Here is a 67,858-nt window from a genome sequence, read left to right as displayed (position 1 = left end):
TTAAAATTCTTGTTCCTTGCCTTTTGTCCATAAAACGCATAGCTTTATGCGTTGAAGGTCTCATGAAGTTGGGTTCTTGTCTCAAACCCCTACAACAGCCACAATCTTAGCATAAGAAGGCATCAACAGCTTGAACATGGTTGTGGTGAAGGGTTCATATTTAGGTCCAAGGCCATTGAGAAGAGCGAACACCTTCAATTTTTCACTCACCGGTCGACCAATTGCTGCCAGATTATCAAGACAGTTTTGAAGTTTCTGAGATGGTCCTGTAACAAAACCGACGCCTCCTTCCGCATGTAAGTGAGTTGCTGAGTAAGTTAGAATTCCCTTTCTTGGGACTCCTGAGCATAGGCCTCTTGAAGAGCATGCCAAACTTGATAGGAAGTTTCAAGTCCCACAACTAAGCTGAGTGATTCCTTTGACAGTGTATCGATGATCCAACCCCGGAGCAATCGATCCTCCTTCTACCATTGTAGGTAAGTGGGGTTGATTTCGTTGTGGGTGGTTGTTGTTAAGTCATCAGTGGAGGGCTCATATTGGGGTGGAGGAACAGAATTGGTGAGATGGTTCATGAGGTCTTGGCTCTCAGCCAAGTCCACGGCTTGTTCTCTCCATAGGGGATAATTTTCCTGGTTCAACCGTAGGGTCACAAAGTTATTGACAGAGAGTGAAATGGCTGCCATAGGGGGAAAACAGGGCATGTAGAAGGAGTTCATTCCATCTTCTTGGTTTATCTATAATTAGTTTGGAAACTCTAATATCTGGAAATGACTCCTAAACAAAGAGAATTCATAAAAAACAATACATACATCCAAGTTAACAATGGCCTCTCAATTAGAGCTTGGGCAGAATGACATTAATGAAACTCAAAACACACACAAACACACAATCAGCCTTGCAACGCAAACAAAACCAGAAACCACTACTACACCAACTCATAATCCCACATCAATCAATTAACATAAAACTCTAAATGAATCTCTGTCAATTTTTATTGGGAATACCATGCCAACCTGATACTGCCATTTACCATAGATTCCCCTACCTCTTCTTAATTTATTCTTGCTGTTGAAGAAGCGAAAATCTTAAAAACCAAAAAGAAAAATGAAACAAAAGGGGAAAAAAGCTAGGGATTTGTACATTAAACTAAAGATATTATTGACCATCATTGAGTATTTGTTTTTTTAAGACCAGAAGTAGTTGTCACTAGATTTTTCATTACTATGAACAAGTTTCTAAGGTAGCAGATTATATAGTGAAAGAAAAAGTGCAAAAAAAGGGACTAACTCCCCTCTGTATTTTGGCCTACAAGCACGGTTTTTTATAGGCTACAAGATAGCAATTGAAACCCTAAATCTCAAAATCGCACTAGAAATATCGGATCTGAGGATAAAAGCAACGCAAACAAAACAAAACAAAAATCCTAAAATTCAAGAATGCATACACTATATCTAAAACCGTAGGGACAAAATATTTAAATAATGGGGTGCGGAAAAATTATAGGTGCATGAAATTTGATAAAACCCAACTACTAGAGAGGAAGAAGGATGGGAATCATGGGATAAGGGAAAGGAAAACTCGCCTGAATTGACCCAATGTCTCGAAGCTGGTATGCCTTTCAAGATCCCCAAACTTCCCTCTTCTGTTCTTGAGTAGTTCGGAATCAACGATGCTCCAAATGTTTCTTCCAACTAGGAAAAAACAGAAATATACGGCATTGCTCTCATGATTATTATCATATAAGTGGAGATACAACTTTTTGGTCAAACGTTTTGCTTTATTTGGCTTAATCTTGCCTCAATCGGGATAAAAGATAGATTTTCCTGTAGAACAAACATAAACACAACCCAGATCCAAACCAAACCACAGATCCAAATCCAAACCAAAGGAAGGGAAAAAAAGTAAAAGAAACAACCTACACCAGAGTGCCTCAGAGGTTGGCCATGGGCTCGACTCCTTGCACTTAAACACATGATGGTAGACAAAACCCTAGCCAAAAAGAGTAGCAAGAGAGGGAGAGAGAGAGAGGAACATACTGAGAGTAGTGGACGACAACCTTTGCTAGTCACCAACAGTGATGGATAAACGAGAGAGAGAGAGAGAGAGAGAGAGAGTAATAAGAGTATTCTGGAAGGTGGAATTTGGACGCGTAATAGGAGGACTAATCCGAATGCAAAAGTCTGATGTCAAATGGCTTTTTTTAAATAAAACCGGATACAGATAATCAGGTTAATACGCGATATATTTTTAAAATATATTTAAAATATTTTATAAATTGAGAAAATAAACTGCGAAGAAGAAAATCAATTCTATATTCATTTTCTATATTTTTGGTTTCCATAAACTCAAAAATAAATGATAAAGAAGGAAAAGTCATAACCTTAGTTCTATTTGAACATGAGTGTTTTTTTTTTAAATATTTGCATTTACTTGAATTTTATGCGGTTGTTAGTTAAAAAAAAAAAAAAAAAAACTACTTTAATTTAGTAAACCTTAAATTTTGCAAAATGTGTCTTTTATTAAGATTGACTTTTCTTTTGTATATTTATAACCAAGTTTGATGACACATGCTAATGCGCGCTATTAATTTTTAACATCGCTCTTTGAGTTATGTATTCATGAGAATAATCATTTTTATTTATGGAACAAGTACTAATTTGAATTAGTATTATTTGTTGTTTTGACATCCGAATTTAAAACCTGAAATTAATTATTTTTACGTGTTTTGGGTAAAATTATCTTTTTTTGACACGCGAGTAATAGTACTATACAAAACAGGCATGCATTTATATATAGAATTACTTTACCATTGAATCATAAATCAAAATTTTTTAAAAATTATTTGATTTCAAAGCTTATTTAAGATTAATATACCCGTCCCGCTCTAAATTATATTTCTTGCTTCATGCCGATTTATACACTATATAATTTTATAAGGGCTAAAATTATTTGACATCTACACATATATATGTAACATAATATATATATATATATATGCTATAAAATATAGGTTATATTATCTTATATTTTGTTAATAGATTGTAGACACAAAATGTATTTATATTACATGTGTTATATCTATAATACACATAAGTAAATCTAATTATTCCTATCAATAAATTGGAATAAGTGATGATTTCACATGATATCAAATCAGAAATCCTGAGTTTGAACTCAATCAGATTTGATGATTTCACACTAGAAAATAACTCTCCACTAGAAGAGATTTCATCTTCCCACAACCAGACATGTCCACAAGCCAAAACCCACCTACTACTTTCCACATTCCTAATTCTTGGGAAAGAGCCTATTTAATCACGCACAGACAGGCAAAGAGATAAAAATGTTTGAATACTAGAAATATATAAAAAATATTTAAAAATTTTGAGGATTTGTCTGAGGTGTGAGAAATTTGTTTGGGACAGAATTAGTCTTTTTTTTTTGTGAACTTTTCATGGACCCTTTTACTTACATGCTCCACAAGTTTGGTTAGAAAGAAAAATGGCCGACTCAAAGATTGTCTAGCTAGCCCATCAACAAGTAGATAAGGGAAGGGCCAGACACGCAGCCCACATCTCCCAAGCAAGCATTGAGATTTGAGACCATTCGTCACATAAAAAGCGAAATCAGAATCTATACATAGGCAGTTTTTAGCAAACATGCAGGAGATAGACACATGGATTTGGTGCTTTATCTCAGCTCGTTGAAGAACCAAGGGAAGAAAATAAGTAAACTTTGTAATCGGAAAAGACTTCTATATTTTTTGAATGAATTTTATGTACATTGAGAGAGCATATTTATAGAAATAGACGCGAAGTGAAATAAGAAAGTATTCTAATCAAAGTAATATACATCAACATCTTCCCTCAAACTCTAGATGGTGCAACCAACTTGAGTTTGTAAACAAGATCACGAAGTCAACCGGATGGATGAGATTTCATGAATATGTTAGTAAGCTGATCTTCACAAGAGATGGAGCAAAAAAATAAGGTGTCTTGCTGAAGATGATGCCTTATAAAGTGACAATCAATCTCGATATATTTGGTACGCTCATATAAAACATCATTATGAGCAATCTGTATGGCACTTCGATTGTCACAATAAATGAGAGAACAAGTCGTTTGAGGGGCACCCATATCTGTCAAAAGCCAGTGTAACCATTAAAGCTAAGATGTAGTGTCAACAAGAGGACAATACTTAGATTTTGTACTAGAGCCAGTAACAACAAACTACTTCTTAGTACGCCAAGAAATAAGAGAAGTCTCTAATACAAAGTAATAACCACTGGCAAATCAACGATCAATGGGATCTCCAGCTTAATTAGAATTAGAATAAGCCAAAAACTCAAGGGATGAGTATGAGGAAAAATGCAATCTATGAAACAGAGTTTCCTTGATGTAACACAAGATAGGAAGAATGACAGCATAATGGGTATATCAAGGAGCACTCATAAACTGGCTAACCAAATGTACTGCATAGGATATATCTAGTCGTGTGACGATAAGATAAATAACACTACCGACTGGTTGCCTATAGAGAATAGCATAAAAAAGAGGCTCGCAATTAGTGGGAAGAAGTTTGACATTGATCTCAAGAGGAGTATTGACAATCTTGCTATCAGTCAGACTAGCCCAAGAAAGCAAATTAGAATTATATTTAGATTTGGGAGAGCTAATAACCATATGTGCCAGAAGTGACTTCAAGTCCAATAAAGTAGCTGAGTTTGCCCAAGTCCTTCATCTAAAAATTCCGACTCAAAAAGGTTCGAAGACTTTGTATCCAAGAAATGTCATTCATAGTAATAATCATGTTGTCAACATATTGAAAATTGATATTCATACTTGCATCAGTTGTCTATAGAAACAATGTAGAGTCATATGACCTGGGAACAAAACTTGTTGAGCAACCACATAATTAAACTTGGAAAACCATGCACAAGAAGATTGCTTGAGGCCATAAAGAACATGACGAAGGTGGCAGACTTTGCGAGAAGGATGCTTATAGTTAGGTGGATGTTGCATATATACTTCTTCAACAAGATCACCATTCAAAAAGTCATTCTTGATATCCATCTAAAATAATTGCTATCGACAAACAACAACAATAAAGATGTAACATAAGTAAGTCGTGCTATAGGTGCAAAAGTTTTCTAATAGTGAAATTTTGTTAGATCTAACAGATGAGGGGACGTAGAGAGACTATCTGAGAAGCTGGATAGCTCTACAATACGTTAGGGACTGAATCGATAAAAATATTAGTAAAAATAGGAAAATACTGCAAATGTGAGGAAGAGAAACGAGAAAGACTAGTATACATTCTATGTTCCAAGAATGTCACATGACAAGAAGCACAATGACGTCTAGTGATGGGATCATAACAACGATAACCCTTTTGTGAAATGTCATAACTAAGAAAACAACATAGTCAAGAATGTGATTCTAGTTTGATGTATTCATATGTAGGCAAACTAACAAAACAAACACACCCAAACACATGGAGTAAAGAGTAATAAGGGATTTTACCATAAAAAAGCTCAAAAGTTGTTTTATTGTGAATAGTTTAGGAGGGAACCTGATTAATAGTTTATACAACAGCGAGAGCAGCTTCACCCAACAATTGTTCAAGAATAGAGGCAAAGACAAGAAGAGTACGTACCGTGTCTAAAATGTGTCTGTGCTTTCTTTTGGTAAGTCCATTTTGTTGAGAAGTATAGGGACGAGCGTTGAGAAATGGTCCCATGTTAAGATAAATAGTCAAGAAAATATTTGTCATTATACTCCATGGCATTCTCTGAACGAAATATTTTGATGGAACAACAAAACTAAGTTTGGGTCATTTTGTGAAATGTTAGATAAATATTTGCAGGTTTAGATTGATGCTACAAAAGATATATACAAGTATAACGAGAACCATCATCTATAAAGATAAAGAAATAACAATACTTTACCTCAGTACGGATGGGGCAGGACCCTAAATACAGAAGAAGTTAAATCACTATTATTAAATGAAAAATTTGTTTGTTTTCCAATATGACAAGAGACACAATTAAAAGACTTGAAATCAACAGACCCTAAATGATCTTGAGAAGTTAAAAGTTGAACACGTTGTAAGGAGGCACAACCCAAGCAAGAGTGTCATAAGCTAGAGGAAGTAGCGGAAGCATCAAGAGAAGTCTGTATGTGAGCTGGGATTTGCAGAGAAGTAAGCTTGAAAAGAAGTCCAACTTTACGGCCAGTCCCAAGAGGCTGACCCATCTGGTGATCCTGAACAACAATACCATCATTGTCAAAAATTAGTCTCAGACCTAATTCACAAAGCTGAAAGACGAAAAGAAGATTTAGGGATAAGTTCGAAACTAAAAGCCTTCACAATGGTTTCTTTATCTTATCTTTTAAAATACATCACCAAACCTCAATTTTTATATTTTACATACTAACTTTTACAATATATCATACATCAGCTTATTTATTTATTTTTCATATCATATAAATAATCTTTTTTTATTCTTTTTAAATACTTCCTTTCTACCAATGAATTTGTAAAATCAGTATATTTTTTATATTTGCAATATATTTTTATATACAATGTGATATAATTTAGTCCTATACACACAAAATAAAAATATATAAGCCAAATAAAAATAAAAAATAAAATCAAAATATGAAAAATTGGATAAAAAATATTTTGAAAATGGTTTTTAGAAGAAAATGAAATAGAAGTGTTTAAAATGATGAACAATAAAAAGAATTTGCTTACATGGTGAAAATCAAAGTAGAAGAAAATGAGAGAGTAAATGAAATATAGATAATAATAAAATTTTGTTGGATGAACAGTACCTACTACATGTAGAGGGTTACTATAACAAATTGTATTTTAGATTTCCTTTTACACAATTGGATGAAACTCCTCTTTTGAACAATTCTTCAAATAATTTAAATTTCTTGCATAATACATAAGCTATTGAGAATGCTCTAAGTATGCATCATCAACAGAGAAGGAAGAGGATGAGATAGATCCAATGTGAGTGTTAGACATGTGAGAACCATTAGTAGCACAAATAACAAGATTAGGAAAAATGATAGTTTTGTGGGAAAACAAAGTAGGGTCAGACTTTATATGGTTACAACATGTAGAGTCGATGAACCACAAAGATTTATCTGAGGTGGTAGACAGCACAATAGAGGATCGAGACAAAACTTGGTGAATTAGTGCCTCAACATCAGTTACAGTAAGAGCAGGAGGGTGAGATGGAATCTCAAGTGTAGATTCAGATGCAGACGAAGCAAATGCAACAACCTGTTGAGTGGACATCTATTGCTTTTGGTATTGTAACTTGTGGCATTAGTTGATGGAGTAACGAGTCCTTTTGCAGTACTTGCAAGAAACTAAATTGAAGGGAACTTGCGCAGATGAGTGACTAGATGAAGGTTTGGGATCACTTGTAAAAGCACTTGCAAAAACCATATCCAAAGATTGCATTTTCATGGTGGAATGACAGTTTTCTTCATAGATGAGCTCAGAAACAGCATCCTTTAGAGTTGTGAGAGGTGTGCAATGCAAAAGGGAGGCTCGAGTTGGCTCAAAATCCTCATGAAGTGCCATCATGAAATGCGTAAATTTTTTATGATCATGATATGCCACAAATAATTCTATGTCTTGAGGGCATGTCAGTCAAGGGTATGCAAAAGTAAGTTGTTACCAAATATTATTTACTTGAGAATAAATAAAAAAAAATAAGTTGACTTAATTCTTGACGCATTTGATAAAGTTTGGTCTCAAGTTGGAACTCCAAGGAAGCATCACGAGTGCAGTTGCATCGACGTTCTAGAAAAATCCAAGCAACTTTTGCGTTCCCAAGCTTGGGAAGCAAACTACGAGTAGAAGAAACTGAAGAGTTGATAAACTAGGAAAGTATCTTACAATGCATACTATTCCAACCTTCAAGACATGAAGCAATATCATCTAGTCTCACCATCTTTAGGCTTAGGCGGAGAGATTTTGCTAGACACATAACCCTACAATTGATGTCCTCGTAGAAAAATCTCCATATGTTGGGCCCACATATTGTAGTTGTGCATCATTGATTGGTGGTGATCTTCATCTCGTTCAATTGTGATGTCTGTTCTATCAAGATTTGTTGCAAAAATTGAAAAAAAAATAAAATACTAGTGGTTAACTGTGGTGTTGAGGGCCAAACGTTGTGGTGGGTCATGGTGTCACGTGGGATAGCAGATGGGGTTGTGTCTTTAACGGATCAGATGATCTGAACTGTGCAAACTTGATTATGAAATTTGAATTTATTACGAGCAGTGATGAAGGTTGAAAATAACCAAGCGGCGACAGGTTTACTAGAAAAGAAAAATACTGAACAAATTATGCTAAAAGTCCACAAGGAACCATGAAGAAAATAAGTAAAATTTGAATTTAGAAAAGACTTCTATATTTTTTGGATGAATGTTATGTACAGTTTGATGACCCATTTATAGAGAGAGAGGCCAAGTGAAATAAGGAAGTATTCTATATACATCAACATAATCTAGGTAATATTCTAATAAAAATAATATACATCAACACCAAGGATCAAAGAAATTGAAAAAAGGGAAACAAGAAAGCGAGGTCTACTCCCATCTAGGTTTCATACAAGTAATCTTACAAACCTCTTTGGCAATCTCTATGAATGGGGTCTTAAGTAGTGCAAAAAAACTTGCAGCCAAATATTATGCTTACATAATTATTTTATAATATATCTAGTACATATATATATATATTTTTATTTAAGACTAACCTTATTACAATAATAAGATTAGGCCTCGTTTGGATTGTAAGATGAGTTAAGATGATCTGTGAATAGTAGTGAAATAGTTTAAGTTGAGATGTTTTATGGGATTTTAGAAAATGAGAGAGAGAAAGTTAAATAAAAATATTACAAAATTAAAATATTGTTAGAATATAATTTTTTAATATAATTTTTGTTTGGAAATTTAAAAATATTGAATTGATCTTGTGTTTTGTTTAGAATTTTGAGAAAGTTGTAATGATTAGATATTAATTAACAGTCCCTCTTCTGGACGGTTAAGCTATTCTCTGACCCTTAATGGCAACAAATGAAAAGCCGACACGTAATCAATCTTCATCCAAATTTCATGAGCCACATTACAGGATAGCAAAATCAAATCCACTGTAAAATTTCTTTCGGAGGCTTAAACCACTCCCGAGTCCCCATTACCCACACCACCGCAACCCCTTTTGCACTCCACATCGCCGCACCTCCCCAGCCCGTCTCAGCCCGACGGATCTCTCCAACCCATCACAGCCCGACGGATTTCTCCAGCCCGTCTCACCCTTCATCCCATCACAACCCGTCACACCCTTCAGCCTGTCGCACCCTTCAGCCCGTCGCAAAGGGTTTGCATTTTCAGATCCTATTAAATTTTGTTTTGGCTTCCTGTATTTCAGCCTGTTGATGCATGCATTGTTATGTTCAATGCATTAATAAGATTGAGACTGTAATTCCAATCATTTAGAGATTGTTTTAGTTTCAATGCTTTTTTTTACCTACAAATTATAAATAAAACCCAGTGTGAGGGAGAAATTCTAATGTTGGTGCATGTTTTTTTTTTCATGATCTGTCATTCTAATTTCAAAGAATTGTTATGTTTTTATCTTGTTTTTAAATCTAAGAAAATGAAAACGATTACATCAAAGCTTGAAAAATATACTTGGAGCAAACATTTTCATGGAAACATAAACAACTCATGAAATCGATTCTTTAGCAATCCATTTATCCCATGAAAATCGGTTCTGGAATGGGTTTTCCTCGAAGAGAAAGAGGACAGAGAGAGGGAGGGAGGCAGGGGTGGGGCTAGGACTCGACGGGAGGGAAGGAGGGGGTGGGTCTCAGGCTCAAGGCAGTGGTTCTTGAGAGAGAGAGAGGGAGGGAGATGGAAAATGGAATCCTCAATCCTTTGTAGTGCAGCCACACGGTTAATAAATAGAGTGTCTACATGTCACATTCCCATTGGATGCCATTTTTTAGGAGAGAGCAATGGAGCCTACGGGAAGTTATTCTCATTAATTAAATGAAAAAATTAAAAATTAAAAAGTATTTGTATTTAGATATTGAGATGAGATGAGATGAGAGGCTCTTGCTATCCAAACCATGTCTAAAGATTTTGCAAATAAGAGAAATTATAGATCCCTCAATTCAGAGCCTAGATTGCAGGCAATTCGTGCAGGGGTGTAGGAGAGGGAACTTGGGCCCCACAACCCCGGTCAGGTAACCCCCATGTAGCTGACCTTGGTTGTGGGTACACAACTCCCTCTAATGTACTCCTGCCCAAATTGTCCACAATCCTGCCAAGGGATATTTATATTTCCTCTTATATGAATAACTTTTTAACCTTATTATTTTAATAAGTTAAAATAAGTTTTTCAGAAGAAATATATTTAATTATTTAAATTATATATTTAATTATTTAAATTATATTTTAGTATTACTTAACAAAACACTAATAAATCTTAGGTCTAAGCTTGTGTCTATTGTCATAGAGATATTTTTTCCCTTTAAGGTGGTCCTTGCGAGTCTCGTATCATTTTTTGGACTTTACCTACCTATACTTCCAAAACAATACGTCCAAGTGTAGTAGGTCCTTTACCTTTTATTTTTTGAAGTTATGGCAAAAAGCATTCAAAGTGGAACAACAACAAATGATAATAGAAAGAAAGGCAAAGGCCAAAAAAATAGAAGAGTTCCGAGAAAAAGTTGTCCCTTCGCTTTCTGGGGAGTGGCATGGGCTCCCAAAGACACCATATGATCAAGGCCACATTCCTCATGGTCCAGGGCTAGTTTGAGAAGTGAAGTATTCTCACTATTACTATTTATTATTTTATTTTTATTTTTTATATACTTTTTACTATTATTTAATATTCTATTATTATTTTTTTATTAATATTCCCAAAATATCCGAGATCACGTCACTATTTAAACGCAACCTAAATATTGGGTTGGACTTGATCCTATATGAAATAATTATCGTTGACTTTCAGTGTTTTATGATAAATACACTTTATATTTTTATTCCTCCCTAGTAACTAAAAAGAACCTCATTGGGAAGGGGCGAAGCCACCCCCATCCAGGGTTGTAATCAGCTCGATTCAATTTGGTTTTGGATATACTGTTGAACCGAACTGATCTAAATCAATTTTGAAATTCTAAAAATCATAACCGACTGATTCATATAGGGAATCAGAACTTTTAATTTTTTCTAATTTGATTCAGTTTTGTTGGTGTGATTCAGTTTTTTTTTTTTAGTTTTAATGACACAAATGAATAATTTATTTAGTCCAAAATATTATTTTCAGCTCAAAACACCAAGCAAATAATCAATTAACCAAAGAATATATCATCTAATAAGTGTTATATAATATACTAATATATGTTGCATACATAATATGATAGATAGGCGTGATAAATATTATCTCGTATGTATTAAGTCACTATGATATATATCTATATAGACGTATATATACATAAATGTTACTTGTCAAAAGAGTTATTAAAAAAATGTTGTATGTAACTTAATATCTAACTTAGTATGTAAGTCATTTCAAAATATGAGTGCTATCCACATGGGCGAGGCAGGGTTGACCCTTCCTCGTACCCCGCCCCCGCATGGGCAGGGGGTAGGGTTTGCAGTTTGCACCCCCACACCCCGCTTCGGTGTCGAGGGGTGGGGTCAAACACCTCATCCCTACCCCTTGCCCAATCCAATGGTATCCATGGTCTATTGAGCTTAAAAATTATTTCTAGGTCAAAAAAAAATATTTTTTTGGACCTAAATTATCACATAATTTAAATTTTAAATTAAAATTTGTAAATATAACCATAATTTAAGAACTAATAACACTTATTAAATTTGTTATAATTGTATTTACAAAATTGTATTGCCTTGACCTCTTAGGCCAAGCTTTAGAAATATATGTCCTAGCAGGGCGCCTCGACTTCAAAATGTGTAAAAATATACTTATCAAAATATATATTATATACTTATACCATATTATATATATAAGTATGTAACTTAATATGTAAGGATGAATAATAACATGTTAATAACTTAATATTAAAATTCATGTTTAATGATAAGTTTGTATCAAGGAAGCATAAATAATATGATTAAAATTTTATGATATATTAGTTTTATAACATGTATAATACATATAATATAAACCAATTAAAATATATATTTCGATTCAGTTTCGCCTAATTCTATTTTTAAATCATAAAAATCGGGATTGGACCAATTTTTAATCAGTTTTAGTTTTCAAAAATCAAAATTGACCAAACCAGTATTGAACCAAATCAAATCATTCGGTTCGGTTGGTCAATTTGCCAGATTTTTCTTTTAGCACCCACCCCACCCACCCACCCCACCTCTCTCTCTCTCTCTCTCTCTCTCTCCCTCCTTATGGAATCTTCTTTTCTATACTCATGTCTTCAATTTTCAAAACACATCTTCATTCTCCATTGAAACAATCTCATCATCCATTGTAAAAAATAAAACAAATGGATTTTGGAGTTTCAAAGAACTTGGAGTTTCTAGTTCGAGATACTTACAACTACAAGGTGAGATGGAGAGAAAAATGGTTTAGGTGACGGCGACAACAACATCTAGTTGTGGTGATGGCGAGTGAGAGAGTTGAGAGAGGGCATGAGTTAGAGAGGGCTTGGGGGGAATTGGGTCCTCACTAAACCCTTGTAATGAACCGAAGCCGTTTTGAGATCTCATTGCAAAATTTATTTTTTAATATATATTAGGCCAAACGGACCGGTAAAACTCAGGCAGGCCTAAGGCCCATTTTCTCCTTATAACCATTTATTTCTTTGTTTTTTTCAATGTTCTGCATAGCTGCTCATGGACTTTGTAACTTAGATAAGCACCAAGCCACCAATGAAAACTGCCTGCACGGCCCCTGGAAAATTACCAACGTCCTTCTTCACCAACCACTCTGGTCAAACACCGTTTATTACCACCAACCAAGCTCCTCCGCACTCCAACAACCTTTTATGTCCTGCTTTTCTCTTTTTTTCTAATAAGTTTGGTGTTCGACAACGTCTGCCTCAACTGCATGGGACCTTACAAAGTGCTTCACAACAATCCTATACTGAATTGGGTTAAAAATCCCCAAAACAGTGATGCTAGCTTATGTATCCATCTCTCTCTCTCTCTCTCTCTCTCTCTCTCTCTAATTCTTATTCTTTTTGCTTGGTATTAAACATATTTGGGTTGTTTATCAGGATCTCCCTCTCCATTGTTTGTACTACTTTTAAGTTTAATGTTAGCATATATTTATCTTGCTCAAAGAAAAAGAAAGAAAAAAATAATAATATGGGGAGTTATTGAAAATCCTGTGATAGTTTGAAAGGTCCTGTATATTTTCCCCTAATAATATACAAGATTTTTATATTGAATCCTCCTTACCATAGAATTGTCTTGAAGTGAAAGAGAAGAGGGCTTCTAAAGCCGCCTAGCGGCTCCCGCATCACGCGATGTGTGCGAGCAATGGGCGCTACGAGGGGCACTTGTACTCTTGATATTAAAGAAGGGGATTTATTAGTTTTGAATTTGAATGGCCAACTTTATTGTATTCTTGATGGTCTATTATTTTATAATCATATGACCATTTCGAAAATGAGAACAACTTCTCTCTATCTTAGAACATTTTTGTCAATATTCGAAGAAATGGGACAAAATATGTTCTAAAGAAATCGTTGTTACGATCAAGTCTGGAAGTCCAAAATATTTTTGCTTTCTTGTTTTTACCATATATTTTCTTAAAAATTTTCAACATCAATGTTGTTCGAGAATTTGACTTGGGTAGATATAAATATTGCGTGGTCTATTTCATGTGCCTATCACTCTCACTCTAGATCCTAGAGTTCGGTCAAGAACTCAAAAAAACCTGAATTCGTAAGATTATGCCAAAGAAATTTAGTCCAATCGTATACTCCAATCCAAATACATGAATATCAAATTAGAATAAATCTAACAATTTTAGTATATGAATGGAACTAACATTTTGATGAGGATGAGGATGAGAATCCCCTAAGATGATTGAGAGATAGACCCATGAATAACACTTTAATCCTACAATATTTATTGAGTCTTTAATGTTGTCGAATAAATTCAAACCAATAACAATAAATGTAGCAAGATCTACATTATGTCTATCTATGTCATAATTGAGGCTTCAAATTTGAGCAAGAACTTGAAGAGATTTTTTTTTTTTTTTTTTCCCCACATTTTGTTCCCCTTTTTGATATCAAACAACCTTTTTCTTTTTGAGAACCTTTATTTACTTCACAATTTTCTTTTATTCTATAAATTTTCATTAATTTTGCATAATTTGAGAATTTACCTATGTTATGATGGATTTAACTTTCTAATAACTTTAGATTCAAGAGTGATAAGAAAGAAAACATATTTTACTAACTAATTGCGAGTCAATGAGTATATTTCGATAGAACTTTCTAATAAACTATTGTTTCATTTTACCATTGAATAAGTTCGTGATATTCTTAGTCACATATATTTCGATAGAAAGTTTGAGATTTGAGGAACTTGTTGATGAGCATCCACTCATTTATCTATTTGCTTCTACACTTACCCCCTCGTTATGTGGTTTCATTGATTTGAAAAAAGAGTTTTTCGAGAAACCCCCAAGCCTAAGTCCATGAAAACCAAACTCCCAAACTCACTAGGAGATGGGCACAAGGTGGGGGGTGAAGAAGAATTGCAACAAGAGGGAGATGAAAATTGGAAAGTACTAAAAAGGGGGAGGGAGAAGAAGAGGAATCACGTTGTGGGTAGATATTGAAGTGGCAATTTTTTACACGAACTGTGAATTCTACATAAAATTAGTGGATTAGGGTCAAGGATTCTTCCTTATTTAATTAAATGGATAGAATTAACTAGAATTGGCTCATATGCGATTCGAATACAATAATAATTGTGGTCATGACAAACAAATCTAACGCTCAATACATAATTAACAAGTTAGAGTCTAGGAATCCGACTTATTTAACTAAATAAGTCCAGTTAAGGTATAAATTTGACTTGACATAATCCGAACTCGATATTAGGACACGATTTGTCAGTTCTAAGATGTGTATGAACATCAGTAGGGTTGTAAGTTATCGGTTTGGATGGGAAAAAAATCCCAACCAGACCGATACCTTTCCAGTTGGTTTTGGTCCCGAAAATTTCAAATTTTCAATTTTCAGTCTGGTCTCGGGATAGGTTTTTTCACTCTGGACTAGAACGGACCAACCAAACAAAATATATATTTTTTAAATATTTTTTTATGTAGTAGCTGTATAACTTAATTTTGTAATTTTTATCTAACTTATGACCATTGACCATATAAATATTAAATATAATATTAACTAATATATTATTAACAATTAACTAAATTAACAATTAACTATATATTATATGATAAATCATAATACTATATGCAATTATACATACTCTAATATCTATATCTAATTAAAATATTTAAGTACATTTTTTTTTAAGATACTTAAGTTGCCAGTTTGAAGTATTCATGGACCATGATAATTATTCATTAACCATGAATAAACTATTTGAATTTTAAGATAGCCCATTATGCATTAATTATCATAATTCATGCACATACTTGTGACTATTACCATTATTAATATAATTATAATCAATGATTTTATTAATGAGTTAGTTAGATAATCTATATTAAAGAGCTCACTTCATTTTGATTTTACTATTTTATATAATTTTTATCTATTAATTTATTTTTCATGAAAAAAAAAAGAGAAGAAAAAAATTAAATTAATTTTGATGAGTTGGGCCTTGAATTAAAAAAGCGGCCATTTTGTACAAGCCCAATTTTAATGAACCAATGGTACCGATATATAATGCTTCGGTCTGATCTAGAGGTACTCACTGGTCGATCTCGAGGTAGAAAAGGAATGAATCAAAAGTTTTGGTTAGGTCCAAAATGAGGTTACGTTTGGATAGTGAAATGAGAGAAATAGTTTTAGATGAAAATTTGAATAAAATATTATTAAAATATTATTTTTTAATATTAATATTATTTTGAGATTTGAAAATTTTGATTTATTTATTATATTTTATATAAAAATTTTAAAAAAATTATAATAATAAGATGAAAAGAAATGAAACTATTTCTATATTCAAATAGGATTGGTCCTCCAAACTTATCAGACCGGACTGATTACACGCATGAGAGAGGGACTGGGAAAAATTGAGAGGCAAATTTCATAGGAACCATATTGCTGTTGATTTGAAAAAGCTGAAGAGGTAGGGTTATCAACGGGTTCGTTTGTTTTCAGAGATGAAATGAGATGAGATGAGATTAAAATTAAAAAGTTGAATAAAATATTGTTAGAATATATTTTTTAATATTATTTTTATTTTGAGATTTGAAAAAGTTGAATTGTTTATTTTATTTTATGTGGAGATTTAAAAAAATTATAATAATGAAGTGAGATGAGATGTTTCTTGAAAAGATGCCAATTCTAAAATAAAGTACTTTTTTTCTCGGTTATGAGATTTGTTAGCCATGAATCTGGCCAGAAAAACGCACAAGTACATTTCCCATTGGCAATATGCCATATGGTGCTTTCAGTGTTTGACTCTTTCTCCCAGGTCGGCTCCCAAAGTTGACAATTGCTTAGAATTAATAATTATAATAATGTCAAAAATATGTGACTGGTTGGTATAATTCTCACTTTTAAAATAGAGATCTAGATTTTAAAGTCCCTCTCCCCAAATAAAATAATAATAATAATAATAATAATAATAATAATAATAATAATAATAAGAGTAACAAATATATTATTTTTTATCACTAATAGATCGTCTCCTATTTTTTAAATAAAAATTTAAAAATTAATAGACAATAATATTTGGTGGGATAAAAGTAGGATGTATTTGTAATTTAAAAATTGCTTGAATCATGAAGTAAGTTAAAATAAGATAAACATATAAAACGTGTCTCATATATTTATGCCAAAATCTATTGTCATTTAAAAATAAGAAAGAAAGAAAAAAGTCTATAATTAAAAAGAAATAAATTCTAGATGGAAGGCAAGGAAATTCAAAGTAAGAAATATTTAGAGATAAATAAATAAACCGATATGCTGATTTTTTTCTATAATTAGTTTTGAAAAGATTTAAAGACTTGAATGCATGATATTTTTATTATTAAAAAAAAATATTCTATGGGCTCGTTTGGTTTTAAAGAGAGTTTCATTTCATTTCATCATTATAAATTTTTTAAATTTTCACACAAAACATAATAAACAATTCAACTTTTTCAAATCTCAATTTAATTTTTTCAAATTCTAAAATAATAATAATATTAAAAAAATAATATTTTAATAATATTTTATTTAATTTTTATTTAAAATCATCTCATTTCATTTCACTATCCAAACCAGCCTTATATCTATGTCGTCCTCAGTCCCAAAACTATATTATTATTTAAAAAAAAAAAAAAAGATTTGAATAAGATGTAAAGATTTGTTCTATATTTTGCTTTTCATAATGGACATCATTTCGATCTTCCATTTAAATTCGTTCTCAGAGGTCCGACAATCAAATAGAACATACGTGCGTGTTAAATCTAAAGTGCTCATGTTGTTTCCTTGTCGTGTGCAAATTGCTATGCTTTTCATTCTTTTGAATTTTTGCACTTTGTTTTTAACCCCTCGTGGAATTTTCCACTACATTACACTACACGAGCAAATCAAGATGTGAACGAAAGAAAAGAGTAACGACCATTCATTTTCGCTTATGAGCAATATACGCATCTATCAATTCTGTTTTTAATTTTCTACTTATCATGTGGTTGTCCGTTAATCAGATCTTCACAAATTCTGATAATATTTTGTAGAACTAGTTAAACTTAAAATCCAGCTAAAATCTGGCTAGTGAATTCCAAATATATCAAGTATTAAACTAGCTAAATCAACAGTAATTTTATTGTTGGCTATTTGGACTGCCCAAATATGGCTAGTGAATCCGGCTTTCTATTTATTTGTTATCGTTATTTTATTACAAATTCTTTTAGTATGATAGATCTTTTTCTTTTTACTCTCTCTCTCTCTTTCTATTTTTTCTTTCTATTATTTTACAAGTATTTAAAGACTAAACTCAATAAGCTTAGCTCATTTCAAATCTTCAATTTTTTTATTTAATTATTACCTGATCACTATAACTTTTCGAAATTTTTAAACAGAACACAATAAATAATTTAAATTTTTTTAAATTCCAAAATAAAAATTATATTATGATAATATTTTAACTTTATAATATTTTTATTCAACTTTTATTTCTCATTTCTTAAAACTCAATAAAATATTTTAATTTAAGCTATTTCACTACTATCTACAAACTATTTTTTACTATTTATAAATTTCTTATCTTATCTCAACACCCACGAGAAATAAGAGTCTTAAATAAGAGAGATAAGCATACATTAGGTTAGGAAATATTTATTGAGCATTTTATATTTCTTGAAAACTCACATGAAAATCAACAAGTGTTGTAGGGGTAATTTCGTGTATTTATTATCACTTCCCCATTATTTAACATTTCCGGTATTGGATAAGAACTTGAAGTAATCTTTTTTTCATTTATAGGAATAAAGAGATGTAAATAGAATGTGAACATGAACAAAATCAAATAAAATGAATCCAATAATAATTATTATTTACAGATAATTATAAATGTTGTAGGACATGATTGGACCAAAGTTAATGGTTGGAGTCTTTAACCTCCAAATTGAAAAGAAAAAAAGTATCTTAAAATTTAATATATAGAAAGTATTTTTATAATTTTTTTATTATATAATAAATTCATTGATAAAGACCAGGAGTGTACACGTGGAGGGGCTGCGCCCCAATGATTGATTCGGTCCATGATGTTGACTCCTTGGTCTTAAAAGTACGAGTGGCTCTACGTAATCGAAAAAATGGTTTGAAGAAGTGTTTTGAATAATATATTTTATTTTTTTATTTTTTATATATTTTATAATCATTATAAATATTTAAAAAAAATAAAAAATTTATAATATCATTAAAAAATACTTTTTTGATCACCAAAGAAAAAAAAAATCATTCTAGACACAAATTTAAACTTTAAACACTCATCTAAAGTATTCTTTTAAAGATGTCTTAAAAGTTCACGATCAAACTTCTTTTACAATAATTTATACAATCTTTTAATTATATTTTAAATTATGAATATTTTTGTAAAATAAATTATAAAAATAATATTTTTTAACATAAATACATCTTTAAACATAAGTATATATAAATAATGTTAGATATAGTTATATATATATATATATTGTAAAAAATTTGTGCATCATTACTTTAAGGCTTCGTTTGGATGCTGAAAACAGTTCAGGTTAGTTCATTTTTAAATTTCGTCTGCCATCCAAACGTACTTTTGAGCCGAGTTTCAATCCACAACTCATTTCTACATTTGAGATGAATGTGACATTTTCCTACTTTGTAGAGATTTTTGACTCATCTGTCCACTTGAATATTTTTTTTTTTTCATTCCGTTATAGTGAAATGATAATATGAAAAATAAAGGAAACGGATAAAAAAAATTAAAGAAAAAGTAATATGAAAGATAATATTCACAAAATGTACGGATATGTGAATAGTGAATATGAACATTGACCATCAACTTATTTCCATAAAACCCGTGTGACTTCGCGCATTTTGCTACAGTATTAAAATCTGATGATATTTTTTTAGCGCTGCATTTGGCGCCAGATCACGGAATGATTTCCGTTTTTAGTACTAACGTCAACAATGTAAAATAATGGTGGGATCCACTTCTTTTACAACTTTCTATAAGGGTGTGTGTGGATGTTAAAGTGAGTTAAGTTGAGTTGAGTTGTGATGATAAAATATTATTAAAATATTATTTTTTAATATTATTATTATTTTAAAATTTGAAAAAGTTGAATTATTTATTATATTTTATATTGGAATTTGAAAAAATTATAATGATGAGTTGAGATGAGTTGAGGTAAGTTTGGTAACCAAACGCACCCTAAATATATCTAAACTCATCTTAACATTTAAACATATTTTAAATTTATTTTAAATGGATCCTACTAAACTCATTCAACAATTTCAACTTACTATTATTTATAAAAAATTTAATTCATCTCAACTCATCTCAATATCAAATGCAGCTGAAAAGTTAAAAACTTAGGATAAATTTAGATAATGAATTAAAATTAAATGAGTTGAATTGAAAATTAAAAGTTAAATAAAATATTATTAGAATATTATTTTTAAATATTATTATTGATTTAAAATTTAAAAAAATTAAATTATTTATTATATTTTTTTAAAAAATTTAAAAAAATTATAATAATAAAATAAAATAAAATAAAATATATTTTTTATCCAAACACCTCAACTTATTAGGATATAAAAATCATTTCATCGTTATAATTTTTTTAAATTTTTATATAAAATATAAAAAATAATTTAATATTTTAAAATTTTAAAATAATAATAATATTAAAAATAATATTTTATTTAACTATTTCAAAATTATATCATTTCATCCTACTATCTTACTGTCCAAATAGGAATTTTTCCTCTTCACGGTCCTTTTGGTAGCTGTACCGTTCGTCTCCATTAAAAATATTCTGCAATTATCACCTAAACGCCAAAACAGGGAAATACGAGGTAGAGCTTTCCACTTTTAGCATTTTTTTTTCTTTTAAACTTTTAGATTTAAAATAACATTAAAAATACTTAGTGTACAAAAATATTTATAAATTAATATAATTTTATATAGAATATAAGATTATAAAACTTTTTTCATGTAAAGCAGAATTGACATATCATTTTGAGTTAGGTTGATTCATAAACTTATTTTTATAAAATATTTTTGTAGAGCTAATACTTCTTAAATGGAATAAATTGAGAGATATATATATATATATATATTTATAGATACATAAAATATTTTCTAAAATATTTTTTTTTGTATAAAAAATATCCTTGAACGACTATAAATATTATAAAAAGAATAATAAAAACACAACAAATAACTCGATAATAAATTGAGAGTATTTTTAACAAACAAAATGATACAATTATTATTATTTTATAAAATGCAATCAACTTAAATTAAAATTTATACAATAATTATAAAAGTGATAATATAAAAAAATTTTATGTACAATCATTTTTATATATTTTACTAATATGATTGATTGTATCATTTTTTTAATATGAAATAATTATTTTAATCAATTACATCAGTAGAATGTATAACAAATACGTAAAAGTGATTGCATTTGACAGAACTTATATGAATTAAAATATATTAAATTCTTAATTTGAAAGAATGTGCTGCTGAAACTAAAGTTCACCGCTCTAACTAACTAACAAAAAAAAAAAAAAAAAAAAAGAAAAAAAAAAGGGACCCGTACTTCACTGGCATTCTCACCCTCCTTTCAACCCCTCCTTTTTTTTTTTTCTTTTATTTTTTTTTTTCATGCTATATAGCATATATGCTCTGTTGATCTAAAGCCATAAGATCTGCTACCATTGCTTTACAACCTCTACTTCACACTCTCAAGGTTAATTTTGAAGCTCTTTTCTACTTTTTCTTCGTAAAGAGGTTCCGCTCGGTTCATATGTGCTTTGATTTTCGTTTACACTCTCATTTTATTTTTCCGGCGATCAAACAGTGTAAATTCGAGCACGTATGGAGTTTTCTTCGTTTCGCTTTTGTTGCGGTGAAAGAACTTGAACGTTGATTTTGTTATTTGTTCTATACAGATAATATGCTTTTGCTCTAGCTGTCTCTGTTTTTCGTTTTCTCTTTTTTTTTTTTTTTTTTGGAAATGATCTGTTTGGTTCGTAGTAAGCTGTGGGAAAATGCGTGGGATTACAGTTTCATTTAATATTTTTTTTATTAATTTTGAAACCTGGAAGGACGACTGAATTTAGATTCGTGCTACTGGTTTCGTCTAGTTGTGGTGAACAAAATGCGTCAGATTCAAATCTTTCCCTTCTTTGCTCCGCTGATCAGTTTTTCGGCAGCCAAACAGTGTGTTATACCTGTTTGTATTACGTGCTAACTAAATATTGATCTTATGATCTCTGTAGATCCAGTTCGACTTGTTATATAACCATGGCGAGAAAGATGCTTATTGATGGCGAGCTGAGCCAGCCTAATGCCGAGGAAGCCCACTATGACTTTGATTTGTTTGTCATTGGAGCTGGAAGTGGCGGTGTTCGTGCGGCCAGATTTTCTGCTAATTATGGAGCCAAGGTATTGGCCCCAGGATATGGAACTGAAAGTGATTCATAATTATGATTGTATTGATATGGTAGAAGAAAATAACCTTTACCAATTTGTCTTATTATATGGTTTTTTTTTTATTGCGTGGTTTTTATTGATTTTATTGCAGACACATGCTTGGTCCATGAGCCATTTTTTTTTTCCATATTAATGCATCTGATTATTTTGAGTTATCGTTAAAATAATTTTAGCTGTATCTGAATCTTACCATCCTCTCTCCCCTTGATTGTTATTTCATTCTCTTTTCTCGTGAAAGCATTTGATAGCTAAATGACGACTAGTTACTTTCTAATCCTGTTGCAAGGTTGGGATTTGTGAGCTTCCATTTCATCCAATCAGCTCAGAGGTTATTGGAGGAATTGGTGGAACGTGAGTCATTACAATTCTTAACTTTGGTGCTCTTTTCACTGGTTGCTCTAGACATTTGCTAAACTTCACTTGTCATAACCTATTAAACTCGAGATAGCTAAACTCGAGATAGCTCTTTCTCTCTTAACAAAAAATATCGTCATTTAGACATTTTCTCTTTTCACTTGTCGACTAGCAAATGTCTAGATACTACAAATTTAACAACGATTTTTTTTTGATGGCCAGAATATTGCAATTTTTCCCTGCTGTCTCTCTTTTAGTTTCCATTTTTTAAGGAATTTCATGTGATATTTTTTTCTCAGTAATCATGAACTGTTGGTGTATCTTCTTCCTTATACTAGTGATCAATTTGAATTGAATGTTTGCTGGTGGAGTTTGTTGATTTGGATGTTCATTTTGATTACAGATGTGGTATTACATTGAGGAGAATAAATTAGAGTACTTATATGTAAGAAGCTGCAGATATCTTACAAAAGATGTTGATGTTATGCAGTCAATAATTTAAGTGGCAATTTATGATTAATATGTTCCAATGATTTATAAATAATCAGTTTATTGAATAAGGCATTTCTTTTGTGTTATTTGAGAATACCTTCTATAGGCTAATTAATTTAGCTTCCTTTTAATTTGGCACATTAACATAATTATACTGAAGCATGCTTATAAAAAAAGATTATTAAATATACTTAAGCATGAATAAATTTGCTCTTGTAAGATCATTAGATCTGTTGCTGAAATGTAATATCTTGTACTTTGTGTCTAGATATGAGTTTCATGTCATCTAAATATATAATTAGTTGATTCTGGAACTTTAATTTTTCATGTTCGATTAGAATATGGACTCTAACTGAAAATGGCACTCCTGAAGTAACATTGCTCATGTATAATGATGTTTCTCTTCTTTTGGTTTTCTAGGTGCGTCATTCGTGGTTGTGTTCCCAAAAAGATTTTGGTGTATGCAGCTACTTATGGTGGTGAGCTTGAGGTGAGAATATTATCCAATATCAATAGTACATGAAGTATTTTGAGAATGTATAAGTAATAACGCTGTTAGGATTACATTTTCTTTGGTCCCTTACTCCTTTTAAGTTGCCAAACTTAAAATGAAGAAGAAGAAGCTTTGTGTGTTTTTTTTCCTCTGTTGGGGTCTTCTTTGCTATCATCTCACTGCATCTAGATTTCCTGTTTATCATGTTTTCTATTGACATGGCTCAAGTTCAATGTTTTCTTGAATAGTTATAAAAAACATGCAAGCACTTAACCTCTAGAATTGTACTGGGTAATAAAAAACAAATTCGTGGATTTATCAAGTAACAGAATGTCTTCAAGCTTCTCAAGAAAGTCTGTTGGTGAATAAACTGTGTTTGGCATATTGTTGTTTCTTGTGCTTTGTACTTACAAAAAAGCTGTCCCTTGTTTAGTGTGTAGTGAGTTCTCTTTTATGGATATTTTTATTCACGACTAATGGACTCTTTTGGATTTTTGTAGGATGCCCGGAATTTCGGGTGGGAATTGAATGAGAAAATTGACTTCAACTGGAAGAAACTTTTGCATAAGAAGGTAATTTTTTAATGTTCTATCTTGTGATATGATCAGTGACTGCGTGTTGTTCACAGCTCCATGTTTCTCATTTTACCTTTAAAAATAAGTTTAAATGAAAAACATAATGAGACTAACAATAAATGTATCCATTGAAATAGTCGTTCCAGTGACTGAAGGTGGTTGGTAGAGCGCTACGTTTGGATTTGGTGCTGTCTTAGTTACCCTAACAATAGGTCTTTTAAGTCTTATACTTAATGGTCTGAGTGGATATGGCCTCTCAACATAGGATTCTTTGCAGAATCATTCATTCTTTGCAGAATCTAGTGTAGCCAACTTTCTCGTCATGAGTTGAGGACCGGTGGGCAAGGGAGTTAGACCTTCAACGTGACACAAAAAGACCATATGCATCTGCATGTTGAACTTTTATTAATCTGCTTTGATGCATTCCACTTTTGCTTTTGTGAGGAAAGAGTTTCATTCTCACCAGCCAGTGAGAGCAACTATGTGTTGGTCTTTATAGTCAACTGACGATGATGGAAGGATACAGGACAAATTAAAAAAAAATCATTCTAATTTATTTTGTTAAGGGTTGTTTTTGTAATTCAAAGTGGCATTGCTTAGGGTTTAGGAGTCTATTAATCGTAGGAGTTTAAGAGTTTGTTTTATTTGAAAATTTATCTGTATAGGAGTTATTTGAAATTTTATTGTTTCGGAAGTTTATCTCTTTATGAGTTTTATATTTTATTTTAATTAGGGGAAGATTCTCAACGTCAACTTTATCTAGGTTGTATGAAGTTGTTAAAATTGGTTTTCATATTTATTTTGATTACCTATAAAAAAATATTTTATTTTAATTAGAGGTCCTAATTATATTAGGACGTATTAGTCTATCTAAGGAGCTTTTGTCCTCTATTGGAGATAGATTTAGAATGATTTAAATTTTTGAGAAAAATGATTATTGTTTCCCCCCTCTTCTCTCTTCTTCCCAGTGGCTTATTCTCTCTTTCCGAGCTTCTTCTTTCTCTTTTCTCTTTGGCTTCTTGGGTTTTCTCTCTTTACTTATATCTCTTCTTAGCTTCTTATCTATCTTTTTCTTCCTAATTTCTTTTCAATGCCTTGTCCTACATCATGTAAACTCTCATCTTCTGCTAGAATTTCAAACTCCATTATGGGGAAGTTATCCAATGGCACTGCCATCTAGTAAAAATTTATGGAACATTCTTCGATCTATGGTGGAGCTATCTTAGCTACCCAAACATAGAATTGGCAGTCTTTTTATGACTGTCATCTTCCTATGACAAGTAGTTTCAGAACTATTGTTCTATGGAAATGTGGGACTCATCACATTTATGAAAATTGTGTTGATTCATGCTATCTGTTTGAATCAATTCCCTTGTTTCCATTCTTGACCTTTGCAGCTCATCAAATATGTAAGAGTCACTCTGGAGGGATATTTGACTATGGCAATCAAACCAGACTTTCTTTTGATGGATGTTTTAAGGGAGGATTATAACACACTTTGTTCAAGAGTAATGTTAATTCTTTCAGGTTTAAATTTTTGGTCTGAAGTCTGAGCATGTATGAGGCATGAGTTGTAATCCCCTAAATTAAGGCAGCCTAAGTGATCCAATTGTTTTTTTTTTTTTTTTGATAGGTAATCATAGGAATTTTATTAATGGAAATAGGCAAAATCCAGGCACACAGGTAGTATACATGAGAAACACCTAATTAAGGTTTACAATCGAAAGAAGCAAGTCATGAATATTTAAACCATTACAAACAATGGTTCCTGCCCATAAAAGCAAAGACTTAAAGAAGAAAAGTTTAAGTTCCTCTGTTGTTCTCTTACAGTCTTCAAAGTTTCTTGCATTTCTTTCCCTCCAAATACACCAACACATACAAACAGGAACCATATGCCAAATGACCGCCACCTGGGAGTTAACCCTGAATGCCTCTCCAACTTGCAAGGAAATCCACCAATCTAAGAGGCATGACCTAAGACAAACCGACTCTCGTGAAAAAATCATCCCACATATCCCTGGCCACCTCGCAATGTAGAAGCAAATGATCTACTAATTCTCCCTGCTTCTTACACATACAACACCAATCAATCACAATTACCCGGCGCTTCCTTAGGTTATCTGTAGTCAGGATCTTGTCCAGTGTTGTTGTCCAAACAAAAAAAGCCGCTTTTGATGGAGCTTTTGTCTGCCATATACTCTTCCATGGGAACATAGTCAACCCAGGACTCATTAGAGCTTGGTAAAAGGATCTAACAGTGAAGTTGCCTTTCTTAGAATGACTCCAATGCATCTTGTCCCCGGTATCCCCTTGTATACTTACTGAATACAATGCAGCAAAGAAATCTAAAATAATTTCGACCTCCCAATCTTGGGCTGCCCTAATGAAATCAATATTCCATTGAGGGGGGGCACTTGGAAGGACCAAAAGATCAGCAATCGATGCATCCTTTTCTCTTGCTAGCTCAAAAATAGTAGGAAATGTGACTTGAAGGCTAGGGTCACCTCACCATTTATCATACCAAAAACTGACGCGAGAACCATCACCCACCACCAAGTGTTCATGTCCACTAAATGTCTCCCAATGTCCCCTTATATATTTCCATAACCCCACTCCATATGTGCCTCGTACCTCATTCGAGCACCAACCTCCCCAAGCCTCTCCAAATTTAGAGTCTATAACCGACTTCCATAAAGCCTCCCTTTCAAGTTGGTACCTCTACAACCATTGTCCCAAAAGAGCTTGATTGAATTTTGTCAATTGGCGAATCCCCAACCCTCCCCCACAAATAGGTGTACAAACCGTTGACCAATTGACCAGATGAAATTTAAACTCATCTCCCAAACCACTCCATAAGAAATTCCTTTGTAATTTCTCAATACGATTAGCTACCTTTGAAGGAAGCGGAAACAAAGACAAAAAAATACGTGGTTAAGTTTGAAAGAGTGCTTTTAATCAAAGTCAATCTGCCACCTTTCGATAAATATAACCTCTTCCAAGAAGCCAACCTGCGCTCCACCCTTTCGACCACTCCATCCCAAATCCTTTCAGATTTAAAAGAGGCACCCAGTGGTAAACCAAGGTATTTTAGAGGCAGTGAAGATACCTTGCATCCCAAGAGTGTAGCTAACGATTCCGCTTCATGAACGACCCCCACTGGCACTAATTCAGACTTTGAAAGGTTAATACTCAAACCTGATGTAGTTTCAAAGCAAAGGAGTAGCGCCCTCAAGGCTTGGATTTGACCAAGATGTGCACCGTAAAGAATTAGAGTGTCATCAGCAAATAATATGTGAGAAATGTTAAGATTGCCATTCCCCACTGGAAAACCATAAAGAAAGCCCCCATCCACCAAGCCCTCAATCATCTTACTTAGGGCTTCCATGATGAATAAGAAAAGTAGAGGAGAAAGCGAATCTCCCTGTCTCAAACCACAGGAGGAGTTGAAGAAACCCACCGGTGAACCATTCACCAAAATAGAGAATCGCACTGAAGAGATACAAAATTCTATCAATTTCTGTCATTTCCCCCCAAAACCACATCTTGCAAGTAGATAAAGTAAGAACTGCCAATTGACATGGTCATAAGCTTTCTCCATGTCTAGTTTACAAAGCAGCCCGGGTTCTCTTGACTTTAAACATCCATCCAAAACTTCATTTGCAATGAGGACCAAATCAAGGATTTGTCGCTCTTTTACAAAGGCATTTTGTGGCTTTGAAATTAGCTTTTCCACCACCAAGCTCAATCTATTCACAAGCACTTTGGAGAGGATCTTATACACCCCATTCACATGACTAATGGGGCGATAGTATTTAATATCCACAGACCCTGTCATTTTGGGAATTAGAGCTAGAAAGGTAGAATTAAGGCTCTTTTCAAATCTGGCATAAGCATGAAAATCATGAAATACTTTCATAAGGTCTTCCTTAATCACCTCCCAAGAAGCTTGATAGAATCCCATAGTAAATCCGTCCGGACCCGGAGCCTTATCACTAGCCAAACCTCTGGTTACGTTGCAAACTTCCTCTTCTGCAAACAGCCTCTCTAGCCATGCTGCATTCTGCTGATCTAGTGCTGAAAATGATAAATTGTCCACTTTTGGTCGCCAATTGTGTTATTCAGAAAGCAATTGAAGATAATATTGCTCAATATGATTTTTTATTGTCACCCGGTCTGAAGTAACCTCCCCATCTACCATCAGTGTGTCAATAGTGTTGTTCCTCCTGTTAGAGTTAGCCACCCTGTGGAAGAATTTCGTACACTTATCTTCCTCCTTAAGCCATAGTACCCTAGATTTCTGTCTCCATGAAATCTCCTCCATCAGTGTTACTCGTTCTAGTTCAGCCACAACCTGACACTAGCGAGTTTTTTCTGGTTCGGAGAGAGTTCTAGCTTCCTCCTCACCCTCCAAACCCTGAAGCTCCTCAACTAGAGAGCGCCTCTGTTGAAGTACGTTACCAAAAACTTGTTCATTCCATTGTTTCAGGTCCATTTTCAGCGCTTGCAACTTTTTTGCCAATATGAAGCTTGGAGAGCCCTCAAAGTTGTAAGCAGTCCACCATAGTTTGACCCTGTCTACAAAACCATCAGTTTAGGCCACATATTCTCAAATTTAAAATACCTTTTACCCCCTTGGATGCCTCCTCAGTCTAGAATGATGGGGAAGTGATCAGAACATAGACGAGGTAATCTTCTTTGGGCAACCTCTGGATAATGTACCTCCCATTCGGGGGTTAACAAAAATCGGTCGATCCTCGACCAAGATGGGACTTCTCGGTTGTTAGACCAAGTGAACTTGCCTTATCCAATTGTTTTTAAGAAACACCATTTGTGTTTTTGACAGTTTCTTGATTCTATATACCAGATTATGACATTCTGAGATTTGCTTTGTATACCCTTGCCATCAATAAAATTTATGAATTTTTAATTTTTTTAAAGTTACTCCTGCAGAGAATATATGTTGGATTGATTGTTAGTGGCCATCTTCCTAATAGAAATGGCTCTAGCTTTAGTTTTGTTCCTCATGATATATACCACCAAGAAATCTTCCTTTACGAAGTGTTTTTTCTAGTTAGTGATGAAGGATACACACTTAATCTGAAGAATTTAGTTAAGTGGATTTAGCTATCCTTTTGGGCATCCGGAAATCAATTTCTTTTTGAACATTTTTTGATTAAGGAGCCTTGAAGGGCAGTTTTTTTTTGGGTTGGCACATTAGGAAAGATTCTAATGACAGATGACTTGAGAAAGAGGCACATTATAATGACAGATATATGCCCCATGTGCAAGCAGAATGAGGAAAGCATTGATCACCTTATATTGCATTGTGAGTTGGCTAGTTAAGTATGGGTCATCCCTGATGAGTGCTTTTGTTGGCATGCTGATGGAGTGCTTGTGGAAATCATAGAAATTCAGAAGTTTGGAAGATGGTTCCTTTGTGCTTAATGTGGTGCATTGGCAAAGAATGCAATGGCTGAACTTTTGAAGACTGTGACTGGACTGACTGAAAAAATTAATAGCCACATTATTCAGCACTATATGATTGGATGGCTGCCCACAGTAGCTCCCAACTTTTCAATTTTTTAGATTTCAAAGATTTTTGCTCCCTTATCATTTTCTTACTAGTTGGATGTTTCCTCTTGTATAATTCCTTTATGCCACAATCACATCCCTTTGCATGTTTTAATAATATTGCATCACTTACAAAAGAAATCGTTAATAATAATACTGTAGTGATTATATATCTCCTCTTTTGAACTTGCAGACAGAAGAAATAGTCAGATTAAATGGCATTTACAAGCGATTATTGACAAATGCTGGGGTTAAAACATTTGAAGGAGAGGGCAAGGTTGTTGGTCCTAATGAAGTTGAGGTGACACAACTAGATGGCACTAAATTGAGCTTCACAGCTAAGCATATATTGATTGCAACTGGCAGTAGGTCTCATCGGCCCTCTATTCCTGGCCAGGTAGATTTTCTGTTTTTTATTTTTTAATATTAATTTTTATTTCAATTTATTAAACAAATTGGTACTTTGTGACAATGTGCAGCTTGATTTTTGGTTTAGGATTATTCTGTATGTTCTATGTATTACTTGGTTTGAAATATTATTGAATATTTAATCTCTGTTAACTATATATATAGATATGCTACATACAATCGGGGTTTGTGGTTTGATTAATCAGCCTCAAAGGGCCATTACATTTTCTCATACAGTATATTTAACTTGGAGTTGTATTAATGCTATCTTTTCAATGGCTGAATTATTAGCTAAATATTACCTAATTAAGGAGTTGTATTAGACTTATTAAATGGTGTTTCTTATTCATTATGTCTGAACTAACATTATTCACGTCTTAACTTTTATGGATATATCTACACTTGTTTTGAATGTGTTTTGAATGCGGAAACAATGAACTAGGAATCAGTTCCATACTTTTCAAAATTTATCAAACCCGAAGAAATAAAACTAGCATCTTTACTTCTAGATAGGTGCTTCTCTTGTATACAGTCTGTATATGTGTGAAATATATTCTTGTCAGCAAATAAATGAATAAATAACACAATAAAAACTAGTCATGTCATTCATGTCTGATTCAGTCCTATTGTTTGCCAAATATCCCCTTATAAATTTTTGTGTTCCATGTATAAACCACTATTTTAAATTTGCAAATTAAATGTAGGGGTGCTACCCGCACCTCCCGGGCGGGCAGCCCCCTGCCCTGCCCCCTGCCCCAGCAAGGGCGGGGGAAGAGTTGAGCCTCCAGGCCCTGGCCCCACCTCCTGTGGGTGGGTGCCCCCGGGGGGCAGGTGCCTCCCCGTGCCGTCCGCACGGAGAGACTACTCTCACTTTGGACTAGTTCTACTGTGCCATGCACGGGCAGGGATGGAGAGACCAACGGAGGAGATGGCTGGCACTTTTTGTGACGTTAAAGCTGTCTCCGACGTATGGTAGACTGAGCTTTGGGCTTCACGGCATGGTGTTGCGGGGTGCGCCCGCGGGCGGGCGCGGGGGGGGGGGGGGGGGGGGGGGCAGTTAAGTTAAATTAGGGCGTGGGCCAAGTGAACTGGTGAAACCCGGGTGGGCCCAAGGCACAACCCAGCAACCGCCCCCCGGCATTTCTCTTGGACGGGCGCTCACCTGTCCAGCAGCCGTATGCGGGGGCAGATGCCCCTGCCCGCCCCCAGCAGCCCTAATGAAATGTTTAGTTTTCAGCATAAAGGGTTGCTTCCAAATTGCAAATTTTTTTATTAATTATGTGTAAACATTAATGTAAATTGTTATCTGAACAAAAATATATGTTCTAATTGGTATGTAATGGGTATCCACATCATTTATGAAATTTGTTAAACATTAAAATATTGTACTATGGACTCACATTCTTCCTTAACAAAAAAAAGAAATAAAGAAAGAGAGTAGGTTTGACTTGTTTACTTTATGTCTAAAGTGAGTCAACCACGTGTTCCATCAAAAATAAAAACTGTATTGCAATTAAACACCTAAATTTAATTTTTGGCTCTCAAGGGCATGCCTGGCATGTGCCAATTCATTCTGCTTCATATACCCTGTGCCATATGGTGTACCAAGTAGTAGCTTTATCTATGTTTAACACAACTCTTAGAAATTTTCTGTTGACTTGTTGGATGGTTATTACATCATGCATGATTGATTTCACTGTGCAGCCATAAGTCCAAGTAACACTCGATCACATAGAAGTTGCAATAGGTTCTATTGAACTGATATTTTCAACCCTCTTTCCAACTTGATTTTTCCTTGAAGCACTAATTTTATGATCTTCTCATGCTGTTTACCCTTTTCTGGACCACGTGTTTATGTAGCTTTCCTGGACTTCCTGTGTCTTGTACCTTAATTTTCTCACTTACATTAATAGAGTTGATCTTTGAACTGCTTGGCCATCCTTGCAATTGTTGCTTTGCATTCTTTAAATTTAATTGATAGACTAAAGTTAAGATTCATTGATTATGTAATTAATATAATTGTGAGTTCTGATATTAGTTGTATTTGTTTTTCCTTGCCTTTTGTTCTCTTCTCTTCCTTTTTATCTATATTGTAGGAGTTGGCTATAACATCTGATGAGGCATTAAGTTTGGAGGAGTTACCTAAGCATGCTGTGATACTGGGGGGAGGGTGTGTCTCTATCTCTGATTCTATGTTCTTCATTACTTTTTGGCTGCGTAGCATGCTTAATATTTTAGAATAATCACTGTATCATGTCATCAGGTACATTGCTGTTGAATTCGCTTCAATATGGAAGGGGATGGGTTTGAATGTGGATCTATGTTTCAGAAGGGAACTTCCCTTAAGGTTGTAATAGTTTTTTCTTTTTGAGTTTGAGACCCTTGGCTGTGAATTCTATGTCCATATAAGAAATTGTAATGACTTTAGAGGCATATTGTGGATATTTGCATGTTTCAGATATCTGATCATCTTCTGCTTAAACATATGTGATAGCTTGTTTACTAGTTTGCCAAACTCTTTTATTGTGGACCACTAATTCTTGTCAACGAAACCCACCCGTGGTTAGCCCAAGTGGTAAGGGCGAACTTGTGTGCATGAGTCCCTTGTTACAGTTTTGATTCCCCCCTAGGATCAAACTGCGATTTAAGTGGGAGGTAGGTTGCTATGCTAGTCTCTCCGGGGTTTTAGGTCTCATGGGTGAGTCCTAAAGGCTCTGCCGTGGGGTGGTTCCCCTGTCATAAAAAAAAAAATTATTGTAAACTAAAATACATGGCACTCTGTCTAGACTTAGCGGCAAGTCCAAAAAGAGAACAGAGTTGGCTAAAATTTCTGAAGTTGGAAATACTCAAACCCCAAATAATAGCGAACAATTTAGGATGAGGTTTTGGTTATGGCAAAGGAAGCCTCTCCCTTGGCTTTCCTGTCAATTGATTCCTGCTATACTCCCTGACCTAAAAAGATAAGTAGCCCTGAATTTGTTGTTTCACTTTACTGCTTTTGCAATAGTTGGATGTTTTAGAGAAGTTTGCTAGTTTATTTGATGAATGGTGAGTTTATGCCGTCTATTCCATTTCATCTATTTTTGTTAAATAAGAGCTTCCTCCTGGATTTTTAAACCACAATATCTTTTTATTGTTTACTGCCTTACTGTTTCTAATGCAGCGATGTCTAAATTCTTTGGCAGAGGTTTTGATGATGAGATGAGGGCAGTGGTTGCGAGAAATCTCGAAGGCAGGGGAATTAATTTGCATCCAGGGACTAATTTGACACAGGTAAAATCACTTTTACTTGGATTGCATAGATCCACAGTGGTGCAACATTTGGCGTTGGTGATTTTTATATTTTTTTATTCACATCCAACCATGTGCTAATTATTATTTCTGAAACTTTAGTTAATTAAAACGGAGAATGGCATAAAAGCTATCACAGATCAAGGGGAAGAGTTGACTACAGATGTTGTACTGTTGGCCACTGGTAATTACAAACCCTGATTAATTTACATGGATCTTCAAATTTATATGTTTAGATCTCTAGTAGCTTTTAATTAGGCACATTGGTTGAATGAGTTTGAGTTTCTAGTGATGATTGTTTTTCCGTATTTAAGTATTCCTTTGCTGGCATTAACTGTATCTAGTTGTCCATAGCAAGCTTTGGCTAACCATCACTAACGATTGGGGAAAATGTGCTAGTTGTATTTGATATTTAGTACAAAGTTCTAGTGCATATGGCTTTCTATGTTACATAGAATATGAATCACTTCGTTGTTTCATGAAAATCTTTATTTTCACCAAAGTTCTTTTCTTCCGCATCAAAGTTCCCCTTTTCTGGGAAATTTTGTGAAACTAATTTAATTTTTTTTCCAAAAAAGTGTTGGGTTGGGGCTACAGTCTGCGGGAGAGAGGGGAAAAAGGGGGGGGGGGGGGGGGGGGGGGGGTGCCCTTCCCGATCCTTTGTACTTCTGAAGCTTCCTACAGAGGGCAAGGCATGGATGTATATACGAGGAATAGAAGTAAAATGACAGTCTTAAATTGTCAGGATAATGCAAGCGTTTTGAGATAGCATGCTACATATCTGTGAAAAAAGTTGGAATGTTCACAATGGGTTGACTGCATTCTATTCATACCTTGTTATGAAGTTGCTGAGGGTTATATTCACGCAAAACTTGGAGCGTGCCTGCGTCATAAGAATCATATCACTCTTGCAATATGATTGTTAAGTTGTAATTTGCCCCCTCCTTTTGAATCCAACCATTAGAATCATGCCATGTCAACTACATTTGTTCATCTTAACGGTTAAATCTTCACGATGGTTTAACTGTAACTTATGTTTCAAATTGAGAGGTTAAGTAAGAAGTTTGGTAGTTTGGTGGTTGTATTGCAAAAGGAAGGTAGTTTGAGTGGGTAGAATGTATCCTATATTGTTTGTTGTTTTTAATTCCCTTTTAGTTTTCAAAAATACATAAAATTACTACGGGCTTTAACAGTTTTTTGGTTCTTTTTTTATTTTTCTCGCTTGAAGATTCTGTTTTTAGTGACTGCTTGTTGGTTACAGGTCGCGCTCCAAATACAAAGAGGTTGAATTTGGAAGCTGTAGGTGTGAAACTTGACGAGACAGGAGCTGTGAAGGTCACTAGCTTTCTCCATTGCTTCTCTTGCTTGTTATCATTGTACATCTTGTAATGTGTTTCTACTTTTTACTGGGGATCAGTTCTGTTGATTTTTAGCATTACTTATTATATGATTTGGAATTTCTATTCTGGACGCATCTTGTGATAGCTTCATTTCTTTGTGCAAAGGCATTTAACACCCTCTTTGATTATGTAATGGGTAACATTTATTGCAAAGTATGAAATTTATACATGAAAGGGGATGGTTTATATACTTATTTGGGTTTTGGCATACTCATCAAAAGGTTATGTCAGGAAGAGGCACTAATAAATTCATTTACTGGAAGCTACTAACTCTTTGGGGCTGAAAACTGGCAACCAGTTGTGTTGGTATCCATCCAGCTGATGAACCAGTGGGGTTTCTACACTCATACATTCTTTTGGTGAAAATGAAATGGTTTAATGAGTTGTGAAAACAGATCACATTGGGTTTCTTGTTATGTTATTGCACTTCATTGATCCTTTTCTTGTTGATCAATTGCACTCACCATGGCAAAATTGCTCTCTCTATTCATGTAAAAATATTGTATAAACCATGACAATTACTCGACCCACTAAGGCTTCTGCTGCCATTACTATTGCAGGTTGACGAGTACTCACGCACCAATATACCTAGCATATGGGCCGTGGGTGATGTTACGAATAGAATGAATCTTACCCCTGTGGCCTTAATGGAGGCAACATGCTTTGCAGTATGAGTTGTCTAGACATTTTTTATTAACTTAATTCAGTTTGTAAGCTTTTGTTCTTTCATAGGATTTTTTCCGGTGTTAATTAATCTATTTGTGTATTTTGTGCCATCCACAGAAAACTGTTTTTGGCGGGAAACCTACAAAACCAGACTACAAAGATGTACCTGTTGCTGTGTTCAGGTGCATGCAATTTCCATATTCTGAAACTCGTTAAATTTGCTTAAAACAGGTTCTTTTATTTAAGACGTCTATTTGTATTGTAAAGAAGTCTTTACTACTAGTTTTTAACATTTATCACCCTTGCTAGCCATGTCCTTTTAAAAAAGAGTTTGCTTAATTTCCTAGGGCTATGTCAGGGTGACTTGCCACTTTAGAGAAATCTCTTAAGTTTTTATGTCAGTTCAACCTTCTTGATAATCATTTGACATATCTGGCAAACTACAAAGAAATTTTACTTGTGTTGGCACCATAGTTTTTATGGGGGAAGGAAATTTAAGATTAGCGTTTGATGTGCAAAGAGTAGCTTATAGTGGAGCCTGGCTTTAGTGGTTGGATTATCTCTCTGCTTCAGCAATAGCTATGTTTGACTCTCTATTGTACAGTTAGTATTAAATTTTATCATTATCTACCTAATGCTAAATTGGTTCTTAGTCAATTCATGGAACTTTTTTTAAAGCCTCAAAATGTTTGGACTTTTTTTATAGCACCAAAAGGCCATTAGGAGAAAGCAGCTAAGAAAAGTTCTGTTCATGACCTGTTTAAACTAATAAGCATGTTCGTAAAAGCTCATAATTATGCTTATATTTGATACCTAATGATGTAACAAAACTTATACCACTTGTATATTTTTCTGTTCTACTCTTACAACAGAAGTAGAATATGTTAACTACTAATTGGATTTTCTTTGTGAATGTTAAATATGCACTTCATTTTCCAATTTGTTGCAGCATTCCACCCCTTTCTGTAGTGGGCCTCAGTGAAGAGCAGGCAGTTGATGAAGCAAACAGTGATATCTCAGTTTTCACATCAACCTTCAATCCGATGAAGAACACTATATCTGGGTACATATCATGATCTGAAATCTTTACTAAATTCTTTAGTCTCATGAAGTAGCAGTTTATCCTTTCCTCCATGGGAACAGATTATCCTTAATGGAACTCAATGATTGCGGATAAGTAATTATAAGTTGTTGAGTTTTAAACTGAGTCCACAATTTTATGGTTAGTTTGAACTGTTCACCTTGTTGAGAAAAGAATAGAGTATTTAAGATTAGAGCATTTGAACTTTGTTGCCTTATTATCTACCTTCTCTTCATAACTACATCCTGTGCTGCCTATTCGTGAGCTAAATAAATGGGATCAATTTCCCTCTGAATGAAGAGTATAATGTTTTCATGAAAATAAATTACCCTATACGATGAATGTTTGAGGTATATTCACGAGCAAAGATGAATCTCTTCAGATTTATAATGGAAGATGTGTAATTGCATATAGTCACCGAGCTCTGATTATAACACACACACAGAGACACGTCTTGATTGAGTACTGACCAGGTTGTAGTTAATTCAGACTAAAATTGTTTCAGTTAGTTATTAGCTTGCATCTTTGGCAAGCCATTTGCAAAACTTGCAGGATTCGTCTCCTGTAAAAAAACCTACTTTTTATGTTTTCTCATTTCTGGTGTTCTAGACGACAAGAAAAGACAGTTATGAAGCTAGTTGTTGAGGCTGAGACGGATAAAGTTATTGGAGCATCCATGTGCGGGCCAGATGCACCTGAGATTATACAGGTATGCTGTGTCTGCTATTCTGTTTCATTGATAGTTTGGATATGATGTTCTAATGCAATTTTTTCTGATTAGTAATTTGAGTTATTAAAAGTGAAGAGGGGTGCAACCCATTTGCACATGGTGTATACAAGAGAAAACACCCACTGGGAAGAATTGGGAAAACAAAGAGACAAAATCAGTATAGTTAGACAGGTCGGAACTGTTTTGAGCTGACATACAAATATAAAGAGTTTTTAGCACTATGGATCTAAGCTCATCCACTTTCTTTTCCCAAAAGAAAAGATGAGGATATCGCAATAAATTTCTAATAACACCAAGTTTTAAGAAACTATCGAAATTTAGCTGTGCATGTTAAGAGGCACTGTCTACATGGTAGTTTACATCAGAAGATGAAAAAGAAGCTTCCATTGACCCTGTCTTCACACAGTGGCCCCAGTCCAATTATATCGTCCAAACAGAAACATGATTCTTTGTTAGTTTGCCTTATATACCCAAGGGACTGTCTTGATAAGCGAAATTTAACATTTTACATTGCAAAAGAAGAGAGGCTGTTTCTGTTGTATGGATGGAGATTTTTTAGGGTCTTATATATGGATCTTTTTTGGCGGTGATCTCCTTTTTTGAGTAATTAACTCCTTAAAAATTGAGGAAAATAAAAATTCATCAAATCTAAAAAATGAAGAAACATGAGCGCTGGATTTTGCCTCAAATAACCATTCGGTCATGCAAAGATCTTAAAAGCATGGATTCAAGTGACTCTATAGGAAGTTCAACACTGTTGAATTTACACATGTTCCCTTCTATCAATAAAATCTACATAATGCATAGAGTTGCACTCCAAATTGTGGCTCTTTCTGAATTCTCAAAATCCTTTTTTCAGAATGAAAGTACATTAATATTTAATGCGTAAAATCTGAAAGTTTGCCCATTTTCCTCTAATTTCATTCTCTCATATTTTTGTGCATTTTATTCTTGACATTGTTTTGGGGTGTTCTTCACAGGGCATTGCTGTTGCAGTGAAGTGTGGAGCAACAAAGGAACAATTTGACAGCACGGTATGCTGAAGCCTTTTTCTGGAGTTCCTGATTTTGTTTTGTTTTGTTATTTTCTCATTTTGAAGCTTGGTGAGAGCTCAATACACATGTTGCGGGGGTGGAGAAGCCTCTGCCGCTCCTCCACTCTGTCACACCCTGCAAGGAAGGAAGAGGAGTACAATCCACCCCTCTCGGTCCTCCCTCCCATCTCTTGGGATTCCTCTTGCAAGGGTGGCATCAACTCCCTCTTGGGGTGGCCAGGATCCACCCCGCAACAGAGGGGCCCTTTTCCTAGCATAACCACCACGTGAAGTGTGGCTACATTTGTGTGGTCCCTGGTCCGCTCCACCCAGCCCCTCTTCTGTTTTCTAATGTTTTTTATATATTAAAATTAGTTTTGAGTTTTTGTTTGGGTTTCATATCATCCTACTGTTTCTTGACAACATTAGAAATGAACATTTGAGCTGGCCTGCTTTCTTTTTTCATTTGGCCTGAGGATACTGGTCATGATATAACTGATGACAAGAGTATATCATAGCTTTGTGTGTCATAACAAATCACTTAAAATGCAGCAAGCCATTAAATTATGTGACCAGCATCGGCTAAGAGATGCGATGCTGGCAAACTTGTTCGCACTTTTTGTGTTAATATGGCATGGGATGAGAGAAAGACAGTGTGTTTGCAAGAAATTCCTGAAATGATGTTGCGTTTGGTGGCATAAATCTTTGGTTATTTTGAGAGGCATGAAAGTTGTGCTCTCTCTTTTTCTCCTCTCTTGAGAGAGTTCATTACTGTGGCTTCATGTAGAAGGCCCTTGTTTCTTATACTCATAATTTGTAGCTCTTGTTATTGAGAGAGTTTTCGACTACTTTATCGTACAGGTGGGAATACACCCTTCTGCAGCGGAGGAATTTGTGACCATGCGATCAGTGACAAGGCGTATTCCCGCTGGTAGCAAACCAAAGCCTAATAATCCCTGAAGATACAAATATTATGGAGAAAGAGAAGAATGCTATGATACGCAGTTGAAAGAGGAATTCTGGTGATCGTGCAGTAATAAAAGTGTCATTCTTCATCGGATGTAAGTATTATGTCTTTTTCGTATCGCTAAAAGAAAAATAAAATAAAATTAAAATTGCATGTCTTTTTTGGTACCGTAATATATATGGCAGTAATCAGTTAAGATAGTTTAATGCAGAAAACGATGTGAGCTTAGATATGTCATCTGATTTGGATGGGGATGGCAGTGATGTAGTTTTGGACTCGCTAGTTCACTCTGTTTCTTCTTAACTGATTCTCATTTATTCTTGTCCAAGTGTACGGCACCAGAAACAAGAAAAAGAAATAAATGCAATACTCTCTTTTTCCTTGTGTTGGTAGTCTTTTTTTTTTTTTTTTCTTTTTTGTTGAGCTAAAAGAGTTTTATGAATTTTTTACATTTTGACGGATTTTAATTTTTAATTTTTTTTTGTATATATTTTCGTGGTCATAAATAAATAGATAAATAAAGTAGCATAGTTTGGAAAAGAGAAGAATTTAATACATGGGAGCACACAACGGTAGTAGGGACTTAATGACTATTCCAAAAGAGAATGGAATAGGATTGACAGAACTAGAATCTTCTCATCTTATTTGGAGCGAAATATAAAATTCTCATATGATCTCATTTCATCTCATTTTATCTTATTTTTAAATATAATTTAAATATAAAATTTTTAAACTAATAATTATAAATTTTTCAAACTTTTAAATAAAAAATAAGAAAAAATTTCAACTTTTTTAAATTTCTAAACAAAAATAATATTATTATAATATTTTAATTTTATTATATTTTTTATTCAACTTTTTATCTTATTTCTCAAAACTCAAAAGGTACTTAACTCTAACTATCTTATTACAATTCACAAATTGTTTTATTACTATTTACAAAATTTTCATTTCGTCTCGCGCTCCAAACCAATTTTAGTCCATGGGCGGTGCTACTCCCACCACTGGGAGCTCCCGCTGGGACTCCTGCTAGTTGTTTTCTATATTTTTTTTTTGACTTTTTTTTATGTAATTTTTAATACTTTTAAATATTTTTAAAAAAATAAAAAGAATTATAATACTATTAAAAAATATTTACTTAATTATTAAGTAAAAAATAATAATAAAAAAAATAAAAATATTACAGCGGTAACTTCAAGCGGAAAGAACGAGTGGGAAGACCAATTTCCTTTAGTCCATTCATTGCATTCATGATGAGGAAAACCGTACACGTGTCGTGCGCAGAAGTTATGAATATGTAGCACACTGATCCTCACTGCATGCACATTTAATTACCTAGATTAACAATTTTTTTTAACATAATATTGAAGGTATACTAGAAGAGATATTATCATGATACTGCTTTATTACCTCAAAAATGCTTTGGGCTCTTTTGTTTTGCCTCCTCGTGCATATTATAAAATATTATTTTGGAAAAATCTTCATTTAATGAACCATACTTATAAGCTGATGTGGCATTATCAATTATCTTTGGAATTTTTTCTTAAAACCTAAAGGGTGCTGTTATTCAGCCCCATCAGTTTGCCCCCAAATTAATTTTATGTTTTTTATTTTTATTTCTTAAAATGTTAAAGAAAAAAAAATACACAAATGCACTAGTCTTCCGATGACTAATCTCCCATCGCAGGCAAATGAATTGGTGGTAACGTCTTTAACCATTAAAAAAAATTCAAATACACTAGTGGTAATTCACTTTGATTTCCATATTAAAAAGCCTAATATTGTATAATACAAAAAATGTAATCCATATTAATGAGGTTATTATTTCTTATAAACTTAGTTTTAATATAATCTTGAAAGGGCCACATCATAGCAAATAGATGGTATGTAGGAATTATGTTCTAGGACTAAAGAAAAATGAAAGAGGCATTTTTATGTATATATAAGAAATTTTAAAAATTTTGGAGAGCATCTAAAAAATATAAATTTTTAAGGGGGGCCATTTTATATTTACATAGCATTATGAAAAAATCTTAAAGGAATAATTTGAGCTTTAAAAAAATTTAGTGTCCCCCCTCCCCTCCCAAGTAAATGTAGTTCCACCATAGTGGCTAGCCTTCTACCGTATGATTCAAAACCATATGAGAAATCTATAAATATCCATATTGTTGAGGAGTGTTTCATCGTCACCACCGAACGATCGCCTGCAACCAAAGAATAAAGAGGCTTGGGGGTTCGAGGAAATGCATCCGATGACTAAGTCAGTAATAGTATAAGAGTAAATGTATAAAGTAGCAAATAAATCTCGTCCCCCATTTGTTACCTTTTGTAGGCTATTTATAGATGTTATTTCCTTGGAATGATAGAAGGTGTTAACGGGAGATCTATCGACTATTTTAACCTTTAAGTATAATGCTAGTGGGAGATCCCTTGACCACGTCACCTTTTGGTGAGAAGGTGTTAACGGGAGATCACTCGACCGTTTTAACATTTAAGTATGAGGCTAGTGAGAGATCCCTCAACCACATCGCCTTTTGGCGAGAAGGTGTTAACAGGAGATCCCTCAACTATTTTAACCTTTAAGTATCAAGTTAGTGGGAGATCTCTCGACCACGTCGCCTTTTGGCAAGAAGGTGTTAACAGGAGATCCCTCGACTGTTTTAACCTTTAAGGATTAGGCTAGCGGGAGAGTGGCTCGACCGCGTAACCCTGGCGATGCGAGTGATGCTCTTGACTGCGTAACTCTGGCGATGGGTGTAACGGGAGATGCCCCCGACCGCGTAACCCTGGCGATGGGTGTAGCGGGAGATGCCCTCGACCACGTAACCCTAGCAATGCAAGTGATGCCCTCGACCACGTAACTCTAGTGATGGGTGTAACGGGAGATGCCCTCGACCGCGTAACCTTAGTGATGGGTGTAGTGGAAGATGCCCTCGACCACGTAACTCTGGCGATGGGTGCAGGGGGAGATGCCCTTGACCGTATAATTCTGGCAATGGGCATAGCGGAAGATGCTCTCGACCACGTAATCCTGGTGATGCCATCGATCGCTTACCTTTAGAGATGGGTATAGCAGGAGAGTGCATTGACTGCGTAACCCTTTGAGATGGAAGACAAAGTGCGATCGCAGTCTATGGCAAAAGCTAGAGATCGATCGTACTAACAAAAACAAACATGTTAGGTTTAAATAATCCAAATCACAAGTTTGAAGTTTGAAAACCTATTCCATCTCGCTTGAGTGGTAAAGGCAGGTGACATATGGGCAATATCCGTTGGCCACAATGCTTTGGCAACGACGACGACATGGGATGCCCGTGATACTGAATAAAATTCATGTGTATATGGCCTAGAAAATACTATGTATGGCAAGAGACACTTTGTGTGGTGTGTAACTGGCGAAGAAGGCTCTATGCAGTGCAAAACTAGCAAGGAGTATCCCATGGTTAAGTAATTGGCGAGCAACACCTCCAGGCGAGCAACGAGTGAAGTGGAACTCAAGTATGGCGAGCAAACCATGGGCTGAAGTCACAGTGGCTAGCAAACCCCGTGGCGAGCAATTGTTCATAGATTGTGGCAAGGAAGCACATTAGCAGACTCGAGGTTTGGGTTAGTTGTGTGCAGATGCTCAATTAGACAGTGCACATGCATACTTTTTTTTTTTTGAGCTAGTAGCTAAGTGTGGCAAGAGGGACTTACAGTAGGCACACAAAATAATTTGGGCGGGAAACTTATAGTGGGTGAGTACACAAGGGCTGGTGAGGAGTTTCTAGTAAGTGAAAGCTTGGTCGCCATGGGGCGGCGAGGCTTGTTGTTGCATGCTCGTTGGCCGCCACAGGTACTAGTGGCAGATCGTTGCTTGCCCGTGATACCTATTGATTTACTTACGAAAGTCCATATAACCGTCATTATGTCTTCCTAAATTGTTATCTCGCCTTAACTCCTGTTGGCCTCTCTTTTCCTTCTGATCCCATATCGGTCTTTCCCGTATCCACCTTTCAGTTCCCGCTCATTCCTTCCTTCTAGTTGGGTGGTCAAGGTGATAAGGGTGTCTTCAGCATTAACAAAATCGTCAGCCTTGTTCATGAACTCTAGTAAAGTGGAAGGGGTTTTCTTGGCCAGCTTGTCCATGAAAGGGCTCATTGGCAAAATACCTCCCAGCAAAGTTGCTAGTATAATTTTCTCGTCTTGATCGTCGCTAACATCTTCTCTTTATTGAAGCATGTTAAATACGCTTTCAAACTCTCATCCTCTCTTTGTTTGACAGTTAATAAGTACGCGACTAGTCTCCTGTGTCTTTTACTCGCCATGAATTGGGTCAAGAACTGCTGGCCCAGCTCTTCGAAACTTTTTATGGAATTTGGTTGTAGTGTACCGAACCATCTTCTCGTCGATCCCTTTAGAGTCAAAGGAAAAGCCCTATATGAAATTTCTCCCGAAAACCCGTGAAGCATCATATGGGTTTTGAAAGTCTCAAGATGCTCCATAGGATCTTTTGAGCAGTCATACGGGTCTACCGACGGGACCTTGAACTTTGGAGGCAAAGACATTGTCATAATTTCTGCAGAGAACAGTAGATTTGTGTTGTACAGCAACTGATCGACCGAACATTCCTATCTTCTTGGCCATCTCCTCATATTTATCCATCAGGTTGCGCACGTCGTGGTGCAGCTTCTTCGTTTCCTCGTCCTCCTGGTGGCCTTCATCTCTGGCCTGTGAACCTAATTGGGTGTCTCGTCCTCTCCCGACAGCCCGTTTCGTGACTTGAGAGCCTCATTTTCCTTTCGCAGTGAGTCAACCTCTGTGGTAAGTTTTTTTATTACCTCTTCCATTTCCGCAAGTCTCTCTCCTCTATGTTTTGTGAAGTTTCCCTTAATCTCTAGTTGACTGAGACTTTGTGGTGATGGGCATGTGAAAAGCACGCTAAGTGTGAGACCAAAAGATCCCACTGTCGGTGTTTCACCGCCACCATTGGATGATCGCCTGCAACCAAAGAATAAAGCAACTTGGGGGTTCGAGGGAACACTTCTGATACCTAAGTCAGTAATAGTATAAGAGTAAATGTATAAAGTAGCAAATAAATCCCGTCCCCCATTTGTTACTTCCTGTAGGCTATTTATAGAGGTTATTTCCTTACAACGATAGAGTCCAACTTGCCTTGTGAAACATTTTCTTTTTAGGAGTCTGAGCTAACTTCTTTGCCTTATCTCTTGGCTTTATCTCTTCCTTTAGTGATATATTTTCAAAGGGTTTGACCTAGTCAATTTAGTTCCTAACACATATAATAATATACCTTAATTTGGGATTCAAGAACTTAATTAGATCAAGCACTAATCACTTCAAGAATTAGAAAGAAAATCTTCAAATGGATCTTCACCAAGACATGCATCTTGGTTGCTTAATTGGCTAGCTTTAGACACAAAACAACATATTTCCTTGTCCTCCCATGGGAAATATGAGGAATATTGATACTCTAATGGGAAAATATAATATGAGGAATTATACTCTTCGTGATGATAATATATACATTTAATCCCATTAGATTATATAATATGAGGAATGAACTCTTCATAATAAATTCTATCATCTCCATTAATACCACATAATAATGTATCATATTTCAAGTGGTTTCTTCTATCAACCATTTAAATGAAGCCCACTTAAAATCTGCCAAATCACTATGCATGCTGTGTGAATGAGAATGATCTATCTATATATATATATATATATATATATATAAAGATAATTAGGATGAAGAAAAATATTACTAATATATATAACATCGATGATTTTTGGTATAGATACAATTCCATAAAGGTAGAGCGTAATATTAATCATATCCATACTGGAACTATTATGGTAAATGTATATGGATATAATTAAAACCATTGATCCACTTGGTGTTGCGTGAATATTATTGCGTGTATATATGAAGGATTGATCATGGCCGGGCACCCAGACAAAGTAGTAGTAGTGTTGGCATTACTATGATTATAGATCATAGGATTAAATCATTGTATTTATCATTCTAAAATTATCCAACTCATGTATTGCACTCTGCACTAAATTAAGACTACGGCAATGGTTAAATAGTACCCTCCACTAGCGGTGCTTTCTTTCTTCCTAAAGCACTAATTCGTGCTGCAACTGTTTCATGGATACTGATCTCCTGCAGGTGACTGGGGGAGGTTACTCTTGAGCTAGTGGATCCCTCCGTGTGAGGGAAGTCCATTTAAGCCACTTATATATTGACGATTTAGTGATTTTTGAAAGTAGGGCATTGTGTTCTATAAAAAGTGTGCCATGCATGTGTGTTGGTGTAAAAGTGAGAAAATGAAAAGAAAAAGAAGGGGAGAGAGAGTTGTGGCCATACGTATGAAAGAGTAGGAATTTGTCTCTTTCTCACACTTCCGTTAGAGTTTTGAGCGATTATTGTTGGTCCGATTTTGACGAAATTTCAGTAAATTATTTTTAATGGTGAGAGCTTCGTTTTGAATGATATTGATCATTGAAATAATTCCTCTTTATTTATTTACTGTAAATACCCACTTCGTAAGATCTTTCTTGTCGCCCTGGTTGATATCTACTTGTATGGTGATGATTATCCGTTGAGCAATAAATATAGATATATATTTTTTTTTACATAATAGTAGCCTTTAGAGATTGCTCTAAAGAAGACAATTTGTAACCTCATTATTGTTGATAGTGGAAGCCTTAACTAGACTAACATGCATGTGGTTTTTCCCTTTGCATTGGAGGGTTTTTCAAATAAAAATTAGGGTGGTTTGGAAGATGGGATGGTTTCATCTCATCTCATCTCCTTTCCAAACATCACTTAAATACAAAAATTTTTCAATTTCAAATCTTAAACTTTTGTATCTAATCATTATCTAATAATTACAGTTTTCCCAAACGTCCAAACAAAATACAAAAAACAATTCAACTTTTTGAAATCTCAAAATAAAAATTATATTAAAAAAATTATATTCTAATAATATTTTAATTTTATAATATTTTTATTCAGTTTCTTCTCTCTTCTTTCCCAAAATCTCATAGATCATCATATCCCAAATTATTTCACTACTATTCATATATTTCTCATCTTATTTCATTTACCAAGCATCCCCTTAGTGTCTTGTTTGATTTTCTTTATTCTGTTTGTGAATTTATTTTTACAAGATTACCAATTTATTTTACACAAAAAATGTAAAAAATAGTCCGTTGTGTTTTCAGTGTTCACCCTAACCAAGTGGTACCAGAGCTTGTTGATTATTTTGCTAATTATCTATATGGATTAAATGGTGGTTTCATTTGGTAGCATGATTAAACTCATTTATTCAAATTACTCAATTTGAAAGATAAAGATGGAGGATGTTCTGTATTGCAAAGAGTTTTTTGGATCTATTGATTTGACTGGTGTTAAACTGAAAAAAAAAAAAAAATCGAATGACAAATGAAAGAAATTGAATAGGAAATCTGTCAATCATATTAGACAATGGGTTGATCAAAGTGTCTTTCATCATGTAGCCAAAGAAGTATATGCTTACAGTGTCTAGATAAGATTAGAAAGTTTTTATGAGTGCAAGGTTGCACAAACAATGTCTTTATGATAAGAAGGCTTGTGAATTTAGAGTACAGGGATGGAAAAAGTGTTGCAGATTATTTGAATAATTTTAAAAAATTGTTAAATGAGTTGTCTACCTTGAAGCTTGTCTTGGATGATGAGGCTCAAGCTTACTTTTTTGAGTTCCTTGCCAGACAGTTGGAAGACTTTGGTTGTATCTCTCAGTAATTGAACTCCTAATGGTATGATAACTATGACTATAGTGAAAAATAACATGTTCAATGAAGAGATAAGAAGGAAAGAGCATGGTATTTCTTCTTATTTAGATGCACTTGTTACAAAAAACCGATGGAGGAGTAAAAGTAGAAAACCTCATGGTAATAACAATCGTGACAAGTCAAGAGGAAGGTCCACTTTAGGAAAATGAATAAAATGTTTTCACTGTGGTAAGCTTGAGCATATGAATAAAGATTGCAAAAAGTTTAGAAAGGAATAGCTAAAATGAAAAGGTAAAGTGCATAAACAAGAAAAATAAACTAAAGCAATTGCACCTGATACTAATATGTTCATTGCTTGCAATGATGCTCATGTTAATGTTGCTTATTAGGATTCTACTTGGGTAATTGATATAGCAGCTTCTTTTCATATTACCCCCCGCAAAAATTTCTTCTTTTCCTATATCAGTGGTAACTTTGGTTGGGTTAGAATGGAAAATGAAGCAAAATGTCAAATTGTGGACATAAGGGATGTGCAATTGGAAACCAGAACTGGGCGTAAGTTACTTCTTAAAGATATCAAGCATGTTCCTAATATGCGTTTTAATTTGATTTCAATTGGAAATTGGATGATGAAGGCTAACATAATCACCTTGAAGGTAGAAAGTAGAAACTTAATAAGGGTTCTCTTATTTAGTTAGGAGAAGGAAGATCAACACTCTCTATAAGACAAACGCAAGTTTGATCAATGTAGATGTTATTGCTGCTGAGAATGAAATCTCGACTGAGTTATGACATAAGAGGTTTGGTCACATTAGTGACAATGGACTTTAGATTCTTGTAAAGAACCAGCTCCTATCCAAAATCAAAGGTACACAATTAATGCCTTGTACTCATTGTCTTATGGGAAAGGAACGAAGAATTTCTTTTCATAAATTCTCTTTATCTAGAAAGGGTAATATTCTTGACTTATTTCACACTGATATTTGCACCATCAATGTAAAAAATCTTGGTGGTGCACTTTATTGTGTTACTTTTGTTGATGAACACTCTAGAAAAGTGTGGACCTTTCCACTAAAAACTAAAAACCAAGTACTAGATGTGTTCAAGGTCCTACATGTGAAAGTTGAAAGGAAAATGGGAAGATATTAAAAATGTGTTCGGGCAAATAATGATGGTGAGTATAGAGGACCATTTGAAGAGTATTGCAGAAGTCATGCCATCAAGCTTGAGAAAATAAGCCCTAAGACACTAGAGCAAAATTGTGTAGCAGAGAGAATGAACACAACAAATTGTGAAAGAATTAGGTGTATGCTCTCTCATGAAAAATTGCCTAATTCATTTTGGGAGTTACGTAATGAGGACATCAATTGACTTGGTCAACGTTTCATCTTCAGTTCTTTTGGATGGTGACAATCCTAAAAGGGTTTGGACATGGAAAGATATTTCTCTTAAACATTTTAGGGTGTTTTGCTACAAGGCTTTTATTCATATTTCTAAAGATGAAAGGTCCAAGCTATAAAGCAAGTAATCCAAGTAGTCAGACTTCATGGGTTATGCACATGAAGAATTTGATTATAGATTGTAGGATCCAGTTAAGAAGAAAATTCAAAGAAGCAGAATGTTGTTTTCCTTAAAAATAAAACCATTTAAGATGTGAATAAAGTAAAAAGCCTGATTCTTTAAATGAAGAACTGGTGGATATGGATTCTATTTTCCCTTCTTATTTGATGCATGATAAACATTGGGGATATATTGGAAGAACATATCGATACTGTTGAAAGTGGTAAACTTGAAATTGATTATATAATGCCAGAACAACAAGCAGAGCAATCTCATTTAGAATTGTAAGCAAAAAAGCAGTTAAGTAGATTTATCAGAGAGTGTCAACCTTCCACCAGGTTTTCTGTTGTTGAGTATGTTATACTTTCATATGGGGGAGAGCCAAAATGTTATCAAGAGGCTTTGTTGCATGATAAAATAAAATAAAATAAAAGAAAAAAAAATTGTTGACAGTCATGCAAGAAGAGAGGAAATCCCTACATGAGAACCATACCTATAAATTGGTAGAACTACCAAAGGGTAAAAGAGCACAAAAGAATAAATGAGTTTTCAAATTGAAGATCGAACTAAATAGCTCACAACTAGGGTACAAGGCACATTTGATTATGATGGGGTTTAGTCAGAAGAATGACATTGATTTTGAAAAAATATTTTCGCCTGCGGTAAAAATGTTTTCTATTAGAGTTGTCTTGAATTTTGCTACAATGTGAATTAAAAAAAAAAAAAATTGAAAAGTTTGATATGAAGATTGCTTTCCTCCACAGTGACTTGGAGGAGGAAATATATATGGAGCAACCATAGGGACTCACAACAAAGGCCAAAGCGCATCTTGTGTGTCAACTGAAAAAGAGTTTATATGGATTTAAGTAGGTGCCTAGCCAGTGATATAAGAAATTTGATTTCTTTATGGTTGACCACAGGTATGATAAAACTACTTCTAATCATTGTGTATTTGTTAAAAAAATATTTGAGAGTGACTTTATTATTCTCATACTATATATGGATGAGATGTTGATAGTTGGTCTTGATTATGAAAAAATTGACAAATTAAAAAGATAGTTGAATAAATTTTTTACTACAAAAGACTTAGAGCCTGCAAAACATATCCTTGGTATGAAGATCTCTTGTGACAGAAAGAATATCAAGTTGTGGCTATCTCAAGAGAGTTATATAAAAAAGGTACAACATGTGAGTTCTCCACTTGTAGGTCATTTGAAGCTAAGTTCAAAGTATAGTCCTACAAGTGAAAAAGAGAAGAGATGCAAAATATGCCTTATGCATCAATTGTGGATAGCTTAGGGGTGTACAACCTGATACAAATCCGGATACTTGGCTATAACCGAATCCGTATTCAGGTTTTAAAAACCAGGCGGATAACTACTTGGATAAATCTGAAAAAAAAAATCAGGATGGTAACCAGATGTAAAGCCGGATACCCGTGTTTATTACCTTTTTTTGCTTTTTTTTTTTTTAAAAAAAAATACTTTTTAAACACATGAGCAATCGAATAAAACCCCACAATTGACCAACATTCAATCAAATCGCTAAGCCCTTATTCTATGCAAAAATATTTTAAACACATGAAAATCATACTTACTCTGTGCCCTTTTGCCTCAAAATTTGAAATTGTTCAAGCGAGAGGATGGTCACCACTCCTCCTCTGACTTCTGGATTAACCCAGTTGCAGCCATGGTTGCAATACCACCCTGAAAGCTACTCTTACTCCAATGAAATGACCCGCCAAACCCAATTGCAGAAATGGTAGCATTGAATATGGGTTTTGGAGCAAAGGGTTTGAAATGGGTACCAAAGTGAGAGGTTCGAGCAATCTTTGGTTAAGAGGGGAGTTTTGAGTGAGTGTGTTTGGTTGTGGGATTGATGATTATGGTTTTGGAGGAAGAAAATGGTAATGTTCTTGGAATTTGAAAGCCCATTTGAGAACTAAGAGACACGGAGAAGTGGACTTCTAGTTCTAGTTCAGTTAGGAGGCTTCCAGATAATGTGCAACGCTATTTTCTATTTTTTTATCTTAATAAAAGTCTTAGTTTTGTGACCAAAATAGCATAATTGCATAAGGAAAACTGAAGCTGGGTTAATTAGCAAAACAAAACGATTTTTTTTTTTTTTTTTTAAAAAGACCCAACTACGGATAACCTAGTTACATAACCAGATCCGTAACAGGATCCAGATTCATCTTACCCGCCTAAGCCCAATCCAGGCAAAAATTGCCCAGATTCACCCAAATTTTGGGTTCCAGACCAGACAAGAAAAAAATCTAGTCCAGATGCACACCCTTAACGATAGCTTAATATATGTCATGGCAAGACCTCATATCACTCATGTTGTTAGAGTTATTAGTCCATTCCTCTATAATCCTGGCTAAGGATACTGGGCAGATGTGAAATTGATTCTTGTGTATCTCAGAGGTACTTCCGATGTGTGTTTATACTTTGAAAATAGTAAGCCTATGCTTGATGGGTTTATAGATACAAATCTCTATAGTGACATTGATTTTAGGAAGTCTATTTCAAGGTACTTGATTACTTATTCAATATGAGATGTGTCATGGCAATCAGACTCCATAAATGTGTTGCTTTGTCTACCACAGAGGCTGATTATATTGCCATCACTAAAACTAGCAAGGAGTTGCTATGGATGAAGAAGTTTTTAAAAGAATTGGGATAGAAACAAGAGAAGTATATTCTCTATTGTGATAGTCAAAATACTATCCATTTCAATAAGAACTCAACTTTTCATTCAAGATATAAGGTATCATTGAATTCATGATACATTGGAGATAAAATTGTTGTTCCTTCTTCTTTGATGCATGCTGAAAACGGGTTAGATATGAACACAAAACTACTGTCAATCATAGTTTTAAATTTCGTTCTGTTTCGGCCAGAATTTTTCGTTCCGATGTATTATCCGGTATACTATACCTCCTCATTTCTTTTTGCTCCAAATTCCGGCCTGTTCCGGTATGCTTTAGCTATTCTAGCCGAAATTGGCATTTCGGTCCCTATTCCATTTCGGATTGTTTTTGTAATTTTTTTGTGCCTGAATGACATTTTTGTAAATTTTAAATCCAGATGCTATTTTATTAATTCTAGAATATAAAATGTACTTATATAATTTTAATTTTTTATAACTTTAAATATGTCTCATCATTCTCTCTTTTTTTAAATATTATTATTTTTAATAATTTCTCTATTATTTTTTTTCTTTGTTTTTGTGTCTCAACTCAAGTGTGTAATTTTTTCAACGTATATTCATTTTATAAATCTTCAATTCTTCTATATATATACACATATAAATGATACACACTCATATATATATATATATATATACATATTATATGTGTATATATATATATATATATTTATTCTATTAGTAGTTAGTTTATATATACATATAAATATTTATATATAATATATAATTAATATCGAAATGGTATATTAGAATATACCGATATCGAAATATTTCATTCCAATACTTAAACCAGAATAATCACGGAACGGCATTTAAAATACTGTTGTCTATGCAAAATACTTGAAATATGTAGATGAAAAATAGGCTTGGCGGAGCCCCTCGCATAGTCAAGAGGAGGGAGATTTGTTTGGTGGGTCCCACTATACCACTTAAGCCCATTTAAGCTACTAATCAATGACAATTTAGTAATTTTTACAAGAGATTTTGTGATTCGGAAAAGTGTGCCGTGTTTTGGTGTAAAAGTAAGGAAAAAAAAAAAGTTGCAGTTGTACGTACGAAAGAGCAAAAGATTTTTTTTTATTTTTCTCAAACTTCCATTAGAGTTTTGAAGGATACTTGTGATCTAATTTTGACAAAATTTCAATACGTTATATGATGGCAAGAACTTCATTTTGATGATTTTTTTTTTATTACTGCAAATACTCACTTGGTGAGATCTTTCTTATCATCCTATTTGATATCGGCTTGTATAGTGATGATTATGTGTTAAACAAAAAATATAGATATTCTTGATGTACTGGTAGCCTCTAGAGATTACTCTAGAGAAGACAATATGTAACTCTATTATTTTTGATAGTGGAAGTTTTAATTGTACTAGATCTCATGGCTTTTCCCTTCGTATTGAAGGGTACTTTTCCATGGAAACATCTTGTTGTCTTGCTTGTAGGTTGCTTGGTTTTCTTTATTCTATTTGTAAGTTTATTTTTATTAGCCAGATTGTCAATTTAATTATTGTTTATGAAAATATTCCCTATATTTTTTGTGTTCACCCCAACAGTTACCTCTTCTAACTCAATTGCAAGAGTTAGCTAGCTAGCAAAACAAGATCATCACTAGCTCTATTGTTATTATTATCCTTGAATTTTTTCTCGGGATTCTCTCGATGAATGTTACTTTCTTTCATGATCCTCCTACATGCATGTGATCAATTTTCAAATATGCCCATATTATTATCTCACTCATTCAAAGCTAGACAACTCCAACACTACAACAATGATCCACATGAGTGGCCGAATTGCATCCAATACAGAATAAGAAAAATTCCACAAATCGACAATTTGAAGTTGCTGCTGCTAATTATGGTGTTCCTAGCTACTGGTCCGAATCTTGAATGTAGCAAACAAGCAAGATATGTACCCAGAAAATGAATTATCCTACACATGTTTAATAAAGCAGTATTAATTACTATCACCTTGCTCATCATCTACTTACGTATCATCCTCGCTTGATCTTTGTTGGAATAGTGTACATGATTTAGACTCGTTTGGAAAGTGAGATGAGATGATAATATTGTGAATAGTAGTAAGATAGTTAATTTATTCATAGTATATGTTAGATAGGGAACATACTAATTTTTGAGTGGCACTCTAATGGCAGAAAGGAAGTACGATTGATGACCTTAAAATTGTCATCTTTGTCCAATGTTCTCACTAGTTTTTTGGTTATGTTTTCTGCATATTGCAATTTTATCTTATTCCTTTTTATTGTGAATGCCTCACTAATTGGGTACATATTGTCTGTACTTAGGCCATAATTTATTATTATTAGAGGTTAAGTACTAGAGCGGTTTAATTATCTTGTATCATCATAATAGAACAGGTGTGAGATCATATTAATGGTGTAGTATAATAGAGAGATGACAAAATAAACTTTGACAAATGATAAACTAAATTAGACTTTTGGAATGATTTTATTCATGATAATATATTGAGAAATGCATTACAAGCTTTTATATATATATATATATATATATTTATATAGATGCAGCTTCCAACATGAAGCAGCTGCAAATACTGATAAATATTCTTTTCAAATAGAGAAACATCTCTAAACTTTGAAAGTTTCAATGCAAGTTAATTTATAGTGACTAAAATATAAGAAAGAATGAGCAACACACCCCATATAAACCAGCATATAGATATATATATATATATATGACTTATGTATATCATGTATAGAATGAACAATTTCTGTAGTTGTTGCATAAGCTCATCCAAGCAAGCACACTAGTGTGCACTACCACGCCCACCCCTAGAGCCTCCACCTCCACCACCAAACCCTCCACTGGCACCATACCCATTTCTGGCACCTGCACCACCACCACCACCAAACCCTCCACTGGCTCCATACCCATTTCTGGCACCTGCACCACCACCACCACCATGTCCTCCATCTGCCCGAGATCCGCCCCCACCTACACCACCTCCTAAACCTCCTCCACTTGCTCCACCACCTAGCCCAGGTCCACCACCACCACCACCATGCCCTCCACTTGCCCGAGATCCGCCCCCACCTACACCACCTCCTAAACCTCCTCCACTTGCTCCACCACCTAGCCCAGGTCCACCACCACCACCACCACTACCATGGCTTCCACCTGCCCGAGATCCACCACCACCTATGCCTCCACCTAAACCTCCTCCACCAGCTCCACCACCAATCCCGCCACCTACTCCAGATCCATCACCAGCTCCACGACCAATCCCACCCCCTGCCCCAGATCCATCACCAGGTCCACCACCAGCAGCTCCTCTACCAATGCCCCCACCAACACCACCACCTAAGCCACCACCCGTACCTCCACCACCACCTCCTAGACCACTTCCACCTCCTAGACCACTGCCACCATGACTAAGGTCACCACCCTTACCAAACCATCCATGTTTAAACCCTCTGTTATAAGTCCCATGATGTAGACCTCCTTTCTTATACAAATGTGGGGGACCAACTACGTGCTTGTCATCCTCAACCCCACTAACATCAGCCACAACCAAACCACTCGCAAGAAAAGTACACAACAAAACAACCACAAGACAACCTGAAAGAGCCACCATTGTTAGTTCCAACAGAGAAGCAGAAAATTACAATAACAACGACATCACGAGAAGAAGAAGAAGAATAAGAAGTTGAATCTAGCTGAATAAAAGTAAGTAGAGCCCACTGTAATAGAGCGGTGCAATGAACGAGGGTGGTATGTATAGAGAAATAGTAGTACTACATGTACTTACAGTTTTACTTATACTTTTATTTACAAGGTTTATTTTGTTAGTTTTCTTTTGAAATTTAAATTTAGAATTTCAAATTTTATGATTTTCGACATATCAATAACTAACATGCGGAGAAGTACATTTTTTGTAAGTTTTTCTTAAGTACATTTAGCATTTTCTATAGAGAAATAAGAGGTTATGCTCACTATGACCAAACTATATATCATGCTTAATTGGATAAGTAAATGTGGCTCGTGATCTGTCATTGAATATTTACTTGTCCAACCGTCCTCTCCCCCAGCATGCTCAGAAACGAATTAAGGCAATACTGTTGGATAAGCAATAATTTGGACTAGACTTGGCTTTTGACGTGTGGCGTGCATGGAGAACTAGAACTAGTTCCTTCGATCATCATGAACTTTCAGGTTTCGCTTTTCTATTTCTAATTTTTAGGGATCAAAAAGAGTCGAACCTGCTGCGCGCGGGTTTGTCAATATTGGATCATTTGGAGATCATGAAGTTGAAACTAAGGTACTCGTGTGGAGCAGCTAGATCAACTTTCTCAACCTTAATCATATGATATTATTTAATGGCCAACAACATACGTACACCTCTATATCAATTCATCGTCTACTGAGAAATTAAATAGGCATATTGGCATTTTGTTTGGACATCATATTATTTATCATCCCATGATTTGACTACCCTTTTTGACAACCATGAAAACTTCTTTCACTTCCAATAATATTAAACAGAAATTAAGAAAAAAAAATCATTTTCATTTAAAAATTAAAAAGAAAAAAGAAAAAAAATCACTACTCATGGTTGTAAAAAAGGATTATCAAATGGGATGATAAGTCTCATTTTTCTTGTAGGAAAAAGAGATTTAATGCAGGCAACCTTTCCAAAAATATTGTTAATTCAATAAGTGATCATGATGATCTATTGTTTACTTATGCAAATTAATTATATTAAACTTTATAAGTTGATGCGCATGCAAACATTTTCTATATATAAAACTAATTACAAGTCCAAAATTACAATCATATAATAAAAATATCGAAATTAAAATCTCAACAATTTTACTTTTAAGTATAAGGATATAATTGTAATTTTAATTTTGTTAACAGATCATAACGGATTGACCCATTATCAACCCGTTAAGTAATCGTGTTTTAACAGGTCAACTCGGTTTGACCCGAACCTGTTAAGACTAAACTCAAACCTGTTATTATCGTGTCGTATTCGTATTGGACTAACGGATCGTGTCACATATTACCGCAACCAATAGGATACAAATTAAGTTGTTGAAGTTTTTACGTACCTTGTTTTGTTCCAAACATGAATGTGATTTGACCCTTTGGCATTTGCTTCAAAAGAATGCACCAGCTTGTCATTATGTTAAGACAGCTGCTCATGATCATTGTTGAGACCATCGACTGCAGGCAGATCCCAATTGTAAAGTTCTTCAACTGAAATTGAATTGATAAGATCACTACAAGAATACGATATATTTATAACACATTGGTACTACTAAATTGAGATAATTAATTGAGTGGTGAATCTTGACATGATGATATATATATATACATATATCTATCAAAATTTAGTAAACCACATTTAGAGGATCAGTACTCGTGTGTGTGAAGCCCATGCATGATCACTTTCTTGTCATGAGTACTATTGTTTCAATAGGCATGACTCACCTATTTGGTTCTTTCATGTTAATATATACTAATTAATCAAGGAAGGAATTAATGAAGTTCACCATATGGCCGTGATCCTTCATGGTTTGATATATAGTGAGTATAAACAACTAGGATATTGCACATTTTATTAATTACATGGAGTGTAGGGTATAAATCCAACACAAACACCTAGTCCGATCAGGAATTTAATAAAAATAAATTTATAAACTAATATAATGAGATGTTAGATCTACTTATAATAAAATAAATTTTATAATATGACACGTCGCATTAATTTATAAATTTATTTTTATAAAATTTATTTATAGGCTAAACATTTCTAATTCTAAAATATTATAGTAGACTCTGCAAAGATAAAGATAAGAGTAGCACTAGCGTGTCGCTGCTAGTGTAAAACTAGTGTTTTTTTTTTATCTAATTTTTTTATTCATATTTTTTTTTATCATTTTTAAATATTTTAGAAAAATAAAAAAAAATATATCAATATATTTAAAATTATTTCTTTAATCACTAAATTAATAAAAAAAATTGACAAGCAGTCAAACTGAACGATATGGTTGAGCGGCTAACTAGCTTTATTGTAAAGATAAATGTCAAAGTCTTCTACACTATTTTAAAACGTGAGCCCAACCCAATCCCGTTCCAAGTCCACGATCACATGACCCAGCCATTCTGTAGGGCCCATATGACGTGGTAAAATAAGAGTAGGGCTCCCTCTCTGCCATCGGCCCGTCGTTCCAATTTTATTGACCACACAAGATCAGTCGCTTCAGAGAACCCGTACAAGGACTCCGAGCCTCAGCCTCGGACTCCGAAGCTATTGTGGTTCGTAGTACCCTGCTCTGCTTGGAACTCTTTTCTCTGTTAAACTTCCTCGTTGTATTTTAACTTAATTATTCCCCGTCGCCAACTTCATACCCCTCCCGATCAAGAACAGACCTTTTCATTCTTTCTTTCAAGTTTTGAATTACCGATTTCCAAGATACAGGTTCCAAATTCGGATGTTACAACAATTTTGTTATTTCTCGAATTTTTCTTCTTCAATTATTAGTATTTCGTTGATTTTGTTATAATTCTGATATGAATATTTTGACAGTGGTGATCGTTGCTGCGCAAATCTTCAACTGTTGATGCAGGCTTTGATCTATTTTTCTCAGTTGACTTTGAGGTTAGTTCCCGTCAATTCACTCTTGATCCAATTTACTTCCTCTTTTTGTTTTTTTCTTTCACATCCATATTTTTGTGGGTTCATATTTTTTGGTTCTGGGATAATGAGAGGCGGTAATTGAGGATTTGAATTTGGATCTCTTTGGTTCTTGCGCAGTTCGGGCTTCTTTTGGACTGGAAGCAATGGCGCAGAGCAATTGGGAAGCGGATAAAATGTAAAATCATTTGCTTTCTATTCTATTCTGCTATATGTTGCGTATGTTATTGTTGCTACGTTTATGATAATGGTTTCTTATAATCTTTTCTTACTTTGGCCAAATAACGCCAGGCTTGATGTTTATATATATGATTACTTGGTGAAGAAAAAATTGCATGCCACAGCGAAATCCTTCATGACTGAAGGGAAGGTTGCACCGGACCCTGTAGGTAATATATAGTTTTACTAGTACTGGATTTTCCCTTCAATTTCGTGAAATAATTTTTTCGTCTAATATATTGTTTTCCTTTATATTTCTTAATTTAGATTTTGACCTGAATGAAAACATTTTTTTGGGTAAGTAAAGAAAAATCTCACTTTTATAACCTTAACGAAAACTTATCAAAACAAAAAGTAATGTTTCTTTACCTGAATGAATATGTAGAAGATTTGATCTCATGATCCTCATTTGGGTTGAATTTAAAATTGGTTTGGAAATTTTGTGGTTGGACTATTAGCGTATATAACTATTAGCTTGCACATGCAGCAATTGATGCTCCTGGTGGGTTTCTTTTTGAATGGTGGTCTGTTTTCTGGGACATTTTTATCGCTAGGACCAATGAAAAACATTCAGAGCCTGCTGCAGCTTACATAGAGGTGGATCTTCAAATTTTTTGCTCATGTTTTACCATTAGCTTGATTCTTCATCTGATGATAATCCCTCATTTATTTTTCCCATTCCCTCCCATGTTAATGGTTTGCAGGCACAACAAATTAAAGCAAAAGAACAGCAGCAACTGCAAATGCAGCAGTTGCAACTAATGCGTCAGGCTCAGATGCAACGAAGGGATCCTAATCATCCTCCCCTGGGCAGTCCAGTGAATTCTGTAAATCCTGAAGGAGTTCTTGGGCAGTCTACTGCAAGTGCATTGGCAGCCAAGATGTATGAGGAACGCATGAAGCATAGCAATCCAATGGAATCAGAGACATCCCAACCACTTCTTGATGCTAGGATGGCCCTTTTGAAATCAACTACTAATCATCCTGGGTAGACTTGCCTGTAGATTTTATTTAACTATATCCATCTGATATTTTATCTGTGGGTAGCTGAATATCTCTTGGCTTATCTTTCTGAGACAGTCAGTTGGTCCAAGGAAACTCTGGAAGTGTGACTGCAGCATTACAGCAAATCCAGGCACGAAGTCAACATAACACTGTAATGACTTGAAAACATGATGCTAAGCACTGCATTATTCCTTTTTTGTTCTTTTTCAACAAGGTTAAACTATTGATTCTTTTTGTTCCTGTAGGATATCAAAGGCGAAGTTAACATGGCTGCAAATCAGAGATCCTTGCCTATGGATTCTTCTTCGATGTATGCGCAGGGAATCATGCAGTCAAAACCTGGAATAGGAAATGCAGGTACGATTTCCTGTTTATAGTGAATTAGCATTCAGGTTGGCTCTACCAAATACAACAAAAAACCTAATTTTATGTGGGTTTGAGTATTCACAAGGGGGCACAGATTGAAGCAGTATGTTTCATAATGGATACCCCAATGATTCTTTTTTTTTCAATTTAAAAAAAAAAGGCTTTGAGTTTGGTATCCGTAGGCTTTAGTTTTTAATTAAAGGTTAGTTTTTAATTAAAGGTTGCATCACTATTTTTTGTCCATTTCTAATTTCATGGTGTTGCTGTAAGCAGATCTAACTAAGGTATCATTTCATTTTTATATACCTTTTTCATCTCGTATATATAAACAAGTTGAAAGGCATGCATAATATGCCATTCATGGCTCACGCGATAGTGAGCAATGTTTGTGCGGTATTTTGGAAACAAAAAGTATAAGATCGCATGTTATATTATAGAAAGTATATCCAGTTGATCAAGGAACCAAATCCCCCAAAAAGGTGATGAACAAGGACCTTCAAGAAACTGTTAAAAAAATAAAAACTACAGGAAGATAAATGTAATATACATTTGAACTGCTTATCAGAGTGCATTTCTAGTCTTTTTGGTCACTTTGTTTCACCTTTTACTGTTCCGTTTTCATGGCGAGTTAAGAGTGCCTTTGACGGTTAGCATTTATATAGCATTGAATAAAATAAGCAATTTAAAGTGGTAAGTTTTATGAACCCCTAGGGGTTGGCTCAAGTGGTAAAGGCCTTGGTCTTGGTGGTATGCTCCCTCCAAGTCTAAGGTTCGAATCCTCTTGGCTGCAAACAATTTCTAGGGGCCATCGGACTGGGGGAACTTCCCATTGAATTACCCGAGCTGCACTTGCAGGAAACTCCTTGCCAAGGGCTTGTACACCCCCGGGATTAGTTGAGACTTTGTTCTCGGACAACTGGTGCCAATAATAATAATAATAATAAAAGTGGTCAGTTGTATGGATTGCATAGGGAATCTTTTCAATCGTACCCAGGTTTGACTGACTTTTAAGGATTGGGAAATAGATTCAATTATGTCCTTTTCCGAAATTGAGGGTTTACATGCTGTGCGCATGGATTGTTTTGCATCAGATGCTTTTTAACAAAACGTTTCCAGCAGCAAGCTCTTTTAGGTAAATCTCTAGAAGTTTCTTATGGTTTATGGAGATCACGGAACCTCAGTCATATTAAGGCACACTTGAAGTGGCTTTCTTTTCCAGGAGACAGTTGTGCATCTTTAATAATTTTTATATGAGTAGTTATCAGCCTTGGCACAAGTAGTAAGGAATGGGGGTGGTGTTGGATAGATCATAGGTTCATTGTTCATCCATCAATAAACTGAAAAAAAGAAAAAAAAATAAACAGATTCAAGTATTCAACCTATCCCAAGTCATTGGTTCCTCAGCGATGTAGATGGGAAAATACAAGGATGGATCCTTGTTAAATTTCTCATGAGCAAAGGAGGCATATCCAGATAGGGTTGTAATTTAAATTGTTTGATTAATCTAATCTGTTGTGTAAATTTTTTTACCAATCTCTTAAAGAGTTAGCATCAGAACATTAATTTAAATAGATCTTTTGCATGGAAGGCAGTGTCATAATGTCTAGTGTGGATCTTTTATTGTAGTGGAATTGTTGTGTACTTCGGACTTATCAATCCGGATTCATCTTACATAACCTTCTAAAGTACATTAAAAAAAACCCGTGCTTGTCAAAGAAGTTTATTGTTTTTTAATCTTGTTAGCTCCTCAACCCCTGTATATTACTACTGTCCTCTCCCTTGTTCTATAAATATTTTTTGTGGTGAATCGAAAGCTTTGAATCTATAGCTTTTGATCTTGACTCCCTCTACAATTTCTTCTTCCTGGGATTCATTTCTTAAATGTGTTTATCTTCTCCAATTGTGCCTCATAGCTCTTATACATTTTTATCTGGTATTTAAAAGAAAAAAAAAAAAATTAAAGATTTCCTCGAAGGGTTTACTATAAACTTTTCAGTTTTTATTCATATTGTTTTTATTTTTGTTGTATATTTTCTCGGGCTTCATGTTGTTTTATTTTGGGAAGTAGAGTGTCATTGTGGTGGATTGGTATTATATGTCTAAGAAGAGTAGGGAGTCTATTGATCACCTTCTTATATGAAGTTTGCTCTTTAACTTTTTTGTTGTTGATTTGGATTATGAATAGAAACATCTTAGAAGTTTGGAGGTTGGCTCCTTTATGCTCAATGTGGTGTATTTGGAGAGAAAGGAATGCTCAAACCTTTGAAGATAGAGAAACTTCGGCAGTAGAGCTGAAAAAGAATGTTTTTACTCCCTTTACACATGGATTGCTGCACATAATAGTTTGCTTTATTCCACTTTTTCTGATTTTTTGAACTGCAGGTCTTTTTTTCTCTTGAATAGGAAGCTCTCTTGTATACTTTTTATGTACTAGGAATGACCTCTCTGCTCTTATATTTGTTCATTTTACTTACCTCAAGTCAAAATAAAAGATAGAAAAGCATTATTTCCATGGAGCCTTATGTTTAGAGGTCTGTATTAATCCCTTGCTACAAGCAAATATAACTCCTTTCAGGAAATAGATGACGTCACATGAATCACAAAAAATGCATGAATGTGGTGTACCAAAATATCTGTGGTAACAATGCCAGCTCTTCCACCCACTGCAACTAAATCAGCACCCACCAACTCTTAAGTCATGCTCTGAGTAATTTTGTTATTCTTTGCTGTCTTTGCTTTTTTAGGTTTGAATCCTGGAGTTGGTAGCCTTCCGTTGAAGGGGTGGCCTTTAACAGTAAGTTCTACACTGTAGTGTGTATGTCAGAATTATTGGAAAAATATCCCCTCAATTCCAAGTTCCTAACTGAGGCATTTGTCAAAATATTCAGGGGATTGACCAAATTCGGCCAGGATTAGGTGCACAAGTTCAAAAGCCTTTCCTACAGAATGCCAATCAGTTTCAGCTGTTGCCACAGCAACAACTCTTAGCTCAGGTGCAAGCACAAGGAACTCTTGGTAGTTCACCTATATATGGAGATATGGATCCTCAAAGGTTTAGAGGATTGTCTAGGGGCTCTATGAATGTGAAAGATGGCCAACAAATTGGAAATGATGGATCCATAGGTTCTCCAATGCAATCAACTTCATCAAAGGCAAGCTTTTCACTCCCGCTCTTGTCAGAATATGATAGCCTTATGATACATGCTTAATTCTGCATATCCTTTATTGCGTGATTTATAATTCCTTTTTTTCTTTTAATTTATCTCAATCTGATGTTGAACAGTTATTTTTATGTATAGAAATCGATTCTGTCCTTGGGTGCCTTGGACCTTATTAATTGAAAGACTTTGTGTTTTGATTATGCCCAGTTGATCAAGCATTGGTCTTCCATTATCCACTGAAACAGTCCTTGCTGCTTGTGAAGTTGGCTATTTCATATCAAGCATTGTTCTTTAAACAAATTGGGGTCTGTATTAAATTAGGAAAAGGTGAAATTCTTTAAACAAATTGGGGTTTTCAGGTCTAATTGCAATTGCTGGAAATCACAGAACTTTCAAAATAATTACAATAAGTTTTGACTAGAATTAATTAGGAATATGGCGATTATCTCAAAAAGGATTTCTAAAGGACTCCTACTTCATTAAGAATCTTTTATATTATTGAGTACATATATCCTAGCAACCTTATTTGTATCATGCTCCACATGTGTGACTATAATCTTAGTTACTCACTAGTGAGGATATTTTGCTGATATAATTTTCTCTATTGCAGCACTGGCCTGAATAGAAAAGGAATGATTCGAATACCATCTCTAGTATCACCAAAGACATTGCCAATCATCTATGATAATACCCAAATGTTTACTGATGTTTCATTTAGGTCTATGTAAAATTTTATAAAATTTTATGTAAGTAAAGAAAAGGGATTATCGCAGCATACTTTAATGTTTTTGAAAATATTTTCATTTTTGTATTGTTGTTTAAGATTATCCAGTGAGCTCTCTGGTAACATTTTTCTGAACCGTTGGCATGTTCTAAGCAGATGAACATGCCACAGATGCAGCAGAGTTCATCTCAACAACCAGATCCTTTGCATCCACAGCAACTGCAACAGGTTTTGCTCACTTATATTGACATAATGCCATAAAGAATGTTTTTCTACTGCTACATCCATTTGTTTGCTATCTTCAAAAACTTCTTGGAACTGGAGGCACAATCAATTCTTGATAGTTTTTTGGGTTATTTCTTGCAAGTTAATAACTTGGCTGTTAATGCTGTAATAGAGTAGCCGAAAAAGGAAAGGGCCTTCATCTTCCGGAGCTGCCAACAGTACTGGCACAGGAAACACACTTGGTCCTTCACCAAACTCTCAGCCATCAACTCCATCTACTCATACTCCTGGTGATGGAGTTGCAATGGCGGGTAATCTGCAGAATGTTGGCAGTGTGTCAAAAGGTTTAATGATGTATGGTGCAGATGGGGCAGGTGGTCTTGCATCATCCACAAACCAGCTGGTATATTATCTTTTGAGAAATTGTAATCTGCATAACTTACACAACTGGTAGAAAAGTTTTACACGTGTATTTTCCTTGCACGTTAAGCTAATATGTTAAGCCTTAGGTATCAATTTGTTAAGACCATAGAGATGATTTAGACCATCACCATTTTAATAATGAGTTGGCTAATTGGAGATTGTATGTGAATTATAGGGTGCCAGTAATATTATCTAAACGTGATGGTCTGAATTAGTTGATTATGATGGAGCCCATACTGTGTTGGGATCTTCCATCCTGTAATCATACACTTGTAATAAGATTACAATTCATTTAGGATCTGTAGTCTGGATTGCACATTTCTAAATTTGGGATACTTTGTTCCAGAACGCACTGCATAGCTAGTTTGTTCCATGTATGACCACTACTCATGTTACTCACATGGATCATGTGTTAGATAAGTATGCTTGGAGATCCTTGCTTAAGGTTCAAGGCTTCCATGGATATATGTTGCACTTATTTAGTTGTATTATGCTCTTATGCATCTCTTAGTTCAGCTAAATACAGCACATTATAAATCAAGGCCTGTTGATGACTTCGTCTTGAATTGCAGGAAGACATCGAACCTTTTGGAGATGTTGGTTCTTTAGAAGATAATGTGGAATCTTTCCTCTCGAATGATGATGGAGATGTAAGGGATTTATTTGGCGCATTAAAACGGAACTCTGCTGAGCAAGCTGCTGAGACTTCAAAAGGTAGTCAATGATCTCATGGGTTGAGCAATGATGATTGTTCAATTTGATTGCAACTAACGCTCTGTCTCTCCACATTAGGTTTTTCCTTCAACGAAGTTGGTTCCATACGTAAAAGCAATAGCAAAGTTGTCTGCTGTCATTTCTCTTCAGATGGCAAGTTATTAGCCAGTGCCGGGCATGACAAGAAGGTATAATGCATTGTAGCAGGCAAGGCATGAATCCCATATTTTGAACAGACTACATTAGTGAAAAACTTAATATATATTTTTTTAATATATACCAGTCTGTTTAGAATCTTTTGATTTAGGAATTGCAGATCAATTAATTCTCCTACGCTACTAATGTAAGCTCAAAGAACTTCTGTCTAGTGTTCTGATTTCTCATTGACTTTAACAAAATCAATATCTTAAATCCTTTTGTTCGTTGTTGTCCTTTATCACCATCATTCTTTGATGCAACCAATGTCTGTATATATCTATTTGGTATGTGCAAGGCATCAAAGCTTTTGTTACGATGTAGTTTTTGGCAAAACTATTAATTCAGGTACTTATTCAGAAAATTTATGAATTTAAGATTCCACTGTGAATTTGGCTGTTTTTTAACACGGAAAACTTGTCGTTTCTCTTCTAGTATCTCAAGTATAGGTATTGTGGAAAACATCTAGCAAAAGGTGAAATTCAAACACTGCTCCCCATGCTTTAATTACTTTGGAGTTTTCAGTGCCTGTCCTGTCAGATAAAAAAATAGTTCTGCATGATATCATCATGTTGAGTTTCTTCATCGTAGTTGTCCCTCTCCTGTTGTATCAGTGGCTCTAACCACAAACATGGCTCTGTATGATATCATCATGTTGAGTAGATTATGCTTCTTGCATTCCACATCGTGATTCGCGAGATATATTAACGATACCATTCAAGTGAAAGGCATTTCAATACCAGTGACAAATGCTCACATCAAAGATTGGGACATACAGCACAATCAGAAGATTTTATCAAATATAAAAAAGGATTTATTAAGCATTTTCTGCATTTATCTTTCCTCACATGGTTCAAATCAAATTTATATTTCATAATAAAGAAAAATTTCCAAGATAAACGATATTCTATCTTGTGCAATGGATTAGAAAAGACTTAAATGGACAGGAAGAAACTTGAATCAATGGTTGAAAGAAATTTTATCCACCTATGAGTTTCCCTTGCTGACAGTGTTTACAAATTTTAGAAAATTTCATGATTTTGCCATTGCCTCACTCGTTGGTTTTTGGAGTTTTTGTTTGAAGCTGGCATGATTATACTTGTTATCGGCTCACATTGGATGCAGATATACTCAGAAGAGCTAGTTGTATCTAAATATGCATTTTCATTCTTCTTCTTTTGCTAAACATTGATTTCCCCTGAAGATGGGTTTACTGTAATAGTAGGATCAGTGAAATGTAAATGCTTACTGTTTTTTATGTTAGTAGGTTGTTCTCTGGAACATGGAGACGCTGCAGACTGATAGCACTCCAGAAGAGCACACTTTGATAATTACCGATGTTCGCTTCAGACCAAATTCAACTCAGCTGGCAACTTCTTCGTTTGATAAAACTGTGCGACTCTGGGATGCTGCAAAAGTAACTTCCACATTTCATCTCTTTCTTATTAAACGCTAGTCAGGAATTTGACAAGAAAATTTATGTTCTCCCCTCCTAGTTTGTTATTGTAGTAATACTAAGGTGCGGTTTGGATAGTGAGATTAGATAAGATAGTTTTAGATTAAAGTTAAAAATTGAATAAAATATTATTAGAATATTATTTTTTAATATTATTATTGTCTTAGGATTTAAAAAAGTTGAATTGTTTATTATATTTTGTGTAAGAATCTGGAAAAGTTGTAATGATGAGATGAGATGAGATGAGATGAAACACTTTCACTATCCAAACGGGGCCTAAGTATGATGGGTGCAACTGGTTGCTGCACTTTTTACTTCAATTGAATTCTTGGATCCATGAAACTTCAGATGCTAGGATTTTTATGTTTTTTTGTTGGCATACTTCCCCAGTACTTGGTTGCACCTCTTGTTTTTAGCTGGGAATTATTACTTTTATGAAAAGTACCACCTTGTTTCTACTTTTACCTTCTGCTATTTGTTCCCACCTCATGGAAATTGACTTTCACAAAAATAAAGTGAGCTTATGATGAAGCACTGGTCTTTTGTGTTCTCAAATTTGTACATCTGTCCATGTCTCTGAAGATGGTTACGTGATTGGTGGTGTTCAAATTAATTTCTTTGTTATGTAGAGTCGCATCTTGCCTATATACATTGTGGCATTTTTATTGTCGGTGAAGATTTTGGTGTACTTATCGTGCTTAATTTAGTTTATTTTTGCAGCCAAACTATTGCTTACAGACATATCAAGGGCACACCTCCCATGTTACATCCCTTGATTTTCACCCTAAGAAGAGTGACATTTTCTGCTCTTGCGAGGCTAACAGTGAGATTCGTTTCTGGAAAATTAATCAATATTCTTCAACCCATGTTTCCAAGGCTAGTTTTGGAATTTTATTTTTATTTTCTGTTCTATGTAAGTTTTGAAGCTTTGTTGGATTTTGTACATTGCCTTCTGATCCTCAGTATTTTAATGAACAGGGAGGTTCCACACAGGTGAGATTTCAGCCTAGAATTGGACAACTTCTGGCTGCGGCAACAGAGAATGTTGTGTCCATCTTTGATGTCGAGACTGATAGGCTGACACACTCATTACAAGTATGATATCATTGTTAAATTCAGGAAAATTTGAAGGAAGCCATTGGAACTCCTCTGTC

At 34.5% G+C, this 67,858-nt stretch overlaps 3 protein-coding genes across 8 annotated transcripts in view; 2 read left to right on the top strand and 1 right to left on the bottom strand.

Annotated features, from left to right (window-relative positions):
- The first annotated feature begins 21,569 nt into the window (after positions 1 to 21,569).
- On the top strand, positions 21,570 to 39,870 carry LOC121246108 (glutathione reductase, cytosolic-like). 4 transcript variants are annotated; one of them, XR_005937056.1, is made up of 18 exons: positions 21,570 to 21,681; positions 22,214 to 22,379; positions 22,714 to 22,778; positions 23,694 to 23,763; positions 24,267 to 24,338; positions 30,106 to 30,309; positions 32,417 to 32,490; positions 32,584 to 32,667; positions 33,506 to 33,593; positions 33,714 to 33,795; positions 34,873 to 34,946; positions 35,572 to 35,679; positions 35,795 to 35,859; positions 36,627 to 36,740; positions 37,368 to 37,467; positions 38,469 to 38,522; positions 39,383 to 39,582; positions 39,690 to 39,870. XR_005937056.1 is itself a non-coding variant. In XM_041144118.1 (17 exons), the coding sequence occupies exons 2-17, from the start codon at positions 22,239 to 22,241 to the stop codon at positions 39,479 to 39,481; spliced, it is 1,494 nt and encodes a 497-aa protein (XP_041000052.1). In that variant the 5' UTR covers positions 21,570 to 21,681; positions 22,214 to 22,238; the 3' UTR covers positions 39,482 to 39,870. The 4 variants fall into 4 exon arrangements, 3 of the variants coding, with proteins under 3 accessions (XP_041000052.1, XP_041000054.1, XP_041000053.1); XM_041144118.1 differs by having other exon boundaries at positions 39,383 to 39,870; XM_041144120.1 differs by having other exon boundaries at positions 21,670 to 21,807; positions 39,383 to 39,870.
- Positions 39,871 to 54,322: 14,452 nt separating this feature from the next.
- On the bottom strand, positions 54,323 to 56,764 carry LOC121247354 (glycine-rich protein 23-like). Its single transcript, XM_041145718.1, has 2 exons — positions 56,628 to 56,764; positions 54,323 to 55,134 (listed from the first exon to the last, which is right to left on the bottom strand). Exons 1-2 carry the CDS (start codon positions 56,737 to 56,739, stop codon positions 54,323 to 54,325), a joined length of 924 nt encoding a protein of 307 aa, XP_041001652.1. The 5' UTR covers positions 56,740 to 56,764.
- A 1,030-nt stretch (positions 56,765 to 57,794) lies between these two features.
- Positions 57,795 to 67,858, top strand: part of LOC121246101 (transcriptional corepressor LEUNIG_HOMOLOG-like) — a 10,995-nt gene continuing 931 nt past the window's right edge. The window contains exons 1-18 of one of the 3 annotated variants that reach the window (XM_041144110.1): positions 57,844 to 58,000; positions 58,109 to 58,180; positions 58,337 to 58,394; positions 58,508 to 58,605; positions 58,923 to 58,937; positions 59,022 to 59,032; positions 59,140 to 59,423; positions 59,516 to 59,591; positions 59,686 to 59,797; positions 62,551 to 62,600; positions 62,695 to 62,958; positions 63,848 to 63,919; positions 64,089 to 64,319; positions 64,912 to 65,053; positions 65,132 to 65,241; positions 66,516 to 66,665; positions 67,425 to 67,580; positions 67,683 to 67,799. In XM_041144110.1, coding sequence (XP_041000044.1) covers positions 58,363 to 58,394; positions 58,508 to 58,605; positions 58,923 to 58,937; positions 59,022 to 59,032; positions 59,140 to 59,423; positions 59,516 to 59,591; positions 59,686 to 59,797; positions 62,551 to 62,600; positions 62,695 to 62,958; positions 63,848 to 63,919; positions 64,089 to 64,319; positions 64,912 to 65,053; positions 65,132 to 65,241; positions 66,516 to 66,665; positions 67,425 to 67,580; positions 67,683 to 67,799 — 1,920 coding nt within the window. In that variant the 5' untranslated portion in view covers positions 57,844 to 58,000; positions 58,109 to 58,180; positions 58,337 to 58,362. Of the gene's footprint in view, positions 58,030 to 58,108; positions 58,181 to 58,336; positions 58,395 to 58,507; positions 58,606 to 58,922; positions 59,033 to 59,139; positions 59,424 to 59,515; positions 59,592 to 59,685; positions 59,798 to 62,550; positions 62,601 to 62,694; positions 62,959 to 63,847; positions 63,920 to 64,088; positions 64,320 to 64,911; positions 65,054 to 65,131; positions 65,242 to 66,515; positions 66,666 to 67,424; positions 67,581 to 67,682; positions 67,800 to 67,858 lie in introns of all 3 variants that reach the window. The other 2 variants (XM_041144108.1, XM_041144109.1) reach the window with 2 other exon arrangements.

The sequence above is a fragment of the Juglans microcarpa x Juglans regia genome, chromosome 1S (assembly GCF_004785595.1).
Source record: "Juglans microcarpa x Juglans regia isolate MS1-56 chromosome 1S, Jm3101_v1.0, whole genome shotgun sequence".
Lineage (NCBI taxonomy): Eukaryota > Viridiplantae > Streptophyta > Magnoliopsida > Fagales > Juglandaceae > Juglans > Juglans microcarpa x Juglans regia.
This window is presented reverse-complemented; position numbering and strand designations above follow the sequence as displayed.

Excerpts from the sequence above, each read along its gene's own strand:
- LOC121246108 (XM_041144118.1), top strand. The coding sequence starts at position 22,239 with ATGGCGAGAAAGATGCTTATTGATGGCGAGCTGAGCCAGCCTAATGCC. Across the intron at positions 33,594-33,713 it reads CAGGGACTAATTTGACACAG|TTAATTAAAACGGAGAATGG; the intron begins GTAAAATCACTT and ends CTGAAACTTTAG. Across the intron at positions 36,741-37,367 it reads ATGAAGAACACTATATCTGG|ACGACAAGAAAAGACAGTTA; the intron begins GTACATATCATG and ends CTGGTGTTCTAG.
- LOC121247354 (XM_041145718.1), bottom strand. The coding sequence starts at position 56,739 with ATGGTCTCAACAATGATCATGAGCAGCTGTCTTAACATAATGACAAGC. Across the intron at positions 55,135-56,627 it reads CATGTTTGGAACAAAACAAG|GTTGTCTTGTGGTTGTTTTG; the intron begins GTACGTAAAAAC and ends TGGCTCTTTCAG.